We start from the raw sequence: 60,948 nt of genomic DNA, 5'->3' as shown, positions 1-60,948 counted from the left end.
AACCTCGAAACATAATCAGGGCGAACCGGGATTCGAACCCACAATCATAGGTTTCTGGCGTGCCCAAGGGCCGGAACTCTGCACAGCGAATCGCGGCGCCTTAGACGACTGGGCCACCCGTGCCCCACTTTTCATTAAGAGAAACCAGGGCATCTGCCAAGTATGAAATTCACTTTCATCCTAAACTACCCGCAATAAACATTTTGATTGTCTCATTGTTACCCAAGTTCTTCCACTTCTCTCCTGTTTTCTCCATTTTGACCTACCCACCTGAGTTTTTAACCCAAAATCTGTAACCACTCCCCCGACTCCTTCAAAGTCGGGTCATATTGAGTTATGTACCTTTGTATAGATGAAGATGTTCAGAGTGGGATTTCATAAAGGTCTCAAAGTCATGAAACAGGACATACCGTATTCGACGTAATAAGCGCCTCGCTCTAATAAGCGCCCACTGCGATATTTGCTAATATATTGGCTAGTGAACAATCCCAATTAGCACCCTTCCGATTGATCAATGTACACAAGACTTTTTTATTCGCGTATAATACGCACTCGTGTGTTATATGCACCCTTAATTATGGGCAATTAAATTCTGGGAAAATATATGTCGTATATAAACATTTCAGGCTGTCAGCATAAACCACGAAATTTATCTTTCAACTCATCAAAATAATATTCTAATAAGAGCCCCTTATTTCTAATTTTGAGAGGGCCCTGGGCGCTTATTACGTTGAATACGGTATTTATCGAAGTTCATTACCTACAGCAATCTAAAACTAGTAAGGTGTGTCATGTCATCGCCGAGCATATTTACACTGTACAAAGAAACCGGACACACCGATGCTGGATATATATCACAAGAAATGATACAAAGAAATAGATCATGCTTCAAACCACCTTAGTAAGAAACAACAAAGTCGTGTGACGAAGTGTTATCAGAAACATCATGTTCCCAAGAAGGTCCTGTAGCACCACCACCAGTATCATCATAGTGTTGCATCTCACTGACGCATGCCACCATCAGCAGCCGACGCAAGGGCCATCATAACAGGCATCGTAACCACATTAGTGTTCAGCAAAGCCAGAGTGAGTGAGTGAGTTGGGTTTAACGCCGCTTTTAACAGTATTCCAGTCATATCACGGCGTGTCAGCTTAATGTGGGAGGAAAGCCTGAAGTGATGCAGGTCTTTGACATTTACCACTTCGGTGAAATTCACGAGCACGGGTATGGTGCTGACAAACCTAGAAACATAATCGGGGCGAACTGGGATTCGAACCCACAATCATAGGTTTCTGGCGTGCCCAAGGGACGCAACTCTTCACAGCAAATCGCGGCACCTTAAACGACTGCCCACCCTTGTCGCTCAACAAAGCCAGAGGCTGTAGGGGGTGCTATTGGATACTTGAGAATTGAGGGGTTACTTTCCAAAATTAATCCCTTTCCTTAAAAGTTAACAGAAATAATCGGGATCTCAGTACTTCTGATAAGAATGGATGCCAGAAAGCATGTTTTTGTTACCAGTGTTATAAACAGTATTTAGGGGAGAGCCCTTCGGACATTTTCAGTTATTCATCTGCTGCCAACCAGGAGTAATGTAGGCATGACGAAGGTTTCATAATGACCCTATTCTTTTATGTTAAAAGTCTTAAAAATGGACTGAAAAAATTGGTCCATACATGAGTTAGCTGTGATACTAAAATTGCTCTATTCTATCACACAGTGTATCTAATAAGAGCTTTTCACATAAACAACCCTGAAATAAGACTAAATAAGAGAATCAACAGTCCTGGGACCCAAACAGTGATCTTAGCGCTAAGACAATCATAACTCCCCTACTCTACAGACCATGACTGTCGTAGTCCTACAATCACGTTGAGGAATGGAACCTCAAACCACATTCCACTGGATCTTAGCACTAGGACAGTCACAAGTCAATTTGAAAGTGCGGGGATTACAACCGTCTTAGTACTAAGATCACTTTGTGTTGGCGACGGGCCCACTGCACATGCTGCACTGGATCTTAGCACTAAGACAGTCACAAGTCAATGTGAAAGTACGGGAGTCACAACCGTGCTAAGATCAGTTTGTGTTGGTCCAGTCCCTAATAAACAGTATCACATATATGCTATTACCATGGGTACAAGGGGATGTACCGGTACCCATCAACACCCATGCCTTGCCTCGTCCGCCCACAGCGTGGCTTAACGAGGACTCCATACAATCATGCACACAACATCCCAAAGAAATTTGGTCCAGATTGAGACAAATTATGGTTATGTAAAGTGAGACCATCTTTCCCACGATAGTACAGGCAAAACCATCCACAGTTTGAGGACCCCGTCACTCACGGATGCATCGCCTCCCGACGTCGCCCCCGACTCACAGCTCATCTCTGTCGCCACAAAAAGAAATACAGTTAGTACATCACAACACACAACTTGCAAAACAAATCAGGAAATTTATTTTGAGATTTCAAATACCCAAAACTTTTCATACTGCGCACTGTATTTACTTTTGGTACTGAAAGTCCTTATGTGGACTCGTCATAAAAAAACAGCTTCATTAGCAAAGATGTCAATAATCATAACAGTGAATGTTTAATCAGTTTGCATAGGCCACAAAAAAGGTTTTTCATCAGCATACTTACAAAACACTCTCATTAAAATCAGATCTTAGTTCTTGCTGCTGCTAAACAAAAATCTGAGGACATCCCATTACGGGTCACAACAGACCGACCTTGCGTGAACTTTGGCCTACCAATGGAATGACTGACAAGAAGTCTACATTAGCCAATCAGAAGGCAGCTTTCTCGTGCTTGACGGAGCTATTTTCAAATTGGCGACTGCGCTTCGAAACATATTTTGAAAATTCTTGATAAAAATTTGAAACCTGAACAAAAGAACATTCTGGAATCGCTAATAGATGGTCTAGATTGTGTGGATTCAGTTGTTAAGACCGTAACTATCGTTCGGAATACCTGTGTAAAAGTTTTCGAGGTTGCATGATTAGAAATCAAATTCCGACTGTCACTTTCATGATCTGGTAAGCAATGCTCTGATTGGTCAGATGAAAGGTCGTTCTGACGTAACCCTAATGGGATGTCCTCAGATGTTTGTTTAGCGGTTGCGAGGACTAAGATCTGATGTTAACGAGTTTGACTTACAAAATGACTTTTTTTCACATACTACTCAAAAGATTCTTTCATATTACTAATAGCATGTCGCATGACAGATTAACTATAGTAATATGAAATAATTGGGGTGACTATTATTGAACAGAACTATAACTACAAATGTTGAACCATCTTAATCCTTCGAATGTTTGAAATGATTAGCACGGTGATGAGAAACTTTTCCTGGCTCGACAAGAAAACAATAACAAGTACCTTATACTTATTTCTTGTTTACATGAAACTCATCGATTATTTGCGATATGGTTTTTTTTAAGAAAATCAGAAAAAAGATACAGTGCAAGGTGCTTGGTAGATTATCATGATTATGCATGTTAAACGCAAGCAAGAAAAGAAGTCGCTTTACCAACAGATTCCTATCCGATCAAAATACAGCTCAAATTAGAATTTCAGTAAAGAAACAAGAAAACTGTTTTCATTCACATAATTTCTTGCAAATAGTAACAGTAGCTTTGGGATTTGAAACAAAAATAACGTTTCTGATCACAATAACGGGGCATTTGATATCTCGGTCTCCACATCAACACCGGCTGAAAGAAACGAAACCATGCTTTTCACAACATTCAACATGCCTTGCCAACAGTGCTGGAAACCATATCTATGTACAGCTCCGCTTTTACTCTCCGACATCTACCGGACGTGGTTGCTAATCATACTAATACCTCCAAATCCCTCTAGACGAAATGTTCTTGTACAGACCGATCTTAATTTTCATCGCCATCACCCCCCGTCTGAGTGCTCATCAAAGAGTTTTGTGAAGAGTTTAAACTCCATTTCTGAAACGATTTAGCTCTTAAACTATTTGAAAATGTATTGAATCATGTGTTTAACCTTGAAAACTTTGCATATTTCTGAATGTGACCTCTGACTTAGGCTAACATATAGCCTCAGAAATAAAGTTATCTTATTTAAAAATATATACCTACAAAATATAATATCAAATCCAAATGGAGCCCGGAATAATGCTTAATCTAGACTTGCCAAATCATTCTAGACTTGAGTTGGATTCCTTTTTATTTATTCTCTAGGGTGAGTGAGTGAGATGGGTTTAATGCCGCTTTTAACAGTATTCCAGTTATATCACAGCATGTCAGCTTAATGTGGGAGGAAAGCCCGAAGTGATGCAGGTCTTTGACGATTACCACTTCGGTGAAACCCACGAGCACGGGTATGATGCTGACAAACCTTGAAACATAATCGGGGTGAACCGGGATTGGAACCCACAATCATAGGTTTCTGGCGTGCCCAAGGGACGCAACTCAGCACAGTAAATCGCGGCGCCTTAGACAACTGGGCCTCCTGTGGCCCCCTATTCCCTAGGGTCTGGGAGACGGACTACATGACCTTGTGAAGGGTGACAAGATCTGCATCAGCCTCTGTAACAATGTTACAGGAGGGGGATTCATAGCAGCGCTAGCGGCCTGTAGATGTCGGACAGTCAAAGCAGAGACGCCTTGCATCCCCGACATCATTGACGAGGACAACAACACGCACAACATGCCATCACAGTCACATGCTGGAACACTCTACAGGCTCAAAATACCAACAAAATATGTGTGGGATTTCTCTAACTTTTGATATGTCAACAGGTTCATAAACAGCCATACTCTGCAGACTCAATTCTTAGCTTTCGCTTGGGAAGGATTTCAAGGGAAGTATGTCCATACGCCGTTAAGTGATTTTGGTGTTACTCTGGGTTTGGCAGTGTTCACACATCATGGCACTGGGCCGCCATGAATGGACTTCATGGTAGATCATGTTGGGACTCGAACCCAGACCTTCTTAGTGATGAGTGACCACTTTAACCACTTGGCTACCCTAATACCTACTTTATAGACCTGTCTTTGTATAGATTTAACAGCTGAAACTAAACCTACAGCTTTTACAGCTTCTCTACATAACATTTACCCTAACTTCAGTGAGTGAGTGAGTGAGTTGGGTTTAACGCCGCTTTTAACAGTATTCCAGTTATATCGCGGCCTGTCAGCTTAATGTAGGAGGAAAGCCCGAAGTGATGCAGGTCTCAGACGTTTATCAGTTCGGTGAAACCCACGAGCATGGGTTTGGTGCTGACAAACCTAGAAACATAATCGGGGCGAACCGGGATTCGAACCCACAATCATGGGTTTCTGGCGTGCCCAAGGGACACAACTCTGTACAGCGATCGCGGCGCCTTAGACGACTGGGCCCCCCGTGCCACCCCCCCACCCCCCCTAACTTCAAGTTGAAGGTAAACATGGCTATATAATTACACTGAGTTTACCAACCTTAGACCAGGCTACCATCAAATTTATGTTTTTCACATTAACTGATCTGATGATGGTGAATCTGTTGGTAACCATGGCAGCAGTTTCAGTTTTAGAAATGAGAACAGCAAAGCTAATTATTGAAGGCTGTGAAGGGTATTTATAATGGAATATGCTTGGATATTTGGCAAAATGGTAATGCCAGCTAAACAGAGGTATAGGAAAGGTGTGTTAGGATTAAAACTAAACTGAAAAAATCTCAGAAACAGAAATTTTGGTTTAGGCCAGTAAAATATTAGTCTTGTTTCTCATGATATTTTTCAAAACTGATCTAATTGGGAGAAAGCAATATTTGTTTTAGTAGTTTATAAATCAAGGGCCATAATTATGTTAATTGTTAACTTTTTTTATGATGCTTTTCAAAATCGACCAACATACTTATCCCTTACTGATGTAAACAAAATATCATCCTTGTATTCATAGCAGTTCCTGAAGTAACATGTACCTACTGAAGTCGGATGGACAAACGGAGCCCAAATGGAGCCTAAACCTGTTAACTTGATAAATAAACTTGATTCCCTGAGACTCTGACATACTATGTAAGGTAAGAGCTAAACACTTTGGAATCTGGCACAAAAATGGAAAAGTTATTTCTTAACACTGCTTTAAATTTAAAAATAATAATGTTCGGGTCATGTGGGTCATGAGAAACAAGAAATATATTATTAACAAGCCGTATTGTAATCAATATTTTACTTGAATGCTATTTTGAAAATACTACTAAGATACTACTTGAAAAAATAAAATGTTAAGAAAAAGAAAAAAGATACTTCTAAATCATGTTGATATATCATACAGTTTGGGGGATACCAAACCCAGTTTGTTCAGAATAATTTGAAACTTTCACAACACCAAAGGGAGACAATCAGTCAAGGCATGGGAACAACAACAAAGATGGTGGACCACCCAAAAAGGAGTTTTACAGCCACCGACCACACATCAGACCTACCTTGCTCGACAGGATTAACATAAACAGGTCACCAATAAATCTCCCCAGCCTCAGTCTACCCAAGATGCACTATTGGTCATGTGTCATATACACAACTCACAGAACATGGTGTGAAACTTGCCAGTTGCAAATTATCCAGTGCATGCATTATTTCATCAACAACCACAATGCATGGAAAGAAAAGATAATTCCTCACACTTGAACAAGGAGAGCTAGGAGATTTTCATAGGACTCTGCACTTATTCCAAAGCCCCAAAATCTCAGCACACAATGTTTTTTACATAAGGCCACAATATATTATACTATCAGATTTTTGTCCACCCATCGCACCACCAAACACCAAGCTTCACGCCAAGCCTCACCCAAATACATTGTCCCAAAGAACCTACAGACCATGTAAAAATCTCTGTCTTTAACCCCTTCTTGACTTGATAGATATCATACCGTATTCGACGTAATAAGCGCCCAGGGCGCTCTCAAAATTAGAAATAGGGGGCTCTTATTAGAATATTATTTTGGTGGAAAAAACAGAGTTGAAAGATAAATTTTGTGGTTTATGCTGATGGTTTGAACTGTTTATATACAACAGATATATTTTTCCAGAATTTAATTTCCCATAATTAAGGGTGCATATAACACACGAGTGCGTATGATACACGAATGAATAAGTCTTGTATACATTGATCAATCGGAAGGGGTGCTAATTGGGATTGTTCACGTGCCAATATATTAGTAAATATCGCCGTGGGCGCTTATTAGAGCGGGGCGCTTATTACGTCGAATACGGTACATGTTTTCCCACAAAACAGCCATACTTCATGTGATTCATGACAGCAGTTTATACACATAGATGTTTCAAACAGTTTGTTTTGACAAAAATAACGGAATAAAATGCTTCCCCTAACTTTTCCTAAATATTTGAATGACATTTTAACTGATGTATTGTCGCCCCAACAGCCGACATATTGGTGTATTGTAACATTTAACTAGCTTGACCACTACCACAAAACCTTGACTTCAACCTACAGTGGAAACAGCTATTTCCAAACAATAATCTTGATCGCTGTATGTCAACAATACATTCTACGAACAAAGCATTGAGTCGCCCAAGTAAAATTCTTCAGGCTGAGTTTCTTCACAAGCGACCAATATACAGGCACAAATGTGCAGATTTACAAATATGCTGAAACAACGTCACACAGATAGGTTGTATTCAAAGAAAGTAGCACCTAATACCAAGTACTGAACCAAAGATTTGAATCTCTCTGTGAATCTAGGTCAGTAACAATCAACAGTCTGGTCGCCGACACTATAAATGCCCATAGTAAAACATGGTCGCCATTACCATAGGCCTACCATAGTGGAACCTGGTCGCCATAACCCAATCACCCTGCGAACTGGTCGCTATCATCAAAAGCATACCAAAAGCCATCCTGGCGCCATCACCATAGGTTTACCATAAGGCAACCTGGCGCCATCAACACCGGTCTACCATAGTGCAACCTGGCGCCATCACGCCATAACACAGCCAGGTTGTCAACACTTCATCCCAAAGTCATACAAACCTACACCTATATTTAACGCAACATGTGGACATCCAGAAAGAGGTTCTAACCTCATTACCATAGTGCAACCTGGCGCCATCACCAAAGGTCTACCATCATACAGCTTTGCTCAGCCACTATTAGCTGACCATAATACAGCCAGGTCATCAACACCTCATCCCAAAGTCATACAAACCTACACCTATATTTAACGCAACATGTGGACATCCAGAAAGAGGTTCTAACCTCATTACCATAGTGCAACCTGGCGCCATCACCAAAGGTCTACCATCATACAGCTTTGCTCAGCCACTATTAGCTGACAATAATACAGCCAGGTCGTCAACACCTCATCCCAAAGTCATATAAACCTACACCTATACTTAACGATCATCGCAACATGTGGACATCCAGAAAGAGGTTGTAACCTCATTACAAGTTCATATTGAATCAAGACATGTCATGTCCTACACCCAAGTCTTGAGGAAGATGGTTAACACAGACTCCAGGTGGACTCCCAGCCTGGATAGCCTGGCAGTCCCTGTATCATCATGCATTAGAAGTGTATGGAGTGTGTTAGTTGGGGAGTTGTGTTAGTTCAGTCATAGATGTCATCAAGATAGTCGACAACTTGTTGCCACCAACCGCCATTGGTCTGGGTATCAGCATCAGCATCTGACCAAGCATTGCTATTGTCTGGGTCCCTGAAAGAAACATGGCTGTTATATGAGACACATGACATACAGAGAGACATGACATACAGAGAGACATGACATACAGAGAGACAAAACAGACACCTAGCAAAAGAGGATATGTGTGTTGATTAACACAGAGGACAAGAGAGGCATGTTGATATGGAGGACATGCCTTGATATCAGGGCTGGGACAGGTCCAAATTGAATACCCGGGTACCCGATCCACTATTACCCGACCCGACCCACTTTAGGTCTCAAGTTTTACCAGTCGCAGACGTAACGTGTACGCATGACGGCTCTGCCGTCTCTTGTACGCGAGACGGGTGCGGTCCGCAGTACTCAGTGAAGCGCTTGATACTAATTAATTCAATCACCGTGGCTGTGCTGTCACCTGCGACCTCCGCGAAAGTTTACAGAAGTCCTGCCAGAAGCTGCTAACATACATGCATTAAACGATCTGATCATGCACAAGCTGAGTGAGTGAGTGAGTTGGGTTTAACACCGCTTTTAACAGTATTCCAGTTATATCACGGCGTGTCAGCTTAATGTGGGAGGAAAGCCCGAAGGATGCAGGTCTCAGACATTTACCACTTCGGTGAAACCCACGAGCACGGGTATGGTGCTGACAAACCTAGAAACATAATCGGGGCGAACCGGGATTTGAACCCACAATCATAGGTTTCTTGGGTGTCCAGGGGACGCAACTCTGCACAGCAAATAGCGACGCCTTAGACAACTGGGCCACCCATGCCCCCTGCACAAGCTGAAATTGACTGAAGCTTTATCTTTGCTCAAACATTAAAGTCAAAAGGAATGCGTGCATAGTCAGAAAGAAATGGGATCATATAGCGCCTTGTTGTGTAACCATGGAGTTTGACGGTGACCATCATTAAATAATATATCACATGACTAACCACGGGTCCGGTTGGTCCTGTGGGTACCCGGGTCATACTCTGGACCCACCCACCCAGCCCTAGTTGACATATGCAGAGACACTTTGCAATGGGGGACATAAAAGACGATATACACTGAGGACATGAGAGACATCTTGAAAAGGAGGACATTGCTATGATATACACTATATATTAGTGGTGGGATGATAGATACACTGATGCATCGGTGGGTCGTGATTTTTCACTTCTCAATACAAGTATCGATCACAGTCGCACACTAAGTAAAAAATATTGATTCTGACCTTAAAATGTTTGCTTTAATAGCTGTTCCACTAAACACTAATCAGTAGTGCAAGTTAATAGTGAAAACATAAATATTTTCATTTGTTGTGCTATATTTGACACTGCCAACTGTAAATCGTCAGTGTGCCAGGTATTTGGTCATCCTGTCTATGGAAAAGATAGCTTAAGCACCACAGATAAGAGCACAGGCAAGTATCATGATACATATTGGATAGTGAGTAAGGTATCGTGATAGCTTAAGCACCACAGATAAGAGCACAGGCAAGTATCATGATACATATCGGATAGTGAGTAAGGTATCGTGATAGCTTAAGCACTACAGATAAGAGCACAGGAAAGTATCGTGATACATATTCCATAGTGAGTAAGGTGTCGTGATACGTGATACGTGATAGCTTAAGCACCACAGATAAGAGCACAGGCAAGTATCATGATACATATCGGATCGTGAGAAAGGTAACGTGGTACGTATCAGATCTCACAGTTGGTGTACCTTCCCTGCCCTACTAAAGATATGAAAAGCTCTTTTCAATGGAGGACAAAATATAGCTATATATATATACACTGGAAGACATGGCAGGCACTATTCAATGGACCCAAGTGGTGGTGTACAAGGAGGACAGTGTTCATTCTGAGAATCACCTCCAGGAAATAGCACTTTGATGTACAGGTGGTCAGACCGGAAATTCAGAACACTTCTTTTGCTAGTTTTACCTTTGCAAACACTCAGTCCAACTACTCCCATCAGTACGGATTTCTTGACCTTTTGGTTATCATTCTAAAACTAGCCCTATAGAGTGAGTGAGTTGGGTTTAACGCCGCTTTTAACATTATTCCAGTTATATCACGGCGTGTCAGTTTAATGTGGGAGGAAAGCCCGAAGTGATGCAGGTCTCAGACGTTTACCACTTCGGTGAAACCCACGAGCACGGGCATGGTGCTGACAAACCTAGAAACAAAATCGGGGCGAAGTGGTATTCGAACCCACAATCATAGGTTTCTGGCGTGTCCAAGGGACGCAACTCTGCACAGGGAATCGCAGCGCCTTAGCCGACTGGGCCAAAATTGGGCTTGATGTGGCAAGGGTGGAAACAAGTGCCCCCCTAGCCCTATAGAGACCAGCATATATTATATACGCTACCAAACCCACAGCTATTCGGTAAGATTATCGGTTTTATCTGAAAGACTAGGGGATAATGAACCAAGGCTAATGCTATTTCAGATACTATTGAATATTTGTTCACGCCGCTTTTAGCAATATTCCTATTTAGTGCTCTACAGTAAATGCGTTTATTGAAATCCGCTCAACCATCTTCTTTACCATTTCCTGTTTATACTTTTCCCTTGTTTACACTATGACATCATTGTCCCGCCATCTACTTTCAGGTGATGTCACAACGTCTAACCCCGTAACTGGTGACGTCATCACTTGCTATCTTTTGCCTTTCCCTGCTCTTGGTTGCTGCGCTATCTATAGCTTTCACGGTTCAATTTTATTATCACTAAGATGCCTCCTAAACGCAGAGCATCTATCAATCATCGGCTGGTGAAAGGGGCTGCGAGGAGGGCAAAACAGCCGAGGACAAGGCAATCAGCGTTTACAACTGATCCAACGGATGAGTTATCTTGTTTTGCTAGTTCTTCACAATCGGTGCCCCAATCTACCGTAAGTGTTGATCTCGCATTATTGTTACCTAATTCGGTCAATTCTCCTCCAATTACCGCTCCGTCATCTGTTAACGATTTTACGGAGCATTTGCAAGCCATTTTACAACTTCTTCACAATGTTACCCAGGATTCTCAAACTCATACTAATCAATGACAAACTTCCAATTTCACTCCGCCAACCGCTACGGATGCCAATGAGACCCGACCTCAACCTGGCACATCCGATCACCATAATATGGCATTCCTTCCATCCGCCTCATCTTCGGTAGACCCCGTCTCGTACAGCGCAGAAACTATTGGCGCCCACGTTAAACAATCTCTACGCAAAAGGATCTGGAAAGGGAGTGCGTTGACCTGCAGCTACTCAGCCCATAGCTGTCGGAGAATAGCGACGAGGACGAAGGGACGTTCAGGTTGGTATCGGATCAGGTACAGTAATGTTTACACCTGCGCAGTCGCGGGGCAGCTCGGGTAAACTGCTGGGTCTAGGGGCTTGGACCACAGCCTTCCATGTGTATATGTCCATATATCTTGAAAAACATTGTTCACTCTCTGTTGTTCAGGGTATGTTATCTTATCTAGAATCTGTCCGTGGGGCCGCTCTCAAAATGGTGGCGAGGGATGGGTGACATATGACAGGCAATTCTGCCACAGAATGGCAAGGGACCCGACAAGGCAGTGGGGCCGGATCGATGGTGATCTGTGGTTACGACATATGTTGCCACACCAACAGCAACGGGCTTCAGCGCCGGTAAGGGTTACAAATCGTAGTAACAGTGCCTTTCCAAATAACGTATGCTGGGATTTCAACAAAGGTGCATGTAGCCGACCAGCCTGTAGGTATCTGCACAAGTGTGGGAAGTGTGGGAATACCACGCACGGGGCCACCGCTGGTATCTGCTTTCGAGGCACAGGGCCTAGGGAGCGTCAGGCCCAGTCTTCATCAAACAACTCCCATCCTGGAAGTACAGGTAACCAGCGTCAGAAGCCTAACGTCACTAGCACCATCTCCAGTCAAGCTAAGTAATTTACTTCCGTATCTGCTACCTTATTCCAGCGTAAATGCATTTCATGCATTAAGTTTGTTTGATGGTTTCCAATCGGGTTTTCGCCTAGGTTATCAGGGACCCCGCCTGTTTAGATCTGCAGGTAACTTGTCGTCGGTCAAACAACCTGAGTCACAATCCATAGTCAAGGCCAAGCTGGATAAAGAAGTCATGTTGGGTAGGATAGCTGGGCCCTACTACGACCCACCATTCGAAAGTTTGCAAGTGTCGCCTATTGGCTTGGTCCCAAAGAAGCAAGACACCACATCCTCTCGCTGGCTTGTTCAGGATAACTATGATTAATTCATCATCTTTCATTCCCACAGGGTACTTCAATTAAGATAATATTCCACAACAAGAGTGCTCTGTTACCTACGCACGCTTTGACGAAGCCGTGGCCATGGTACAACAGCTTGGACAAGCAGCTCAGTTAGCAAAATTTGACATTAAGTCAGCTTTCAGGATAATTCCCGTACATCCAGCGGACTTTGAACTACTGGGCATCAATTTCCAAGGCTTGTATTATTTTGACAAATGTTTGCCCTTTGGTTGTGCAAGTTCATGTTCAATCTTTGAAAAGTTTAGTTCCTTTCTACAGTGGTGTATGCCGCAGGACCTCCCAAACGGCCAAGCTTATGCACTATTTGGACGATTTTCTCACAGGGGGTAAGTCAGGCACAGCTGAATGTAACCAAAACCTGCATATTTGTCTCAACCGTTAGAGCCAATTTGGTGTTCCGGTAGCTCCCGAAAAAACAGTGGAACCCACTACCTGCATCACGTTTCTGGGTCTCGAGATCGACACGATGGCTATGCAGGTCCGCATACCACGAGACAAAATCGGCGCCGTTACCATGGAGATCAGGGGCTTGATTGAAACAGGTTAAATTAAGATCACAAAGCACCAGTTGCAGTCACTGGTGGGTAAATTCAACTTCATTTGCCGCGCTATACCGATGGGTCGTGCATTCTGCTGCAGATTTATTGACCTCATGTGCACTGTAAAATCGCCGCATCATCGAATCCGGATTACACGGTGGGTAAAACAGGACCTATCTATGTGGCTAACATTCTTGTCGGGTTTCAATGGTATATCAGTGTTTCAGGAAAGTGAGTGGGACTACAATGAAACCCTGCAGCTATACACGGATGCTGCCGGCAGTGCAGGCTTTGGTGCATATTTTCAAGGACACTGGGTCTCAGGCAAGTGGCCCCCGCATTGGGTTGAGGACGGTACCACTACAGATATGACATTACTGGAGTTATTTCCAATTGCGTATGCGATTGTGGGGTAAGTCTCTGGCTAACAAAAAAGTCTTATTCAACTGTGATAACCAAGCGATAGTGTACATTCTCAACAAACAATCCTGTAAAGGGCCTAAGACGATGTCAGTGGTCAGACAGCTTGTTCTGCTTTCCCTCAAATTTAACATTCTTTTCAAAGCTAAGTACCTGAGTACACACGATAACATTATTGCTGACGCATTATCAAGATTTCAGTGAGACCGCTTCCGCCAAGTAGCTCCAACTGCAGACCACCACCAGACACCGCTGCCAGACGATATTTGGGGGATTTAGAAGCTGAAGCCATGAGACTGCTACGGCTGTCTTTTACAAGCAATACTTGGTCAACTTACCAAACAGGTCTAACAGCATTTCAGCACTTCCAGTCAACCACTGATCTGAGGGATGAATGGCCAGTTCCGATAAGTCACATTGTTCATTTTATTGCTTCAATGTCTGTGAGACAATGCTCTATCAATACCGTCAGAACCTATATTTCTTCAATAGCAACATATCATAAATTTCATGGCCTTGTACACTGTTGCGACAATTTCCTCATCAACAAAGTTATCTCTGACATGTCTAAGAGGCGTTCCCGTCAAGATACTCGGAAACCGATCACATCTGATCTTCTTCAATTAATTATCTCTAACTTGCGTTTTGTTTGTAATTGCGCCTATGAATATCGTCTTTTCTCAGCAGCGTATTGCACGGCTTTTTTCGGATTTTTCAGAGTAGGTGAGCTGGTACAGGGCAGGTTAGGGCAGCCGGGAATCGCCATTCAAGATATCTTTCTGCGAGTTGCGTAATATTCAAACTCCGCCATTTAAAAGCAGACAGATCCGGAAAGGGCGTCTCTATCTCTATTGCCGCGCTACCCTCCCACCCTGTCTGTCCAGTCAAGGCCATGTCGGATTATCTGCAGATACGTCCTCTCGGTCCTACACAGGCATTTGTTCATTTTAACCATACACCTGTTACCAGATATCAATTTCAGGCTTGAAAAAAGCTCTCGCTCATAGTGGCGTTGATACTTCAGAGTTCTCGTCACACTCTTTTCGGATAGGCGCCGCCACATCGGCAGCAGTAAATGGCTTGAGCCAGGAAGTAATCGAACAGCTGGGTAGATGGGGTTCAGATTGCTTTAAATCTTATATTCGTCTTCCGCATTAATATAATTTCATAACATAACCATGTTTTCTATTCCCACCCCTTATTAACTATTTTATGTTGCAGTATGGATAGTAGGATCAAGCTACATTGCGAAGGCCGACCAGTTTGTTTCCCGGCATCATACACGCCCAACTGATTGTTTGTGGCTGGGAGAGGTGGCCGCAGATAGGAGGATCTTAACAAGGAGGTGGAGGCACAAATGGCCACACGTAAACATCCCAAAGCCATAATTATCCACCTCGGGTCCAACGACCTGGTCGCGCCCAAATCAAGCGCTCTGTACCTTGAAATTTATACGTCCCTTCTCCGGATACAGCTAATCATCTGGTCAAACATACTGCCGAGGAGGCACTGGATGGGGGCACATTCTTACTCCACCATCGACAAGGCCAGGTCGACCCTCAACCGGCGTGTCGGCAACCAAGTTAGGGAGCTCGGAGGTATTCAGATTCACCACCCGGCCATCCGGGCCAAATATAGTGATATGTACATTTGGGATGGCGTCCATCTCTCCAATAAAGGTCAGCGACTCTTTGTCAACAATCTCTTGGCAGGTGTAAAGTTATTTTCGTAAATAACTTCCGCTTTTGGCCGGGTAAGGTCCTTACATCCAGTTTGGTTTTAGGTCTTGGTGGGCTATGCACGTTCGTGCTTTGGCATAGTACTTGTGGGCACCATTAATGTATGCTATATTTTACATGTCATTGACATCACCAAATTTATAGGCTCCTGCTCTTCAGTGGGAACCTTCCATCCCTCTACTCATCAGCGGTTGGGATTCAAACTTTTTGGCTTATTCAATTTCTGCCCGCTTTTCAACGGGACATGTATTATTTTCTTACCGCTGGCGAAACTGGTCGCCCATGGTTGCTGCTGCTGCTGGAAACTCAAGTTGCCCATTTAACTACCTCTGCTTAACTACCCACAAGTACTGCCTCACCTAGACCATGTAGACCTTTCACCAAACATATTCTTCTCTTATTTATTTGGCCTGCCTGGGCAACATGTCCTTTCAGGCCTTTCGGTGGGTGTGTGTTACAATAATCCAGCAATATTGGACACCAGAAATTGGCTTCACACATTCTACCCATGTGAGATCGAACCCGGGCCTTCGGCGTGACGAGCGAACACTTTAACCACTAGGCTACCCCACCGCCTCTTGTTTCAGATACTGACCTCCACAGATCGTCTATAAACTACAACCTCGCTCTCACAAAGAGTATCTGAAAATATCTTGGATGGTGTTGACCTGTTCCACAGGACCCCTTAGTGAAATTCATGCATATTCATCATGTTCATTGAGCAAAACACCCTTTGGGTTCGGTCCATGAATATGTATGAGTTTCGCTACTTGTGTCCGTACTGTGCATCTATTTCAAGCTTTGTTTGTTCAGATTGGTACATTAAAGGAATATTAGGAAGAGTGCTGGTAATGCCTATCAGTCAGTTCAAAGTGTTAATACCGTATTCACCCTGCCACACCACGCGCTCGGACCACCTGTTCAAAGCACAAATACAAATACCGTATTCGACGTAATAAGCGCCCCGCTCTAATAAGCATCCACGGCGACATTTGCTAATATATTGGCTAGTGAACAATCCCAATTAGCACCCTTCCGATTGATCAATGTACACAAGACTTATTTATTCGTGTATAATACGTGTGTTAAATGCATCCTTAAGTATGGGAAATTTAATTCTGCAAAATATATCTGTCGTGTATAAGACACACAAACTTTGCTTTTGTATCATTTCATGCTGTCGGCATAAACCACGAAATGTATGATCTTTCAACTCTTCCACCAAAATTATATTCTAATAAGAGCCCCTATTTCTAATTTTGGGAGCGCCCTGGGCGCTAATACGTCGACAGAGTTGAAAGATAAATTTCGTGGTTTATGCTGACGGCCTGACTGTTTATAGAAGCCAGATATATTTTTCCAGAATTGAATTGCCCATAATTAAGAGCGCATATAACACACGAGTGCGTATTATACACGAATAAATTGGTCTTGTGTACATTGATCAATCGGAAGGGGTGCTAAATGGGATTGTTCACTTGCCAATATATTAGCAAATATCGCCGTGGGCGCTTATTATGTCGAATACGGTATTTGATAAATGCGGATATGGGTTCTCATAGTATACAAATATCAAAAGCTGAAGATTCTCTATACAGAACATGCCTTGACACATCTTTATCACAGATAGAAGTAAGGCGACAACGGACATCATGTTTGATACATATTGTCAAAACCAAATGGTCATACTGCCACATATAACACTCAGGATGCAGGATGTATTTTATAAATTGGTTTAAGGAGGCAACAATTACTGATTTCTCTGAATAATGTTAACATTTTACGATTGTAAACTAAATCAAAATTTGACAATCAGTGCATTTGTTCTTAAAAATAGAACCAAGTCAACAAATATCTGTAATTAAAATACTTCCCGAGATTGATAGTGAAAGGGAAGTAACTCTTGTAAGAAACAAAACAATCTTATTCAATGTTTTTCGATTTCAGCCCTAAGTTTTGAGAGATTATTTTTAATTCCTATTTTCTCAAACCACCAAGACAATAGTTATGAAAAAATGTATCCATAAACCAATGCAAAAACAAACAATAAAGCATTAATATTTCAACTATGCAACAGAGTCTGTACAAAATACATTGAAATCATAAATGCAGCGAGTGAGTTGGGTTTAACGCCGCTTTTAACAGTATTCCAGTTATATCACGGCGTGTCAGCTTAAAGTGGGAGGAAAGCCCGAAGTGATGCAGGTCTAAGACGTTTACCACTTTGGTGAAACCCACGAGCACGGGTATGGTGTGACAAACCTAGAAACATAATCGGGGCGAACCGTGATTCGAACCCACAATCATAGGTTTCTGGCGTGCCCAAGAGACGCAACTCTGCACAGCGAATCGCAGCGCCTTAGAAGACTGGGCCACCCGTGCCCCCTCGTCAGTCGGATGTCTCTTGACCCCAACACTGTATATGAACTCTAAAAGTTGAAAATTTTTGATTATTATAAATAGTTTTGATGCTAATATTTTTCATAAACACGATAAAGAGACAGTGTTATTGAGTGATGTCATAAAGCTTTCATGTGAATATATATTGCATCGTCATTTCTTCTGGGTGATATGCATTATATTCCTCTGTGACACTTAATGTATCCCAGCCATGTGGATGTGACTCAATAACCAGCCAATATTTGACATGTGGACGGGTAGAAATCATCCTTTATGGTAGCTGCTCTTTATGAAAGCGAGTCTCTCCTCCAGGTTTCTACACATCTTCCCGAGGCAAGAGAGTTAACTGACTATTAAAGTCCAGTTTCCACCCTTGCCGAACTAGGCTGGTATTATGGCAATCGAAATCCGGTTCATAAACTGTCGTGCAGACTTCGATCGATTGCAGGAATTGCAAAGCATGTGCACCGCCAACTCGTTGTCAGCAGATATTTTCCAAATCTTTTCATGTTTTTAATCAAGGTGCACACGTGATTTCATGCATTTCGCGATGTAAGACCCGTTTTATCACAATATAGATATTGATTATCGATCAGATCGTCCTGACTGGGCGTCACCATTTTGTGTGAAGCAAACGCAAGTAATACGAGTGGTGGAATCTGATTGGTCCATAGGAGAGGCTTAGAAGGGACATAACTGGTAATAGCCACTGGTGCCGCTACGATCGAGCCCAGTAATTCCAGCCTAGTTCGGCAAGGGTGGAAACTGGACTTTTAAAGTCAGTTAATTCTCTTGCCTCGGGAAGATGGTTTCTACAGTGCTACAGAATGAGCTATATGTGAAATCTGCCCACAGATGTGAGTTTGATACTTCAAATTGTGATTTGCTTGTGTCGACATTGTTGTCTGGCTGGTACAACCTTAGAACTTTGTTGTTTTCTAAGACAAGTCCAGAGGACGAATGGGAACCTTATTCCACTTGTCCTCGAGACAAAAATCTTTTTACATTTTCTATCTATTATTTATTCATTTCCAATTTGTAGCAATTTGAAGCAATGAGAACGGGTTCAGAATTATAGCCCTCAAAGGCTAGTTAATGATGGCTACCCTCACTGGATTTTAACTTGTCTTCTGCACAATTTAGTAGTCTCGGCCTAGTGGACTAGCGTGAATATCAAAAGCTGGTGGTATTTCAAGATCATACCATATCACAGTTGGGTACATATAGCAGTTTACTATGAAATAATCAAATACCATATTCGACGTAATAAGCGCCCAGGGTGCTCTCAAAACTAGAAATAGGGGCTCTTTTTAGAATATTATTTTGGTGAAAAAAAAACAGAGTTGAAATATAAATGTTTATATTCGACAGATTTATTTTTCCAGAATTTACTTGACAATAATAAAGGTGCATATAACACACGAGTGCGTACTATATGCGAAGAGGAGTTGGAAGGGGTGCTAATGGGGATTGTTCACTAGCCAATATATAAGCAAATCTTGCCATGGGCTCTTATTAGAGCAGGGCGCTTATTACGTTGAATACGGTACACTGAAAATGCATGCTGAACTCTCGGTCAGAAGGGTTAGTTTGATTGGTTGTTGATTTCAAACTCACAAGACATATTCTTTTCTAAGTTGGTGATCTGAGAGATGATTTGGAGATGTCATGTCCAGAATGAACCTTGATTGGCATTCAAATGGAGAAATAATACACTGGAAAATCAGGGATGATGACGCTATTGGCTAACTTTTAAATGCCGTAGATATGTTTTTGTGGTTTGTTTGTTTGTTGTTTAACCCTGCACTCAGCAATATTCCAGCTCTATGACGGCGGTCTAAAAATAATCAAGTCTGGACAAGACGATCCAGTGATTGACATCATGACCATCGATCCACGCAATTGGGATACGATGCCATGCATCAACCAAGTCAGCGAGCCTGACCACCCGATCCCGTTGGTCACCTCTTACGATTAGCATAGTCGACTTGTTTTTTTTTATGGTAATCATGTTTACAAAAAACAAAAGGTAAAGATCTTTATGAGCACCACAAAGTGAGCATGTGAGAGAAATAAGGACTTTACACCACAACATTGCTCTCAAAGTAAATCACAATTTCCAACATGCAAATTGACACAAAAACCAAAATGTCTGACACGACTGCCACAACACATGCGTGCCGCTTGTTTCTCACTTTTTACATCCCGTGGCTTGAAGTCCACTGTACTGCAGATAGCTGGCCACGAAGTTGCGGAATATGCGACTAAAATCGTCGATTAGCGTGAAGTCCATTGATGCAAGATTGTCAGTCGTCTTGTGCCAGACAGTGGGGAACGGATACGAGATTAGATGAAGAACTGAGACACCTGCAAAAGAGATTATTAATTGTCATACAAATATTCCATCTGAATTATTTCTGTGAAAATTATATTTGTCACATGTCAACGGTGGGGGGTGAGCTGTGGTCCATGGTGAACAAAGCCAATTCACCTGTAAAATCATGTACCTTCTACCTGTGGTTGGTTGGTTAATTGTTTAACGCCACACTCAGCGTCTTTGACGGCGATCTGTAAATAATCAAATCTGGACCAGACAATCCAGTGATCGATATCATGAGCATTGATCCACCCAATTGGGATCGATGACATGCATCAACCAAGTCAGCGAGCCTGACCACCCGATCCTGTTAGTCGCCTCTTACGACAAGCATAGTCGCCTTTTACGGCAAGCATGGGTTGCTGAAGACCTATTCTACCCCGGGTCTTTCCACCTGTGACACATGTACCTATTAATACAGTCAACTCACATCAATGCATATATAACAGGTGATCCTGTGTCCAGCACACAGGTAAACATCAGGTGAAATCAAGCAATGTTGGTCGGGGATGATGATGATGATGATGATGTTGATGATGTTGATGTTGTTGTTTGTTGCTTAACGCCGCACTCAGCAATATTCCAGCTACATGACAGCGGTCAGAAAATAATTGAGTCTGGACCAGAAAATCCAGTGATTGATATCATGAGCATCGATCCACCCAATTGGGATACAATGACATGCATCAACCAAGTCAGCGAGCCTGACAACCCGATCCTGTTAGTCGCCTCTTACGACAAGCAAAGCGCCTTTTACGGTAAGCATGGTTTGCTGAAGACCTATTCTATCCCGGATCTTCAGGGAGGTCGAGGAAGGTAGTTGGATGGGTGAAGAACGACATTTTCAGAGAAATCAAGGATGGTTGCCAGTGGGCCATATAAAACTTACCGCTTTTAATAAAGCATCACCACATTACAGCTCAAGTTATCAAGCAGTATAAGAGATGGAACTATGTGAATAGTAATTCACAGTAAAAGCAAGAGGCAAAGAACTTCAACATAATACTCCCCATTTCCAAACACTGAAATGTTTGGCTTGAAGACTTTACAAACTTTTAATTAGCAGGACGAAATAATTTTTTACTTGTACATTTTCTAGGTCAAAATGTACGACTGCTATATACGACCGTCCATATTCAATTCAAAGCTAGTGGCCTGGACATAAACTATTTTGCAACAATCTCATGGAATTTGAATCAGTCATGGAAGAAAAACGTTACAAACTACTTTTCTTCCGGCAATGGTCTTTTTAGGATGACCTTGATGTGACCTTGATGTGACCTTGACGTGTCATGTTGACATGACTGAACAACGTGTCAAACATATTTCCCAGGAGACACATCCAAGTTGCCACTTGTTTGACTTTCATATTGTGAGGAAACAATATCCATCCCATTGACATAGCAGAGATCAACCTATGATTCCAAACTAAGTGCCCTTGGCAAGCAAATAGGGAAACAATTCACATTTTTTTAAAGAGAGAATTTTCATAAGTTTGTATGTTCTTCAATTCAGAGGTCTTTTGACATTGTATATTAACAAGGTCCAATGACAATAGTGTAAACCTAAACAATAAAGCCTCTACTAATTCATTGTCCTGTTATCATTGAAATACAAGTCATTAACATTACCATAACTATACAGTATGCATGGAATAAGTATAAACATCAAACTGAAACTTCATTATTTTGGGAATTTTACAGACATTTGTTGCAAGCCTGGGCTCAAATACTGGCCTCTAAGCAGCACTCATCACTGCATAGGTCTGCGTAAATATTAAATGCCACTTGTACACAGTCTGAAAAAATATTCCTTTCTTCAAATGTCATGAAAACAAAGTTATGACAAAGGCCAAATGTGAGACAATCTCTGACATTCTTCAAATCTGCCATACAAAATGTCAACCTAATTGTTTATCAATGCTTAGTGATATGATTTGATTTGACTTTATGAGAATGACGGCAGCTGACCTCTTGTCTGGAAAGGCACATGGTCGTCTTGCACGCCGGCAGTGAAGGCGGGCATGCTGGGGAACAGCTTGTGTTGGTATCCCCCTGATATCTGCTCCTGTCTCCGAAGCAGTTTCTGCTTCTCAAGAGCTTTCTCTGAAACAACAATGGCCACATTCGTCAAACCATTTGAAAACGATGGATATTTCAGATGTGGTACTTTGATCTTGCGCAATATCTTAATCATGTTAATGGTAAGATGAAGTGCTTCACGCCATGTTGCAGATCATTGCACGTATTAGGGCTGGGACGGGTAACTCGGGTACTCGGGCCGGATTGGTCCTGAGTAGGACCCGGGTACCCACAGGTCTACTCTGACAAAAACTCACTATAGCTCAGTGGTTACACTACAAGTTGCTAATGTTCGAATTTCTTTCTGACAATGCACACATTCCTTTTGACTTGTATATGTTTGAGTAAAGATAAAGCTTCAGTCAACTTCAGTGAATGCATGATCTGATTGTTTGACACATGTATCTAAATAGCTTTAGCCAGGGCTGCAGTAAAACAATTACCAATCAGACATTTTGTTCCCTACTCTTGAGACATGCAGTGGGTACCTGGTAGGGCTGGGAAAGTCCCGGGTACCCGCCCCCTTTTAACGGACCCTACCCAGGTACCCACTGTAGGTCTCAGGAGATGTCTCAAAACGTCCAATTGGAAACATTTTTAGCATAGCCCTAGCAAAACGTATTTAGATACACGTATTAAACAATCTGGTCATTCATACACTGAAGTTGAATTAAGTTACCGTATCCAACGTAATAAGCGCCCGGGGTGCTCTCAAAATTAGAAATAGGGGGCTCTTATTAGAATATAATTATGGTGAGACAAAAACAGAGTTGAAAAATTGTAAAATTCGCAGTTTATGCTGACAGCTTAAATGATACAAAAGAAAAGTATGTGCGTATCATACATGACAGATATATTTTCCCAAATTTAATTGCCCATAATTAAGGGTGCATATAACAGACATGTGCGTATTATACACGAATAAATAAGTCTTGTGTACATTGATCAATCGGAAGGGGTGCTAATTGGGATTGTTCACCAGCCAATATATTAGCAAATGTCACCATGGGCACTTATTAGAGCGGGGCGCTTATTACGTCGAATATGGTATATCTTTATTTAACCATATGAAAAATCAGAAGGAATGGGTGCAGAGTCAGAAAGAAATGCGAACATTAGTGACTTGTTATGTAACCCCTAATTTTTTTTAATAAACAATATATCACGTGACTAACCAGGGTCCGGGTAGTCCTGTGGGTACCCGGGTCCTACTCAGTACCCACCAGACCCGGGTACCCGAGTTACCCGTCCCAGCGCTAAAAGGCACACAATTAGCAGGTCACATAGTCTGGAGACATAATGCTGCAGGTCAATGTGGATTGACTCTGAGCTGACCAGCAGTGGCCAAAATAACTGCCTGCCCACCTGCCCATGGCTGGTAACTTTTCTGTTGGGCTGCATGAAATTTTCTTTCACCTGCCCAAGTCTCTCAGGTAATTTTAAGACCACCTACGTATTCACTTCTATGGTAACTCCTCATAGATAGTCAATTAATTGTTTGCAATATTTCAACTAAATTATTTGTCTCTTCTTTTTCTCATTGTTCAATATTTATAATGTCTGAGTGCGGGCAGGCAACTTTGCGGATGGGCAGGCAACATATATGGGTCACCTGTCCGACTGTCTTATTGAGTTTTAAAATTATTTCAAACACTGCTGACCAGTCCTTGAATTATCTCATGCAGAGTGTCAGGCAGGGTAACAACAAGTACCATCTTTAAATTAAACATCCTTTGGTATGAGGAGGCCTGCTGCCGAATCCCCGACAGAATGCTCTCTGCGTAGACGACGCTCTATACACTACACTACGGAGGTGGTCCATGTTAATAGATACAAAATTTCAACACATCTCTTTGTGAAACGGGCCCTGGTCTAGCCCATAATCTTCCATGGGAGACAATATTAGAAGTTGCATCTACAACGTTATTATTTCGTCAATCGGAGTGAGTAAGTGAGTTGGGTTTAACGCCGCTTTTAACAGTATTCCAGTTATATCACAGCGTGTCAGCTTAATGTGGGAGGAAAGCCCGAAGTGATGCAGGTCTCAGATGTTTACCACTTCGGTGAAACCCACGAGCACGGGTATGGTGCTGACAAACCTAGAAACATAATCGGGGCGAACCGGGACTCAAATCCACAATCATAGGTTTCTGGCGTGCCCAAGGGACGCAACTCTGCACAGCGAATCGCGGCACCTTAGACACAAGTGGGCCACCCGTGCCCCGAGAAGTCAAAGAACACCTGATTCTTTGACATTACTTTAGTTAATATGTCATGGTGTTCCTTAACTTCTTTTGAGTAGTATATATTCACATGTCAGCTTTTAGTAAGTTTAACATGAGAATAGTGAGATCAGTCAAGCAGTCACAAACTGCAAAATAATCCTCTCATTGAGTCTAGTTGAAAAGACATTTTCATAATCAATTTGATAAACTGATCAATAAAGAAATTACAAAACATCTCTCCACGATCAGGTGAGGTGAGGTGAGGTGAAATGGGGTTTAACGTCGCGTCCAAGATTATTGCACTTATATAGCGACGTGCATGCACGTGTGTGTGTGGCTGCTTGTACTAGTCCGGACCGATGCCGATTTATAGTGCTATCACACTGAGATACCATGCCTCAGTTTAACATGAATACCCCACTCAGACACAGTAGACTGACTCCGAGCCGACCAGTCCTTGTTTTATCCTTTTGGTATGACGCGGCCGGGGATCGAACCCCGGACCTTCCGCTCTCCGGGCGGATGCTCTACCGCTAGACCACGGAGGCGTCCCACGATCAGGCTTTATATAAATGATAAGGTAATGCTTGCATAAACATCTGAAATCACTCAGCAGTCAGGATTCAAGATCAACCATGTTTTTAAGGTAAAAGCTAATAGCATGTGTGACCGACAACCCACGTATTTAGATGAACATATTTGACTAGGATGCCAGTTGGATCGTGAACTGTTTCTTCAATGTCTTGACAACCTACACATTCTTTTGAAACAGATTTAAAGATAAAGGTTTGACTTTCATTAGAGACTGTCAATATAAAGACGAGGTATACGTACCTATTTTATTAAGCTGTGTATACAGATCGGAAGTTTCAGGAACAATATTTGCAAACTTGGTATCTGTGGTTCCAATCAGGTCTAACAGGACGAAGTCTGTCTGAAATGCCCAGAAAGATCAGGTTATTATCTCATTTTATAGCTAAAATGGAAAGAATTTTCATTAAAACGCCTGCTTGTTATCAAAAATGAGCGGGCCACTGTAACTTGATAATGCCCTCATATTACTTGACGACGGGCCATTATCACGCCTGTTGTTAGGTGACGTCATAGGAAAGGGATAGGTGATGTCACGTTCAATAGTGACGTCGTCTGGTTTGTTCTATTACGTGACATTCGTGTTGATTGCAGTAAATGTTTGAAAACCGATATTGTTGTTTCTTTTTATTTGATAACAAATTCCATCCATTTTAGCTATAATAACGGTAATGCTATTTTTCAGGGCATTATCATTTGCAGAAGCCCTCGGTCTTTTCAACTGCCTTCCTTCGTCGGGCAGTTAATGGAAGACCTCGGGCTTCTGCAAATGATAATGCCCTGAAAAATACTGGTACCCTCATTACAATCAGATTTTTTCCTCCATTAGACTAACCCTCTGCATGTAGTTTTGACATAACGTGAGCAAACTTTCCCCACCGAATCTAAATTAAGGAAGTGTGGGTTCCTGAGCCAATCAGATGTCAGTTTTCATAAATGATTCAGTTTTATTTCTTTACTGCCTCGAATAAAAATATTGATCTTAATAAAGAAAACCCATACAGAACAGAAATACTGCCTTGATAGTAAACCCACTTGTGTGTTGATGCCATGGCACTCAGAAATGACAGAGTGTCTTAAATAGCCACAACATAAACATAACAGTCAGAAGAGCCTTTATTGTTTTCCATTTGGAACTACCCATTCATTTTCTTTAAATATTCTGTAAATAATCGAGTCTGGACCAGACAATCCAGTGATTGATATCATAAGCATCAATCCGTGCAATTGGGATACAATGACAAGCATCAACCAAGTCAGCGAGCCTGACCATCGGAACCCGTTAGTCGCCTCTTGCGACAAGCCTAGTCGCCTTTTACGGCAAGCATGGGTTGCTGAAGACCTATTTTATCCCGGATCTTCATGGGTCGATTGCTAAGAAAGCTTTGTGGAACATGGTTACCATTTATCCTGTAATAATAATGGTATGATTACTTATCAACAGAGACCATTGTAGACATTGCTTGATAAATCAAATTCATCAGACCAATGTACGGATATTCTACTTACGATGGTATCAATATATTTGCGCGAGGGTGTGACAGGGTCTGACTTGTTCGCCCACACTTCAGCGAGGTGGCGGGATCCGTAGATGGAGTCTGTGTCCGTCCAGCTCACAAACGCTTCCTCGCCATCAAAAAATATCAACTGGACGGTTAAATTTTTAGCCTGCAATGAGAAAAAGGGAATGTAGAACTTGACTTCATGTACAATGTGATGTTCACTGAATTGGAATTATCACATGTTATCATGGTCATCAAGCGCAATTGTCTAGCTGTTACCTATCTTAGGTAATTGTCTATCATCACGATACCTATCTTAGGTAATTGTCTATCATCACGGAACCTATCTTAGGTAATTGTCTATCATTATGACACCTATCTTAGGTAATTGCCTATCATCATGACACCTATCTTAGGTAATTGCCTATCATCATGACACCTATCTTAGATAATTGTCTTTCATCACGACACCTATCTTAGGTAATTGTCTATCATCACGATACTTATCGTAGGTAATTGTCTATCATCACGATACCTATCGTAGGTAACTGACTCTCATCACTTCTCATCACGATACTTATCTTAGGTAATTGTCTATCATCATGATACCTATCTTAGGTAATTGTCTATCATCACGGTACCTATCTTAGGTAATTGTCTATCATCACGATACCTATCGTAGGTAACTGACTCTCATCACTTCTCATCACGATACTTATCTTAGGTAATTGTCTATCATCATGATACCTATCTTAGGTAATTGTCTATCATCACGGTACCTATCTTAGGTAATTGTCTATCATCATGACACCTATCTTAGGTAATTGCCTATCATCATGACACCTATCTTAGGTAATTGCCTATCATCATGACACCTATCTTAGGTAATTGTCTATCATCACGACACCTATCTTAGGTAATTGTCTATCATCACGATACTTATCGTAGGTAATTGTCTATCATCACGATACCTATCGTAGGTAACTGACTCTCATCACTTCTCATCACGATACTTATCATAGGTAATTGTCTATCATCATAATACCTATCTTAGGTAATTGTCTATCATCATAATACTTATCGTAGGTAATTGTCTATCATTATGACACCTATCTTAGGTAATTGCCTATCATCATGACACCTATCTTAGGTAATTGTCTATCATCACGACACCTATCTTAGGTAATTGTCTATCATCACGATACTTATCGTAGGTAATTGTCTATCATCACGATACCTATCGTAGGTAACTGACTCTCATCACTTCTCATCACGATACTTATCATAGGTAATTGTCTATCATCATAATACCTATCTTAGGTAATTGTCTATCATCACGGTACCTATCTTAGGTAATTGTCTATCATCACGATACTTATCGTAGGTAATTGTCTATCATCACGATACCTATCGTAGGTAACTGACTCTCATCACTTCTCATCACGATACTTATCATAGGTAATTGTCTATCATCATAATACCTATCTTAGGTAATTGTCTATCATCATAATACTTATCGTAGGTAATTGTCTATCATCATGACACCTATCTTAGGTAATTGTCTATCATCACCATACTTATTGTAGGTAATTGTCTATCATCACGATACTTATCGTAGGTAATTGTCTATCATCACGAGACCAATCGTAGGTAACTGTCTCTCATCACTTCTCATCACGATACTTATCGTAGGTAATTGTCTATCATCATAATACCTATCTTAGGTAATTGTCTATCATCATAATACCTATCGTAGGTAATTGTCTATCATCACGATACCTATCATACTATCACAGTTAATTGTCTACCCAGGCCTGACACCTACTTAAGCTAGCTTTCACATTATCATGAAACAAAATGTTCAATCTGACAGTAGGATACAGTAGGATACTGTCAGAGAAGACCATATTATCCAGTCATACAAGTAAAACACAAACGCACTGATTGCAACAAACACTTGTTAGCAGGGCCACATGGAATATACATTTAATACCAAAAGCCCACACATTAAGTATCGCGATATCGCTGATATGCATTGTATTTTGACTAAGCATCGCATGTATCGATACTTGAACATGTTGAATGAGGAGTTTCAAAGAATTGCCTGCAGTCATCCATTACTCCAGTGAACAATAGGTCTACACTCAACGCTCATCGTGTGCATGGTGGACAATGCCCGAGTCTGTCAACTCTCTGAAGGCTGACATTGTCAACATGGCCAGTTGATGATGGGCCATGTTTGTTTCCAGCTGATTACCGCCATTCGATGAACCAGGGGATCCTACATGTCCTGTCAGCTCGGAGGTCTTTGTGACAGGCTGTCAGCACAGCTACTGTTTTCATACAACTAATGTTTAACATGTAAGCGTGACAAGGGTCTTAAGTGATTTCTTAGAAAACCTAACATGAAGATTATCATTTTCTCATGCCAAAACAGTTAGCCGATCATTATGACATGTATGTATTTATTTCTGTTTGTTTGTTGTTTAATGCCGCATTACCAATAATCCAATGAAGGCGGTTTGTACATAATCAAGTCTGGACCAGACAATCCAGTGACTGACGTCATGATCATCGATCTATGCAATTTGGATACGATGACATGATTCAACCAAGTCAGTGAGCCTGACCACCTGATCACGTTAGTCACCTCTTATGTCAAGTATGGGTTGCTGAAGACCAATTCTTACCCAGATCTTCATGGGTCAGTGCCATGTAGTCTTCATATGTGTTAAAAGAAGTATTCATAATATGGTATGGAAATAGAATTAATGCAGTGACTCCTATAATCAGGAGTATAAGCATACCGGTATGTATGACGATAGTAACAGGGTCATGGGAGCATGGTGAGTTTAAAACACACCATCTGTAGCTAATCAGCAGCAAAACTAAATTTAAGAAAGTTCTCTACATCTTGTCCATATTGAAAAATTGAGAGATGGAGGAGATGGAGGAGAAGATGGAGAGAAGGAGAAGAGGAGGAGGAGATGGAGAGAAGGAGAAGACGCAGGAGGAGAAGTAGAAGGAAGAAGATGAGAAGAGAAGGGGAAGATGGAGGAGAAAGATGGAAAAAAGAAGATGGAGAGGAGAAGATTAAGGAGGAGAAAAGAAGATGAGAAGAGAAGGAGAAGATGGAGAAGAAGAGTGGGGAAGATGGAGAAGAAGAGAGGGGTAAGATGGAGAAGAAGAGAGGGGGAAGATGGAGGAGAAAGATGGAAGAAAAGGGGAGAAGATGTAGGAAGAGAAGATGGAGAAGAAGAGAAGGAGAAGATGGAGAAGAAGAGAAGGAGAAGATGGAGAAGAAGAGAAGATGGAAAAGGAGAATGAGGAAGAGAAGAAAGAAAAGGAGAGAAGGAGAAGGAGTAATCCAGTAGACATTGCATTGGACATAATCCGGACATTTCTGATAACAGGCCAAATTTGTGTTTAAACTCACCAGAGGGTGTTATTGGTCACCATAAAAAACCCAGAGAAAATCAAGGTTGGGGAAATATGTTTTATTTGGATGGTTCTGGGGGTGGGGTCTGTTGTTTTTTCTACACAGACCATGGACAAATATTGTTTGTGGTCTTCATTCTAGTCTGTGTTGTCATTTCTTAGGAATCCTACTTTGATCACATACAAAATATTTTTATTTATTTATCGCATAGTCAATGTCGGCCATCTTGAATTCAAGTGAATTAAAGTGATGATAATGATCTTGAGATATTTTCTTCATGTGTTTATCCTATACTACAGATGCCTCGGATATGAAGCACACAGTCCCTGCAGGTGTTAACATGGCACAGAAGCTGGTAGATTCAGCAAAGCTGATCTTGTGCATGTTGTAGTCACATGCTTGTTAAACCAGCTACTGCGTAAAACATGGTTAACAGTAAGGATGTCCGTCCAATGACATCATAACAAGAGCATATTCCTATTGATTAGGTACAGCTAATGTAAATATAGTGTGTTTTTTTTAAAATAACATTTTTCCCAAGAAAAGATAATTTTGTTTCAAGAATAATCCCCAAAATATATTGCTTACTGGACGTTCCGAAACAAAATAATATTAAATTATTTGGCTCCCTGTTTTTCAAAGAAAGAAATTACCCCTTCCCACCACCATCAACCACACTATATACCATTTTAGCAATTTCAAACATTTAGCATGTTCACTAAATACCATCCAGTAGGGCTGGGACGAGTCCAAATTTACTACCCGGGTACCCACCCCCCTATTACCCGACCCTACCCGGGTACCCACTGTAGGTCTCAGGAGATGTCTCAAAATGTCTGATTGGGAACATTTTTAGCATAGCCCTGGCAAAACATATTTAGATACATGTTTGGAACAATCTGGTCATTCATACACTGAAGCTGAATTAAGTTTTATCTTTATTCAACCATATGAAAAATCAGAAAGAATGGGTGCAGAGTCAGAAAGAAATGCGAACATTAGTGACTTGTAGTGTAACTAAAGAGTTCTATATAATAGTTTTCACTAAACAATATATCACATGACTAACCACGGGTCCGGAGGTTGCTGTGGGTACCCGGGTCCTTTTCAGTACCCACCGAACCCGGGTACCCAGGTTACCCGTCCCATCCCTACCATCCAGATTATGGGATCTATAAAACATAACATTCAACAGATGTCTTGTCCATGCATTGATCAAGGTAATGCTACAGACAGACTCACATCTCACTGATAGTGCACCCACACTCACACACCCGCTCCCTCTTCAAATTACAAAACACACAATTACAATCATTCCCAGAAATATCAAATATGATCAAGGTATTTTTAGAAACTTGATGTTTTAATTCAAAACATCCCAGGGAAATATTTATTAAAACATTCCTTCCACTTTTTCACACCTAATCAACAGGAAGAAACAAACAGATGAGAAAAGGACCGACAAACAGCTTGAACAGATCGAGTCTGACATTACTCGTAACGTTTAAGGGAGTAGGGCCCTTCTACTATGCTGGATCTGTGTTGTGGCCTGTAGGGATTGCTACTTACACCAGCTGACATTGAATCATCAAACATGAACCCACACCACCCAGTGATCAAACTGTCTTCCCCTAAGATTTGCTCATCAACACAGGAGAAGGTGAAGAGTCGTTTCTCTTCCTTCTACGTAAACATGGTAACTTGGACCAACCTTTTTTACAATCTTTTTTAAAGGGAAATGTTGATATATATATAAATCATGATAAATATACCATTGAACAGATGTGTTTTCTTTACTTGTCCTGGTCAATTAGCCAAGATGAAAAAAATATATACTCAACAAAAAAAGTTGGGGATCATGAATATTTTAGGGGTAATTTTTGGTAGTGAATGCCGAGCACACAATTTCATAAAAAAATATCCCCACAATTATTCATGATCAGTGTATAATAAATTCTGATTTGAGATCAAGCCTAAAATCCTAAAACAAGGCTCATAAAATATTCACAAAGCTACTAAAGTGAAAAAAAAAAATGTTTTGCTGGATTTAATAATCCACACAAAGCATAACGTAGATTTAAATACAAAATAACAAAACAACTGGAAAAGTACTAGTCTGGATTTGCTAGTTTTATCTCAGCGCTCAATACAAAATGTCCTTTACAGGAGGTAATTTGTAGGCACTTTCAACATTCAAAAAAAAAACTAAGTCCAAATTGACATGGCAGAAACAGGCTATAGGCATTATGCAAATTAGCCTGGAAAAAAGTTATCAAAACAGCAATAAAAATAACAGCTATGTTTATGTACATAATAATAATGACAAGTAACATGTAAAAAGACATAAAAGCCTTTGATACACTGTATTTGTGCCAAGGCCCAATTAGTACTAATTGAGTTGTTTGAATATTTATATATTTTGTATATCAACTGCATTTATTTAAAATCTGAGATCGAAAAAAGTTTTTTTTCATTTCCGTGAGTACTTGAGTACTACAGAGAAAGGTTGTCATAAGGTGCACATTTCCAACTTTAAAAATTATTTTGTTTGTTACTTCAGCTTTGAAGGGTAAGCCGGTCTGGACAACAAGCAAAATCCTGATCTGTCCTTAACCATGTTAACATCTGAGTGAGTGAGTGAGTGAGTTGGGTTTAACACCGCTTTTAACATCAATTCAGTTATATCACGGCGTGTCAGCTTAATGTGGGAGGAAAGCCCCATGCTAACATTTGAAGCATTTCCTTATAACAGTTGTGATCCAGGATTAGCTGGAATTAAAGAGTATAATGAAAATCTTGTTTACTCACTGAGGCTTTGGTTGGCTCCTTTTCAAGTAAACAGGAAAATTGTTTTGCCAAGTCCAATAAAATAGCACAAGGAACAGCCGAGTCTGTAGCACCAATAAATTCTGTCGTCTCAAAATACTTGGAGTCGAAATGGCAGGCAAGAACAAGTCTCTCTGGTGCATGAGGATTATATGTAGCAAAGATATTAGTAAACTCTTTGTCCCCCAAAGGTGTAGTATCTGTAAACCGGTCTTCCTCTATTGTCCATCCTAATGGGTTCAAGCGATTCTTTATATGCTGAAAGGTAAGACACATTATATTATAAGTGAGTGAGTGAGTTGGGTTTAACGCCGCTTTTAACAGTATTCCAGTTATATCACGGCGTGTCAGCTTAATGTGGGAGGAAAGCCCGAAGTGATGCAGGTCTCAGACGTTTACCACTTCGGTGAAACCCACGAGCACGGGTATGGTGCTGACAAACCTAGAAACATAATTGGGGCGAACCGGGATTCGAACCCACAATCATAGGTTTCAGGCGTGCCCAAGGGACGCAACTCTTCACAGCGAATCGTGGCGCTTTAGACGACTGGGCCATATATCATTAGTGGAAGTTGGAAATATTATCGTGATAATAATTATCAGACTCATGGGAAAAATAGGATACATTTAATTTGGTATATTTTGGATAAATAATATAAACAAATTGGAAGTGATTTCTTGGCATTTGATTATTGAACCAAGCAATTTGTTTTGTGTTTGAATAGCATAAAATAATTAGGCCTTGTCCTCCGAACACCGGATTCAACAGATAAAAAAAAAAAGACTCTCACTAAACAATCATATTCCATGATAGTTATACAATGAACTTAGATATTTGACCATCAACTTGGTGAACACTGATCTATGTAATAAGTTGTACATCAGACAGCATGTTGGAAGGTTGCACCAACCTGTTGCACTTTCTTGTTGGCGGTTGTTCCTGCAACCCGCTCTATCATGAACGGCATCAACTCCTGCTCTTTGAAACTGTTCATGTCTGACAACATCTCCGCCAGGACTGTCCGTGCTGACTCCTTCTGCCATTTTAGTGACCGTCTCTTCCGCTGGAAACACAAGAACCACTGCTAAACACCATCATATCACATACTGTCATTTCATTATTAATATCATACTACTAAAATAAGACCTGTGAAGATCCTGGGTAGAAAAGGTCTTCAGCAACATGTGAGCAATCCGTGCTTGCCGTAAAAGGCGACCATGCTTGTCGTAAGAGGCGACTAACGAGATCGGGTAGTCAGGCTCGCTGACTTGGTTTGATGCATGTTATCGTATCCCCATTGCGTGGATCGATGCTCATGACATCAATCCCTTGTCTGTCTGGTTCAGACTTGATTATTTACAGACCGCTGTCATAAAGCTGGAATATTTTGCTGAGTGCAGCGTTAAACAACAAACAAACAAACAAACAAACAAACAAACAAACAAACAACCACTAAAATAAAGTCATGGCATGACAGATTAACTATAGTAAAAATGTGTGTTGTTCTTAACTTTGTTTAAGTAGTATATATGTGGAAAACATGTCCCGCTTCAATGAGGGTATAGCAATATAATAATTATGTATAGCACTTTAAGTATGAAGCATTAGGACATCACACTAATTCGTAACATTATGACCACTCATAATTACCGTATTCGACGTAATAAGCGCCCAGAGTGCTCTCAAAATTAGAAATAGGGGGCTCTTATTAGAATATTATTTTTGTTAAAAAAAAACAGAATTGAAAGATAAATTTCGTGGTTTATGCTGACAGCCTGAAATGTTTATATACGACAGATATATTTTTCCACAATTTAATTGCCCATAATTAAGGTTACATATAACACACGAGTGCGTATTATACCCAAATAAATAAGTCTTGTGTACATTGATCAATCGGAAGGGGTGCTAATCAGGATTGTTCACTGGCCAATATATTAGCAAATATGGCCGTGGGCGCTTATTACAGCGGGGCGCTTATTACGTCGAATACGGTATGTCTATTGATTTTCTCCCCTGTGTTCACTTATATTTTACTGAAATGTTTTCTAAACATGCTGTTATTCTCAAGATTTGATAATGACAACAAACATTCATTCTGCTCTTTGCAGACAGTGCAAGTCGGCGAATGAAAGCTGCTTTCTGCAAGTCAGCAATATCTCAGCCACCTTATGGCAGCTGGTAAATAATTGAATAATTGAGCCTGGAAGAGACAAAAAGAGTTGGGTCTGTTTCAATGGAATGCAATGTACGTTTATGAGTTCCGACATAAGCATGAAAGTCTACATGGTCTAGCAGACTGTGTCTTACCCCTAATGTTAAAAGTTAAAGATGTAGGGGTTCAAACATGTTCTTATTTTATATACAGCATCACCGAGCACCTATTGCAGAGGTAGAAACAAACATTTTAAGTCCACTAGTCCTATTAGGCGCACCATACATTAAAGGGCAAGTTCACACGGAAATGAACCTAATTTTCTTGTACTTTTTCCACAATAAAAGTGTTAACCTAGAAGTGTCATAGACAAAAATATAAAAATATCACAATTAATTAACATATGTTTTGCATTAAAACGATTTATATTTTTCACATTTACCAAGTGTTCTATTTCCATAACAAAAATACCATGGCTTATGCCCCTTGCAATATGACGTCATTGGTGCCAATTGATAAACATTATGACGTCATCATGCTTTGTTAGAGCCGCTTCACGTGGTGTAGGTACAGGTGTGTGATTCTAGCGTCTCAGATGCCAGCCAGCATAGTGTTATGCTGAGTCACCACTGCGCCGGAGTGTGTCGTAGGCCACGTTGTTTTACCGAAAACTTGTACTTGATATCTTTTGCGTTCAGAATAGACAGGGACCCAGTTGAATTGGCACCAATTACGTCATAATCTAAGGGGGATAACTCAGGCCTGTTTAGCTCGAAAAACGAAGGCCTCATAACGGCATATCATTTTCACACTATTGTGAGCTACCTACTTTCACTGTGAAAAAAATGAGTGTATATTTTCAAACACAGATACTAACTAATTATAAAATTGCGTTTTGTTTAGAAAAAGAAAGAAAGTAATTTTTGCGTGTACACTTCCCCTTTAAGTAGTAGTATTATTAAGTACTACACCTACGGACCTTATTTTAGAACACTGCTAATATATCAGAACATGGTCAATTATGCCTGGATAGACACTGTTGGTCAAATACAAATACCACAGGTTATGGCGGATTAGTGGTTTCTGTAAAACAGTTAGATTTTGGTACAAAACTAGTCACTCTGGATTTTCACTAGTCTCGGACTAACGGTCTAGTGGCTCCATCCCTGCTATATGACATATATTTCACTGCAAGTTCATCTTCCTGAGGCAAGGGTGTTAACTGACAATGAAAGGCCAGTTTCCACCCTTGCCGAACTTGGCTAGATTTTCTGGGCTCAATTGTAGCGCCACCTGTGGCTATTTCAAGTTATGTCCCTTCTACATGTACTATGACCCTTCTACTGACCAATCAGATTCAACCTCTCATATCACTTGCATTTGCTTCAAACAAAATGGCAACGCCCAGTCAAGACGATCTGATCGATAATCGAAATGTATATTGTAATAAAACGGGTCTCGAGGTACATCAAATCACGTGAGCACCTTGATAAATAACATGAAATGATTTGGAAAATATCTGTTGACGCAGAGTTGGCAGTACACATGCTTTACAAATCCTGCAAGCAACCGAATTCTGTATGGCAGTTTACAAACCAGATGTTGACTTTGTTACGAGATATTGACTATGCATAGACTAGTTCGGGAAGGGTGGAAACTGGACTTTTATAGTCAGTAAAGTCCCCATCTTCCCTAGGCAAGAGAGTTAACTGACTATGAAAGTCCAGTTTCCACCCTTGCCGAACTAGGCTGGTATTATGGAGTTACATTTTGGCTGGACTAACGAGTCTATGCATAGTTCAATCAAAATCACGCACCGAAATCGAAATCCGGTTCGTAAAGTGTCATGCAGATTTCGGTCGACTGCAGGATTTGCAAAGCATGTCCACCGCTAACTCGTTGTCAACAGATATTTTCTATATCTTTTCATGTTTTTAATCAAGGTGCTCACGTGATTTGATGCATTTCGCGATGTAAGACCTGTTTTATCACAATATAGATATTGATTATCGATCAGATCGTCCTGACTGGGCGCCACCGTTTTGTTTGAAGCAAATGCAAGTGATATGAGAGGTTGAATCTGATTGGTCAATAGGAGAGGCATAGAAAGGACATAACTCGTAATAGCCACTGGTGGCGCTACGATCGAGCCAATGAATTCCAACCTAGTTCGGCAAGGGTGGAAACTGGACTTTTAAAGTCAGTTAACTCTTTTGCCTCGGGAAGATGTTAAGTCTCTTGCCTTGGGAAGATGCTGCAAGTTCGACTTTATATATACTACCCAACTTTTGATTCCGGGAGTGTCGAGGTGGAGTCTGAATGTGATTGCTTGGATATGTTGTTATACGACTAGTACCCGACATTGCTATGGAACAGAAGCATGGTTCATTTCATGTCAATGAAACATAAATACACAGTTCAATAAATAGTTGTCTTCACATTACGTAAGACAAGGGAGTATCTCAGCATCTCTATCAGATGTTGAGAAGTATATTAAACAACCATGGATACAGCTTTTTGGAAAAGAAGGAGAGTTTTTTGTGATCACAAGTTAATTAACAATTGTTAGACGAATGAGAAAACTGTGTCTGGTAGTCATGGTAGTAGTGTTATTGTTTGTTGAATGAGATGGTCGCCGCTTTTAACAGTATTCCCGTTATAACGCGGCGTGTCAGCTTAATGTGGGAGGAAAGCCCCAAGTGATGCAGGTGTCAGACGTTTACTGATTCTGTGAAACCCACGAGCACAGGTATGGTGCTGACAAACCTAGAAACATAGTTGGGGCGAACCAGGATTCAAACCCACAATCAAAGGATTCTGGAGTGCCCAAGGGAGGCAACTCTGCACAGCGAATCGTGGTGCCTCAGACAAATGGGCCACCCGTGCCCCCTATACACTTTAGGGCTGGGACAGGTAACTCGGGTCGGGTGGGTACTGAGTAGGACCCGGGTACCCACAGGGCAACCCGGACCCGTGGTTAGTCACATGCTATATTGTTTGAAGACAAAAAGTATCTAGAATTCTATGGTCACACTTCAAATCACTGTTTGCATTTCTTTCTGACTTAATAGACCAATTCCTTCTGACTTTAATATTTTTGTACAAAAATAAAACCTCAATCAACTTCAGTGTATGTATGACCAGATCGTTTTATACGTGTATAAAATAGATTTTGCAAGGGCTACGGTCAAACTTATCCCAATCAGACATTTTGTACCCAACTTTAGAGACTTACAGTGGGTACCTGGGTAAGGTCGGGTAATAGCAGGGTGGGTACCCGGGTAGTAAATTTGGACTCGTCCAAACCCTACTACCATGTACTACACTTAGTATAAATGATCACCCAAAAAGAAGTCAAACTGTAAAAAATTTATGCATGTTAAGTACATACTACCTAAAAGAAGTTAAAGCACATCAGAACCTTCATAGTATGATAATTTATATGTAACTAACTAAAGTAATCATGGTAGTATGAAAAAAATTGGTGTGTTTTTTTTCACATCTTTTGAGCAGTGTGTTTCAGCAGGGGTTGGGTGTGTGTGCACCCCTGCTGGAACCACACAAGTTGAAATACCTGTCAATACCCAAGTGTTATTATACACACCCCTCCTGGAATACCTGTCAATACCCGTCAATACACAAGCGTTATTATTCACACCCCTCCTGGAACCACACAAGTTGAAATACCTGTCAATACCCGTCAATACCCAAGTGTTATTATTCACACCCGTCCTGGAACCACACAAGTTGAAATACCTGTCAATACCAGTCAATACCCAAGTGTTATTATTCACCTCGGTCCTGGAACCACACAAGTTGAAATACCTGTCAATACCCATCAATACCCAAGTGTTATTATTCACACCCGTCCTGGAACCACACGTTTAAATACCTGAAAATACCCATCAATACCCAAGTGTTATTATTCACACCCGTCCTGGAACCACACATGTTGAAATACCTGACAATACCCATCAATACCAAAGTGTTATTATTCACACCCGTCCTGGAACCACGCATGTTGAAATACCTGACAATACCCATCAATACCAAAGTGTTATTATTCACACCCGTCCTGGAACCACGCATGTTGAAATACCCGTCAATACCCAAGTGTTATTATTCAGACTACTTGAACTGTTAAGCAATAATCCACCAGAGACTGGACAGAAGTCAAGTGGCCCTTACATGAGCACGATCAGCATACAGTAGTGTGAACAATACTCCTCATACATGTTACATAATGTTTGCAATAAATCACTAAGCTGGCTGACTATATCCACACCCTGAGGCTGGACGAACACTGGACATCCACCACTAGACTTGCACAAGTCCCTAAGGCAATAATTATTAGTTTTCATCATCATTGAGAGATTATAATGCATAATAAGAAAAAGTTTTCCCCAAAAACGTGCAAAAAGGCTTGTGGTCTGTACAGACCGCTTATCTAGACTCGTCTATTACGGTTAGAATTACTACAAATCCATGGACTTATCTTTCAGGATCGCCTTGGAGCAAGGCTATCCGTCAAAGTGTCGTAATGATGAAGCACCAGCAGCTTTCTGACCTTGTGTGATGGTACAGCAATCTTTTATTCAAGATGGAGTGGGCCATTGGCCTACCGTATTCGACATAATAAGTGCCCAGGGCGCACTCGAAATTAGAAATAGGGGGCTCTTATTAGGATAGTATTTTGGTAAAGAGAAAACAGAGTTGAAAGATAAATTCCGTGGTTTATGCTGACAGCCTGAAATGTTTATATAGACAGATATATTTTTCCAGAACTTAATTGCCCATAATTATGGGTGCATATAACACACGAGTGTGTATTGTATGCGAATAAGTAAGTCATTTGTACATTGATCAATCGGAAAGGGTGCTAATTGGGATTGTTCTCTAGCCAATATATTAGCAAATATCGCCGTGGGCGCTTATTACGTCGACTACGGTATATACCATGTATACAGTGATATGGTCCACCGCAACATATACTACCAAAAGAAAGTAAAGGGCCACTGGATTCTTTCATATTACTATAGTTAATCTGACCATGTCCACACCCTGAACCTGTTATCACTAACATTTTGTAGTAGCATATTAGGGGGGACTATTGGTCTGGAAATCACTATTGCGATAACTATTGATATTGAAAGAAACTATTGCGATACATATCGATAGTATTCAGTGTATCATTTTAGATGGATTTTAGAGTTGAATTAAACCTTGGAACTGAAGTTTCCTTTGAATGTGATAGCTATAACAACAAATGAAAAGTAAAGTTTGAGATATGACCGATTTGTTTTTTCTTTACCCTAATAATTTACGAAAAAGAAACTTCCACATTACCATGTTTAAATTACTACCACTCATGATCAAAAGAAAAACAAATTTGAACAGCACTGCATGCATTTTAATGATATGGTAAATACAATCGAAACTATTGATCAGAAACTGATTTAACAATCAATTTATTGACTTTAAGTGCTTACCAATAGCAATATAGCAATATTTCGATTTATCATGACACCCTATAGCATATGTGTAACAATGAATTATCAATGTGATAGTATATGTCTCCTAACAAGCATATGTTAGTAAATATACGAACTAATACTACAGACAATACTTTCTTGCTTACTTGACATGAAACTTATTTAATGATGGCATCGTTATCAATTTCAACATGTTCAAAGGCAAAAAATTCTCTCTCAAATCCGAACATATGGAACAGACAAGTATGAACTGATCCTCGTCCTCGCTGGTACAGCAAGATCTAATACAACGCTCCTTACCAGAAGCCAAATTCCCACACAGGGGTTATCTAGGATTTCAAACTTAAGTGCCCTTGGCAGGCAAATTGAGAAAAGATTGTTAGTTTGTTCAACATGTTGAAACACCTTCATTGTACTTAACTGGCTTCTTCCCCGTTACCTGTAATCTCATTGGTTTTGTCATTATATTGTTTGTGTATTAATATATACTACTCAAAAGAAGTTAAGGATCACCTGATTCTTCCATATTACAATAGTTCATCTCTCATGCCATGACAGATTAACATTACCAATATGAAATAATCGGGTGATCCTTAACTTCTTTTGAGTAGTATATATACACACACTATACAACACTACGAAGACTTTCTCCAACCAGTGCTATACAACACTACAAAGTTTCTCTCCAACCAGTGCTATACAACACTACAAAGTTTCTCTCCAACAAGGGCTATTAAACACTACAAAGACTCTCCTCCCAGTACTATACAACACTACAGAGACTCGCTCCAACCAGCTTCACCGAAGTGGTAAACGTCTGAGACCTGCATCACTTCAGGCTTTCCTCCCACATTAAGCTGACACGCTGCGATATAACTGGAATACTGTTAAAAGCGGCGTTAAACCAAACTCACTCACTCACTCACTCACTCACCAACCAGTGCTATACAACACTACAAAGATTCTCTCCAACAAGGGCTATTAAACACTACAAAGATTCTCCAACCAGTGCTATACAACACTACAAAGACTCTCTCCAACCAGTGTTATACAACAATACAAAGATTCTCTCCAACAAGGGCTATACAACACTACAAAGTTTCTCTCCAACAAGGGCTATTAAACACTACAAAGATTCTCCAACCAGTGCTATACAACACTACAAAGACTCTCTCCAACCAGTGTTATACAACAATACAAAGATTCTCTCCAACAAGGGCTATACAACACTACAAAGTTTCTCTCCAACAAGGGCTATTAAACACTACAAAGATTCTCTCCTAGGGCTATTAAACAATACAAAGATTCTCTCCAACCAGTGCTATACAACACTACAAAGATTCTCTCCAACCAGGGCTATTAAACACTACAAAGACTCTCTCCAACCTATGCTATACAACACTACAAAGATTCTCTCCAACCAGGGCTATTAAACACTACAAAGATTCTCTCCAACCAGTGCTATACAACACTACAAAGATTCTCTCCAACCAGGGCTATTAAACACTACAAAGACTCTCTCCAACCAGTGCTATACAACACTACAAAGATTCTCTCCAACCTATGCTATACAACACTTCAAAGATTCTCTCCAACCAAGGCTATTAAACACTACAAAGACTCTCTCCAAACAGTGCTATACAACACTACAAAGATTCTCTCCAACCTGTGCTATACAACACTACAAAGATTCTCTCCAACCAGTGCTATACAACACTACAAAGATTCTCTCCAACCAGTGCTATACAACACTACAAAGATTCTCTCCAACCAGTGCTATACAACACTACAAAGACTCTCTCCAACAAGGGCTATACAACACTACAAAGACTCTCTCCAACCAGTGCTATACAACACTACAAAGATTCTCTCCAACCAGTGCTATACAACACTACAAAGACTCTCTCCAACCAGTGCTATACAACACTACAAAGACTCTCTCCAACCAGTGCTATACAACACTACAAAGACTCTCTCCAACCAGTGCTATACAACACTACAAAGACTCTCTCCAACCAGTGCTATACAACACTACAAAGATTCTCTCCAACCAATGCTATACAACACTACAAAGACTCTCTCCAACCAGTGCTATACAACACTACAAAGATTCTCTCCAACCAATGCTATACAACACTGCAAACATGACACAGACTCTCTCCACCCAGTCACAATGCAACACTGTGATGAATATTCTCTGCAATACGTACAATAGGACATGACACAACCCACATTTCAAAGCACATCATGCTTGACGCACCATCAAAACTACATCCAACTAAACCACGTTAACTCTATTCTAAACCTTCTATTCCTGATCAAGCACAAACAGTTCCTGCAATCAATGGTTAAGCGCCACATCAATGTCACAGCTCCTCTGCCATTGAGACACAGACAAGTCTATTGTTTCTATTATTGATTTAGACGTGACACTGCATTCCACAGTCCTCTAGATTAACACGGGAGATGACTGTCCACCAGATTTCCATGGTAACTGCATCCTTCCAGTTCCACAACAGACTCATTTCAAAACCATTTAAGTCCCATGGGGTTCAGTGGGGTTACGACTACTACTGACGTTTCCCCCGTGGGATCAACTGCAGCATGTAATGCCTATCATTATCAAAGTATAGCGCCAGCACGCCATCATTTAGAGTCCAATATTCCATTTAGCTGCTAGATTCCTGAAGGGAATTTCAACTAAACTGCCTGAAAGAGCATACATCAAAGCTTTATGAAATATCCACTTTTATATGTTTCAGTCTTTGATGCATAATCACAATCACTTCAACTGGAATCATATTAAATTTATTAAAAGGGTTTTAAAATAAAATGACAAAATTGGCAGTAATATCTATAATAATTGCATAGTCATGGAAATGGTGATAGATAAAATCAGCATGTATATTTATGTGATCCTCATGATTATGATATAATATTATGCAGGTTCTGAGCAGGAAAAGGTGTTAATGTGAATCAAACAATGGGCAACTAGTTTCCATACATCCTGTTCATACAGAAAATGTTTTCTGCCATTTACATTATTCACAACCATTACCGTATTCGACATAATAAGCGCCCAGGGCGCTCTCAAAGTTAGAAATAGGGGGCTCTTATAAGAATATGATTTTGGTGAAAAACAACAGAGTTGAAAGATCGTAAATTTCATGGTTTATGCTGACAGCCTGATATGTTTATATACGACAGATATATTTCTTCCAGAATTTAATTTCCCATAATTAAAAATGCATATAACATACGTATTATACACGAATAAATAAGTCCTGTGTACATTGATCAATCGGAAGGGGTGCTAATTGGGATAGTTCACTAGCCAATATACTAGAAAATATCGTCGTGGGCGCTTATTACGTCGAATACGGTAAATATATTCTGTCCTTAACCAACTCAACATGGTTAACCAATTGATCATGTTTATATTACTGAAAACACAATTGATGTATGCCTGTTTAAACACGTTAAATGATGACTTGTCTCAGTGGGCATTACCATATACATATACATGATTACATATAAAATCATATCTCCATGTTAGAAAGATGAGATCTGATTGGTTCACATGATCTTGATAAACTACTATGTATCCAGCCTGGGAGAGAAATAAATTTGTGTCAGGGATACTAAATCCCTAATACCCTGACACAAAGAAGATGGATTTCTGACGCCACTATCATCATTTGGTTGGTTCGTTGTTTAACGCCGCACTCAGCAATAAATTTCCATCTAATTTGACACTCATCCTTTCATGACGAAAGTGACCCGTGAAGATTCGGGATAGAATAGGTCTTCAGCAACCCGTGCTTGCCGTAAAAGGCGACCATGCTTGTCGTAAGAGGCGACTAACGGCATCGGGTGGTCAGGCTAGCTGACTTGGTTGATGCATGTCATCGTATTCCAATTGCGTGGCTCGATGCTCATGATGTCAATCACTGGTTTGTCTTGTCCAGATTTGATTATTTACAGACCACCTTCATATAGCTTGAATATTGCTGAGTGCAGCGTTAAACACCAAACAAACTGAACATGCTGAACATGTTGAAAGATTGCAAGATACGCTTACCAAATAGCTCATGAGGCTTTATACTCAGCAGGTTTAGAAAGCCCTTTGAAGATCAGAAGGAAATCTGAAAGTTTAAGCTCTTTCAACCTATAAAAAAAATGTGGTTTGACAGGTTCATTAAGCATGTGGTTTAAGTGGACAAGGTGGAGGTGATGAGATCCTGAGTTTACAATGAGAGGCGGCAGGCCTCCCACCAGGGCTTAAAGCCCACATGAACCCGCTTAAACCCCAACAAACTTAACAACTGTTGTCATTTTGAAGTCTTTCTCTACAGAATAGTTCCACATTAGCAGTGCTGCAATGTGTTGTGAATCATGTGACATGGTGACCCGTGAAGGTTCGGGGAAGAATAGGTCTTCAGCAACCCATGCTTGCGGTAAAAGGCGACTATGCTTGTCGTAAGAGGTGACTAATGGGACCGGGTGGTCAGCCTCGCTGACTTGGTTGATGCATGTCATTGATCTCAATTGCGTGGATGATGCTCATGATGTCAATCACTGGTTTGTCTGGTCCAGGCTCAATTATTTACAGACTGCCGTCATTAGCTGGAATATTGCTGAGTGCGGCACATGACACATGACGAGCGTGACAACACATGACTAGTGTGACAACACATGACCAGTGTGACAACACATGACGAGCATGACAACACATGACGAGTGTGACAACACATGACGAGCGTGACAACACATGACGAGCGTGACAACACATGACGAGTGTGACAACACATGACCAGTGTCACAACACATGACGAGCGTGACAACACATGACCAGTGTGACAACACATGACCAGTGTCACAACACATGACGAGCGTGACAACACATGACTAGTGTGACAACACATGACCAGTGTGACAACACATGACGAGCATGACAACACATGACCAGTGTGACAACACATGACCAATGTGACAACACATGACCAATGTGACAACACATGACGAGCATGACAACACATGACGAGCATGACAACACATGACGAGCGTGACAACACATGACGAGTGTGACAACACATGACGAGCGTGACAACGAGCGTGACAACACATGACCAGCGTGACAACACATGACCAGCGTGACAACACATGACCAGCGTGACAACACATGACGAGTGTGACAACACATGACCAGTGTGACAACACATGACCAATGTGACAACACATGACGAGCGTGACAACACATGACCAGCGTGACAACACATGACCAGCGTGACAACACATGACCAGTGTGACAACACATGACCAGCGTGACAACACATGACGTGTTATACCTGAGCGAGAAAAACTTAAACACTAGTTATTTTTGGAAGGGACTATTAATGACTTCATACCAGCATGGCATTGACAGCTAGCATTCCCACAACAGCTAACTTCGTAATTTCAAGCTAGGTTCAACATTGTTCAAGCTTTAGTGAGCAAGTATGTCACGAATGACAAAGCGAAACCTTCTCAGTTTATATAATTTGTGACTGTTATACTACGATGCATGCACAAAAAATGAAAAAATTATAAATGGATCTTTTATGAGCCGCTTGAAAAATTGATCAGCATTCTGGAAGGGAATTCTGACATCGGGTGATTTATAGACGTAAACAAGGATGATGTCATTTGGATAGTAGTTCTGTCACTTCCGGGAAAACGTGCATTTGGGATGCATAAATGTTTTTGTGCATTTACTGAATATAAATGCAAGTTCTCGGGAGCACTTGACCTGTCAGAATTGGCTAAATTTGTGTAACGAATTCGTTTTGTAATTATTACTGACATAGCATGACACAATAACCATGTTAACTATAGAAACAGGAAAGTTTCAAACTTAGTAATTTGAAAGAATTGGGTGTTCTTTAACTTCTTTAGGTAGTATATATTCCAATACTTCTTGACAAGTATAATAAAAATTGTGCATTACTACTTCCTGGCCATACCTACTTCTTCTCATCCTCATTTATCCAGTGGATTTTATCTTTACTGATAAATACCCCTGGACCCATTACTCACAATTGTCTTGTTTTTCCGTATTTGTCGTAAAAAGCACCTTTGACTCTTACTGTTAGAAATAACGACAGGGGTGCTTCATTAATTTGATGTGATTATTGACCGAGAAGGAGAGAACAAACTTTTTGTGACATGGTATTTCCTTTGTTAATGCGGGGGCACGGGTGGCGCAGTCGTCGCGATTCGCTGTGCAGAGTGGCGTCCCTTGGGCACGCCAGAAACCTATGATTGTGGCTTCGAATCCCGGTTCGCCCCAAAAGTTTCTAGGTTTGTCAGCACCATACCTGTGCTCGTGGGTTTCACTGAAGTGATAAACGTCTAAGACATGCATCACTTCGGGCTTTCCTCCCACATTAAGCTGACACGCCGTGATATAACTGGAATACTGTTAAAAGCGGCGCTAAACCCAACTCACTCACTCACTCACTTTGTTAATGCGTTAACACACATTAAAAATTTTAAAATCCCAAGAGTATGAAACCACTGCATAGTTACCCAATGTATCCTTTTGAACTTGTGTATTTGTATTTCTTTACAGATCTCAGTTGTAGAAACTAACAGTTTTAGTCCACTAGTCCTTATAATGATAACATGTAGTTAACCCCTTAAAAATGGCTAATTTCTACTAGTCATGATACCTTAGCTATTGAGCAGTTTGGCAAGGACTGTAGGACTAGTGCCAATTTCTAATGCTGATCTATATGCACTGATCGAATGCCATCATGAACAATACATTAACTCAACTGCGGTGAATAATGCCTAACCAAGGCAATACATCTGGCTTTATTGTTATTTAGACAGCTTTATTGTTATTTAGACGGCTTTATTGTTATTTAGACATGTATATCGCTACAGTGAGTTGATGTAACATGTTACACACCTGTGGCAACACACAGATACAAATTTAAAGTCACACCGAAAAAAACGGCATCTTAAGACTTATTTTAAAAAATGACTACTTATTGGTGTAGAAACACCCTAAAGACTTGTCCCAAGGGAATAAAATATATCAAATACCTAAAGTGAACATGGTGTATGATAAATTGTGATTATGTTCTGAAAAGCTCAAAAGACTGTAGCCCTGGTACCATACAAAAGTAAATACAGACTGTCATTTAAACATTCGGGCAATGTACAGGGTACTTACACAGATTACTTGCAGACTGGCCTAGAATTGTCCTGGGGGCACTTATCGGAGGGGGATTCGTATGGTAAAATTGGTAAGCTTAATTCTAATGACATGATGCCAAAAATAGCCATCCAATCAAATTACACTTATCACGATGATTGAGAGAAATACTGTGGTGATTATGGACGTGCACTGATGAAGGAGACTGAATGAGGAGACGGATGAAGGAGACGGTGATGTCACTGCTGAAACAAAGCTTTGGTCAATTCACCCACTTGACACATCTGCACTGAAGCTCCCTATAAATGTACCCTGTCACCAAATCCAATACCCTTACATTTCGACAGCTCTTTACCATTTTTAACATTAGTGTTCTCCTAAATAACACGTTTTTCCTACTGCCCTAACTTCAGTTACATTCATTGTCAAATTTTCAATACACTTTACACAAAAACAGCATGACCGCAGCTATTTAAACACGACAAACATTCCCAGTTTGGCGAAGCGGGTTCAGGGAAGTATAAACTGTAATCACGACAGCTGTACACAGTGATGAAGATAACTGCAGGTCCTAATGTCCTAAACAAACAAATAACTTATTGCCATAACAACTAATTGGCAGGTTTAAGCTCAAAACGTGTTCCAATCAAAGCTTTCTTCAACGTGTTCAAATTAGATGGCACAAACATACTTTGATCCTCTCATCTTTGCAAAATATCCTGGTGAGTGAGTGAGTTGGGTTTATCGCCGCTTTTAACAGTATTCCAGTTATATCACGGCGTGCCAGCTTAATGTGGGAGGAAAGCCCGAAGTGATGCAGGTCCTAGATGTTTACCACTTTGGTGAAACCCACAAGCATGGGTATGGTGCTGACAAACCTAGAAACATAATCGGGGTTGAACCGGGATTCAAACCCACAATCATAGGTTTCTGGTGTGCCCAAGGGACACAACTCTACACAGAGAATCGCATTGCCTTAGACGACTGGGCCAACCGTGGCCCCCAAAATATCTTGGATTCATTTCATTTGGTACAGTGTATTTGGTATATATATACATGTATGTGGTATACATGGTTTAGGTAATGAATGTTGTATTGCAAATATTCTCTATAATTAGTGCATTTAAATGCAAATATAATGCACCAAATCCCATTCACTAGGCCCCCAAAATATCTTGGATTCATTTCATTTGGTACAGTGTATTTGGTATATATATACATGTATGTGGTATACATGGTTTAGGTAATGAATGTTGTATTGCAAATATTCTCTATAATTAGTGCATTTAAATGCAAATATAATGCACCAAATCCCATTCACTTATGTTCATCGTGCTACATTATTGATACAGTTGATCAGCATGCACTTGATTTTCATTCTCAGCTCCCTGGAGCATTACCATGTCATCCTACCAGGTACCTATTCACAGCTTGTTGAACAGAGGCATATCAAGAATAATGCTACTTTCAAAAAGGAGATTTTACATGTGCTACAGTATGGGGCAGGACCAAAGACAGAGTCGAGCTGCTCTATGTGGTCATCCATCCAAGGACTTTCCACAACCAATGTTGTTTAACATCACCTGGTTGTGACCTAGTACCACCACACATCCACTGGGACCGCCTCTGTCTAGTTGTATAGTGTCCGCCCAGAGAACGGAAGGTTCAGGGTTCGATTCCCTGCTGCGTCATACCAAAAGACGTTAAAAGATGGTATTTGTTGTTACCCTGTCTGGCGCTCGGCATTAAGGGGCTAAAACAAGGACTGGTCAGCTTGGAGTCAGTGTACTGTGTCTGAGTGGGGTATTCAGGTTAAACTGCGGTATGGTATCTCAGTGGGCTAGCACTAAAAATCGACATCAGTCCGGACTAGTACAAGCAGCCACGCACACACGTCACTATTTAAGTGCAATAATCTTGGACGCGACATTAAACCCGATTTCATCTCAACTCACATCCACTGACCTACTGACAGCCAACTTGACACCACCTATAACAATAATTCTTACACATTCTCTCATACTGTATTAACTGGAATGAAACTGTTTTAGAAATCAAATTCTATTAATTAATTTCACAACAGATGGTCCATATACTGATATTGGCTTAATCATCATGTGTGGTCCATTAGTTATTGTATTTTGTTTTGGCCAAGCAGTTAAAGTTTATTAGCATTCTATTTCTATCATTTGAGAATTAATCTGTTAATTTGTTACCATGTACTTCAAATTCAAGGATCACACAACCGTGAATTGGACAGACCTGAGGGTCATACCGGTATTTTTTTAGTGCAGCTTGGTCCATTTTTATACGGAGTGGGGAGAAGTGTGCTGAAACCAGGGACTATCACAATAGTCTGGGTACTCCATCGAAGACCCATATATGTATATATATATATATATATATATATATATATGGTGATATTGCCCTGTGTAATTTTGATTTTCATTAACTGAAAAAATTTAAAAACATAAATTGGAGTTAAGAGACAAACATGTCAAAGTGTAATTTTTCTGACTTGAATCATATTATCCAAATTTAACCTATCCCCATTAAGAGGACGAAACAAACTATTTAACAGTATCGTTAAGATATGGATCATACCCTCAGAGAAACAATAAAGTAGGCCTACACAGTGATTCTAATTTAGGCTCTTTGAACACAATTACATATTTAGATATTTATTTCCTCAATATATTCCACTTTCATCATATTCACCTGTGAAGAGGGAAGAGAAGACGTATTTCGTGTGTATGGACAATCCGAATGACGGTCTATCATAACCATATTGTCATTTCAAAAAACACATATCGCTTACTGAGTGTTTAACACCATCAAGGGTTCTGCTTGAAACCGTCAAAAGACACATATGACATGTGAATAAGCAGTTGTTTTTGTGACGTACAGCGCAGAGTGCAGTGGCAAAATGACAGTTTAAACTGTGCACCGTCAGGACAGCTGTCGCAGCTAACAGGTGTCATATCTCGCCGCCGACAGTAATCAACTTACCGTTCCACTCGCTTCGTGTGTAGATTTTATCAACAAGCAGATGAGAAGAGACGTAATCCACAAGATACAGTCGTTGTATTTCATCTTTCCGCCGCCCTAGCCCTACACGCCCGTCTGCTCTAACAGGCTCTCACAATCTGTCCACACACCAACTTTCTTAACTTACAACCCACATGACCAGAATATAAAGCATTATCCGACCGCTACATGTCTTGCCGCTGCTGATTGGCTAATCTCAACCAATCGACGATAGTCTTACAATGCGTCGGGCACCTGCCACTTCGGTGAAATAATCCCATTCACTGCTACGATTTCCAGGAGATTGCCTCGTAATGGGAAAGCAATGTTGAGGGGAAATTGCTGGGCTAATAGTGGCCTATACCAGGCTAGATAACGACAGTCTGTTTATACAGAACCATGCTCATAGATTAAGAAAACATACACAGGTTGCAGGGCCACTCGAAAGAAACTCTCTTATAAACGTATGTATGTATTATTTTGTAACTTACAATCCTTGCCTAACGCTATATATTAAACGGCACTACAGCGTCTTCAGCAAACGCAAAAGTATTATATTTAATGCGAGTCTTATGAGATACGATGATCTATTCTAAGATAGTGTTGCAATTTTGCTTTGTAACCATACTCTATTTCAAACTAAAATGATCTTGTTAGCTAGAAACAAGATCAGAAAAGGAGATTAATTTTAAAACCGTTTTCGAAAATAGTTTACCAGTACTCTCAGTAGTACATAGGTAAGAAATATTCGAAAATCAACTAAGTTCAATTTGTGTGATACTCTCGCTTGGCCTTATCAAGCAGCATAACTTAATATAACCAACATTATGTGCGTATCAAGGATTCAGGATTCTGGTATTCAAGAATATGCTTTTGACCAATAGTACATATACATTGTCCACTTTAAATTTATCTACATGCGTATTATGGCTGAGACGAGTCCAAATTTACTACCTGATACCCAACCGCCTATTACCCGACGCTACCCGGGTACCCACTGTAGGCCTCAAGAGATAGGTACAAAATGTCCGATTTGGAATTTTGTTTACCATAGCCCTGGCAAAACGTATTTAGATTCACGTACGTATTTAACAATCTGGTCGTTTATACACTGAAGTTGACTTAAGTTATATCTTTATTAAACCATATGAAAAGTCAGAAAGAATGGGTGCATATTTTTGTCTCATTAAACAATATATCACGTGACTAACCACGGGTCCGGGTAGTCCTGTGGGTATACCCGGGTCCTACTTAGTACCCACCCGACCCAGGTACCCGAGTTACCCGTCCCAGTCCTAATGCGTATACATGTGACCGATTGTACAATGTGTAGATGAATAATTCATCAAACACAAAATGTCAACGGCAGAGAACAATCAGTCCCGATCACCCACCGAAACATATTTCGCAGGGCGCTAAAGGAAAACCATTCGTGATCAACTCGTGTTATTCCGGGACAAGCCGAATGGGTTACGGAAAGAGGCGAGTGGTGACGAATGAAGGAAAACTAGTTGCGAAAATTATTCGCATGCTCATGATATTGTCGGAATCGTTCAATGGACTCAGCTTTTAGTAGAGATTTCTTATGATTATTGAAAGGGTTTTGTCGCTTTTATTTCAGCATGCGCAATATATAAAAAAATATATATTTGTCAAGATCTAGTATCACCTCATGAGATTTATAAATGAACATTGATAATGTCATGGAATACAAAAAACTCCTTTTACATATATTATCTGACGACCAATTTGTTCTAAATTTCAATTATAATTAACATTTGAAACTGATTGTATTTTTGTATTATTGACGATGATTTATTCATAGTTGTTTCTATATACAGCTCAGCTTCAGCAACCCATACTTGCCGTAAAAGGTAACTATGCTTGTCGTAAGAGGCGACTAACGGGATCGGGTGGTCAGGCTCGCTGACTTTGTTGATGCAAGTCATCGTATCCCAATTGCGTGGATCGATTCTCATGATGTCAATCACTGAATTGTCTGGTCCAGACTCGATTATTTACAGATCTGAGTGCGGCGTTAAACAACAAACAAAAAAACATTGTCAGCACAGTTCTTTGATAGTAGAACTACGTCCAATAGTTTGTTTGTTTGTTGTTAAATGCCGCACTCAGCTATATGACGGCGATCTGTAAATTATCGAGTCTGGACCAGATAATCCAGTGATTGATATCATGTGCATCACCCACGCAATGGGGATACGATGACATGCATCAACCAAGACAGCGAGCCTGACCATCCGATCCGGTTAGTCGCCTTTTACAAGCATAGTCGCCTTTTACGGCAGGCATGGGTTGCTGAAGACCTATTCTTCCCTGGATCTTCACGGGTCTCGCCCAATAGTATAATATACATGTGGTTGTATACATAAAATATTCCTTTCTTGATTCAATCTATACAATTGTGGGAAAATTTACATTCAAATATAGTGTATTTGCGACGCGATTTCCATTTTCGGGTCACCATTTATAGCGCAACTTAACCAATGAATCCGTGCTTATGCGAGGTTATCTCTTTCAGTCGTACCTGTTTTGAGTGAGTGAGTGAGTGAGTATGGTTTACGCCGCTTTTAGCAATATTCCAGCAATATCACGGCGGGGGACACCAGAAATGGGCTTCACACATTGTACCCATGTCGGGAATAGAACTCGGGTCTTCGGCGTGACGAGCGAACGCTTTAACCACCAGGCTACCCGACCGCCCCCGTAACTGTTTTGATTTTCGACATATCTATATGGATCTTCAGAACTACGTTCAAGTTATATACCCTGACAAAATGCAAGGGGGGTCCCAGCCAAGGTGTCTGTAAATACTGCATACATAGACTGTTATTATTTTTATCAAGACCGCCTCCGGAAGGTCCGGGGTTCGATCCCCGGCCGCGTCATACCAAAAGACGTTAAAAGATGGTACTTGTTGTTACCCTGTCTGGCGCTCGGCATTAAGGGGCTAAAACAAGGACTGGTCGGCTCGGAGTCAGTGTACTGTGTCTGAGTGGGGTATTCATGTTAAACTGCGGCATGGTCCAGACTAGTACAAGCAGCCACACAAACACACACACGTACATGCACGTCGCTATATAAGTGCAATAATCTTGGACGCGACGTTAAACCCGATTTCACCTCACCTATTATTTTGATCATGCAATGCAATCAGCCGTATCCACATGATGCTCGTATCTCTTTGTACATCTCACCTATAGGGATTCACGTTTGGAATAGCCCTACCCCCATCCCCCATCCCCCATCCCCCACTCCCACCCTCCCAGCAACGCTGTCGTACGGGGCTGCTATACATGGATAGTTAGACCGGGTGACTTACTGGACTGTGTGACACCGATGGCATGGGGCGTTTCACGCATGATATCAATCACTGGTTTGTCTGGTCCAGAATGTATTATTTACAGACCGCCGTCATAAAGGTGTGTTGCTACAAGCGGCGTTAGGCCAGGTTCACACAGTGCCGATTTTGACTCCCGTTTCAGATCAGACAGCGCTGCGACGCGAAAAGTGAAAAAGTCGGATTACTATCCCCAATGATCTGGAATGTCCTATCATTGTCTGAACGCAGTCGTATACGTTCGTAACAGAGTCCTACGGATCGGGAAAGGTCCAGAAAAGTCGGCCAAGCACTCACGACAGTATTCGTAACATTCGGGAAACTCAGCCGATTTTGTCTAGTAGGATTACAATCGTGACTATGTCGTGACAGATTCTGCAGTATCGGATCAAAATCGTAACAATGTCCCGTGTTGTCTGGAGGGTGTCCTGTGGATCGGGAAGCAGCCGTGATGAACGGGGATGTATTGTTCATTGTCGTTTCTTGTCGAGTGAGTCCAGATTGCGCCCAGATCTTGCCGAATGCGAACCGTCTTGGTCGGTTCACTGTCTGATCTCTGTCGGATCGCATTCGGGAGAATCGGGACGCTGTCGGGACAGATTCGGTCGTGTTTTACCATGCGGAAGATACAAATCGGATCAGATTCGGATTGAGAACGGGAGAATCGGGTCGAATTCGGCTGGAAACGGCTGAATCGGGACGCTTCCTGAACAATATCTGAATGTTTGTGAATTACCCGCCACGAATCACAGGATCTTGATCAGACTTTTGACAAAGTTAAATCGGGAATAGACCTTTCAAGGACTGCAGTAAAAATCCCGAATGTGTGACCGAGCCCTTAAACAACAAACAAAAATCGTTGTGCATCAATCAGAACAAGGCCGATCGCAACCATGCAACGGGTCTCAGTAAATGCCCTAAACAAACCTTTGTTGGAACCGGATCATCAATTATTTAATCATTTGCGACACAAAATAGTTGATGCGTAATGTGTATTCTCAAATTTGGTTTTCTGAAATCCTAAATTTTCCAATCATTCCCATTATTTGGATTAGTTATTATGAGTCGTGTTTCAATCCCACCTAGACACGAATAATGGTGTGGGTACAGACTTATAACTCGAATATTTGAACGATTATTAAGGTCGTGTGAGCTAATAAAGCAGACATCATTGAAATGTCAATCACCGATAAGCAGACATGTCGGTGAGGGTATTCATTATATATGACTTTTATTTATCTCCAGTGTGGCCAGCTTGACAATAAGATGTTCAAATTGTACACGCTAGTTCTGCTAACAGCCTAGTCGACATTTGGAAACCTGGAAAACTTGTGAATTGAAAACTTATACAGTGTTCTTGTACCATCTACCCAGTAGAGGTACACCCAGTGTTCTTGTACCATCTACCCAGTAGAGGTATATACAGTGTTCTTGTACCATCCACCCAGTAGAGGTACATACAGTGTTCTTGTACCATCTACCCAGTAGAGGTACATTCAGTGTTCTTGTACCATCCACCCAGTAGAGGTACATTCAGTGTTCTTGTACCATCCACCCAGTAGAGGTATATACAGTGTTCTTGTACCATCGACCCAGTAGAGGTACATTCAGTGTTCTTGTACCATCCACCCAGTAGAGGTATATACAGTGTTCTTGTACCATCGACCCAGTAGAGGTACACACAGTGTTCTTGTATCATCTACCCAATAGAGGTACACACAGTGTTCTTGTACCATGTACCTAATAGAGGTATATACAGTGTTCTTGTACCATCGACCCAGTAGAGGTACACACAGTGTTCTTGTATCATCTACCCAATAGAGGTACACATAGTGTTCTTGTACCATGTACCTAATAGAGGTATATACACTGTTCTTGTACCATCTACCCAGTAGAGGTACACCCAGTGTTCTTGTACCATCTACACAGTAGAGGTATATACAGTGTTCATGTATCATCTACCCAGTAGAGGTATATACAGTGTTCTTGTACCATCTACACAGTAGAGGTACATACAGTGTTCTTGTACCATCTACCCAGTAGAGGTATATACAGTGTTCTTGTACCATCTACCCAGTAGAGGTATATACAGTGTTCTTGTACCATCTACCCAGTAGAGGTATATACAGTGTTCTTGTACCATCTACCCAGTAGAGGTATATACAGTGTTCTTGTACCATCTACACAGTAGAGGTACATACAGTGTTCTTGTATCATCTACCCAGTAGAGGTACATACACTGTTCTTGTACCATCTACCCAGAAGAGGTATATACAGTGTTCTTGTACCATCTACCCAGTAGAGGTATATACAGTGTTCATGTATCATCTACCCAGTAGAGGTACACCCAGTGTTCTTGTACCATCTACCCAGTAGAGGTATATACAGTGTTCATGTATCATCTACCCAGTAGAGGTACACCCAGTGTTCTTGTACCATCTACCCAGTAGAGGTATATACCGTGTTCTTGTACCATCTACCCAGTAGAGGTACATACAGTGTTCTTGTATCATCTACCCAGTAGAGGTATATACAGTGTTCTTGTACCATCTACCCAGTAGAGGTATATACAGTGTTCTTGTACCATCCACCCAGTAGAGGTACATACAGTGTTCTTGTACCACCCACCCAGTAGAGGTATATACAGTGTTCTTGTACCATCTACGAAGTATAGGTACATACAGTGTTCTTGTACCATCTACCCAGTAGAGGTATATACAGTGTTCTTGTACCATCTACCCAGTAGAGGTATATACAGTGTTCTTGTACCATCTACCCAGTAGAGGTACATACACTGTTCTTGTACCAACTGTCCAACAGAGGTACATAGACTGCTCTTGTACCATCGTCGCTATTAAAGAGCATTGATGTGGCCAGTGCGACTTGTGTGAGGAGGGAAGTCGCACATGCATCTGCCATAGTTACCAGGGAGACGTGTATAATAGACTTACTGTTTCTATATAGAAACGGAAATGCGTGTGAATGCAACTACAAGATCACTCGTGTCATCTCAGTCTAATAAAGGGAGGGTTCTTCCTGTGCTTCTTCCGCATCCCCAGCGTCACTATCACTGGAATTGCAAAGTGAAGGTGATCGGTAGTTATAGCAGCCGATGGATGAGTGAGTAAAGTTTTACGCCGCTTTTAACAATATTCTGGAAATGGCGATGAACACAAGAGTAGGCTTCACACATTCTATCAATGTAGAATCGAACTCGGGGTTTTGCGCTAACCACTATTTGTCCAATTATTAAGGGGTTTTACAAGTAGAGTTTTTATATTAGTCTTCCTAGTATATTGATCGCTGGTCTGTCTATTCCTATTGATCGCTGGTCTGTCTAATCATATTGATCGCTGGTCTGTTTAATCCTATTGATCGCTGGTCTGTCTAATCCTATTGATCGCTGGTCTGTCTAATCCTATTGATCCCTGGTCTGTCTATTCCTATTGATCGCAGGTCTGTCAAGTCCTATTCATCGCTTGTCTGTCTATTCCTATTGATCGCTGGTCTGTCTACTCCTATTGATCGCTGGTCTGTCCAATCCTATTTATCGCTGGTCTGTCTAATCCTATTGATCGCTGGTCTGTCTACTCCTATTGATCGCTGGTCTGTCCAATCCTATTTATCGCTGGTCTGTCTAATCCTATTGATCGATGGTCTGTCTAATCCTATTGATCACTGGTCTGTCAAGTCCTATTTATCGCTTGTCTGTCTAATCCTATTGGTCGCTGGTCTGTCAAGTCCTATTTATCGCTGGTCTGTCAAGTCCTCTTTATCGCTGGTCTGTCTAATCCTATTGATCGCTGGTCTGTCAAGTCCTATTTATCGCTGGTCTGTCTAATCCTATTGATCGCTTGTCTGTCAAGTCCTATTTATCGCTGGTCTGTCTATTCCTATTGATCGCTGGTCTGTCTAATCCTATTGATCGCTTGTCTGTCTAATCATATTGATCGCTGGTCTGTCTAATCCTATTTATCCCTCGTCTGTCTAATCCTATTGATCGCTGGTCTGTCTATTCCTGTTGATCGCTGGTCTGTCTAATCCTATTGATCGCTTGTCTGTCAAGTCCTATTTATCCCTCGTCTGTCTATTCCTATTGATCGCTGGTCTGTCTAATCACATTGATCTCTGGTCTGTCTGATCCTATTGATCGATGGTCTGTCTAATCCTATTGATCGCTGGTCTGTTTAATCCTATTAATCCCTCGTCTGTTTAATCCTATTGATCGCTGGTCTGTCTAATCACATTGATCGCTGGTCTGTTTAATCATATTGATCGCTGGTCTGTCTATTCCTATTGATCTAACCATGTTGCTCTCTGGTTTGTCTTATCATATTTAGACAAGATTTTATTCATGTAACCATAAACTTTCAAGCCAACGAGTTTGACGAACCAAGGATGACCTTTTGAAAGACACACAGACATGAATAGGTTAAAAGGCACAGTTTAACTATATACATATGACACTACAGGGTCTGCTATATAACCTTTTATATATACTGGTCATACGTCACATTGTTCGATTTTCTTCTGATGATGATGATGGATTGGGTTTAATGTTTCTTTGAACAGTATTCCACTTATATAACGGCGTGTCAGCTTGATGTGCGAGAAACGCCCAAAGTGATGCAGGTGGATAATTTAGATATAGGTATGAATAATTTAGATATAGGTATGAATAATTTAGATATAGGTATGAATAATTTAGATATAGGTATGGACAATATAGGTATGGGTAATTTAGGTAAAAGCATCGATTACTTAGGTAAATACATAGATAATATAAGTAAAGCCATAGATAATATAGGTACAGCCACAGATAATATAGGTAAAGCCATAGATAATATAGGCAAAGCCGTAGATAATATAGGTAAAGCCATAGAAGATAAAGATACAGCCATGGATAATATAGGTAAAGCCATAGACAATATAGGTACAGACATGGATAATATTGGTAAAGTCATAGATAATATAGGTAAAAACATAGATAATATAGGTAAAACCATAGACAATATAGGTAAAGCCATAGATAATATAGGTAAAGCCATAGAAGATAAAGATACAGCCATGGATAATATAGGTAAAGCCATAGACAATATAGGTACAGACATGGATAATATTGGTAAAGCCATAGATAATATAGGTAAAAACATAGATAATATAGGTAAAACCATAGATAATGTAGGTAAAGCCATAGATAATATAGAAAAAAACATGGATAATATAGGTAAAGCCATTGATAATATTGGTAAAGCCATATATAATGTAGGTAAAGACGTAGATAATATACATGTAATTACATTTAGAGGTATTGATAATATATGTATAGGCACGAGAAAACCCCAAATATCTTCACACAGAACGCAGAACGCGATTCCCAGCATACAGTGGAACCTCAGTACCGTTCTCGATGAAATTGTCGGGATTAACAAATGTCTGACTTATGGGGATAGTGTTCACTGGGATATTTACAGTCGTCCAGGCGTCCGGACTATCGAGTTTCAACTGTATATAACAGTTCTGAATAAACCGCGTCCTTCACCCTGCCACACCACGTGCTCGGACCACCTGTTCAAAGCACAAATACAATTATTGGCTAAGTCCACATATAGGTGTTCACAAGAGTTCGGTTGACATCAATATACCAGCTCGTCACGTTTACTTAGGTTGTCATGTAGACAGACAGATCCCAGTAATGGAAGTCAACAGTTTCTTCCCACCACACGAGATGTGAAACGAAAGGTTCTTCTCCAATGACCTATCAAAATGGATTAATTAATTTCTGTGCGATTTCCAATTTACAAGTTCAATTTGATTAATAAATTTGATCGAAGAAATGAATAACTATCTATTTCATGTTGCTTTACATGAAAATTCCCTACCTTATTTGATACTTGATCTTCCTCGCCATAAGCGTTCCTGGCCATGCACAAATTTATCAAATGTCGTTTAGCTTGATCCGATCTTATTACACTTTGCAAACAGATATAATTATACCCCCGACAAAATGTCGGGGGTATATAGTTATACCAAGGTTCCGTCCGTCCGTCCGTCCGAAAACTTTGTCCGCGTGATTTCTCTTAAACTATTCAGGGGATTCATCTCAAACTTAGTACATATAATCTGTGTCATATGGAGGGGTGCAGTCAAAAGAAAAAAAAAAGTTTTTATCAATTTTCCATTTTTTTTGAATTTTTCAAACCCTAACGTCCGTACGAAAACTTTGTCCGCGCGATTTCTCTTAAACTATTCAGGGGATTCATCTCAAACTTAGTACATATAATCTGTGTCATATGGAGGGGTGCAGTCAAAAGAAAAACATTGTTTTTATTAATTTTCCATTTTTTAATGAATTTTTCAAACCCTAACCCTATCCTAGCTATTTAATTTGTAACTACTGACACACTAGGCGGGTCGGGGGTATTAGTGAGCCCCGCTCACTTTTGCACGTGTTACTATATACAATTGCTGACTTGTGACGCATGAAGATTCAGAGAGGCAAGAAACATCCCACAAGACAGTATGCCAAGAAGAATAATTTCGAATTTCCCTTTATGTTGAGCAATATTCCAGAAGTTGCATCCTTTTGGTGTTTATATTTCACATTTGAGGTAAAGTCGAGCATGCTCTTTCTAAGGGT

The 60,948-nt window shown here is 40.7% G+C and overlaps 1 protein-coding gene across 4 annotated transcripts; it reads right to left on the bottom strand.

The window, feature by feature from the left end:
* Window positions 1-620: 620 nt before the first annotated feature.
* Window positions 621-51,126, bottom strand: LOC124151116 (glutaminyl-peptide cyclotransferase-like). 4 transcript variants are annotated; one of them, XM_046523437.2, is made up of 9 exons: window positions 50,933-51,126; window positions 33,986-34,138; window positions 33,057-33,332; window positions 26,817-26,975; window positions 25,551-25,650; window positions 22,381-22,515; window positions 20,229-20,400; window positions 8,636-8,694; window positions 621-2,393 (listed from the first exon to the last, which is right to left on the bottom strand). In XM_046523437.2, the coding sequence occupies exons 1-9, from the start codon at window positions 51,014-51,016 to the stop codon at window positions 2,275-2,277; spliced, it is 1,257 nt and encodes a 418-aa protein (XP_046379393.2). In that variant the 5' UTR covers window positions 51,017-51,126; the 3' UTR covers window positions 621-2,274. The 4 variants fall into 4 exon arrangements, with proteins under 4 accessions (XP_046379393.2, XP_046379396.2, XP_046379395.2 ...); XM_046523439.2 differs by lacking the exon at window positions 8,636-8,694 and adding an exon at window positions 14,233-14,277 and having other exon boundaries at window positions 2,255-2,393; XM_046523438.2 differs by lacking the exon at window positions 621-2,393 and adding an exon at window positions 14,233-14,277 and having other exon boundaries at window positions 8,630-8,694.
* Window positions 51,127-60,948: the final 9,822 nt, after the last annotated feature.

Source organism: Haliotis rufescens, unplaced genomic scaffold (assembly GCF_023055435.1).
Source record: "Haliotis rufescens isolate VD_foot unplaced genomic scaffold, xgHalRufe1.0.p SCAF_3, whole genome shotgun sequence".
Classification (NCBI taxonomy): Eukaryota; Metazoa; Mollusca; class Gastropoda; order Lepetellida; family Haliotidae; genus Haliotis; species Haliotis rufescens.
Note: the sequence above shows the minus strand (reverse complement) of the source record. Positions and strands in the feature narration are given on the sequence as shown.

Coding starts and splice junctions, on each gene's coding strand:
- LOC124151116 (XM_046523437.2), bottom strand. CDS start 51,016: ATGAAATACAACGACTGTATCTTGTGGATTACGTCTCTTCTCATCTGC. Junction 25,651..26,816: donor GCAAATATATTGATACCATC/GTAAGTAGAATA, acceptor TGGGCATTTCAG/ACAGACTTCGTCCTGTTAGA. Junction 20,401..22,380: donor TGTGCCTTTCCAGACAAGAG/GTCAGCTGCCGT, acceptor TCTCTTTTGCAG/GTGTCTCAGTTCTTCATCTA.